Genomic DNA, 51134 nt, shown 5'->3' with positions numbered 1-51134 from the left:
AACACTGGGCCTAGGTGCTGTCCCTGAGCTGTTCAGCTCAAGGCAAGTGCTCTACCACTTGAGTCACACCACTTCCAATTTTCTGGTGGTTACTTGGAGGTGAGAGTCTTATGGACTTTTCTGCCGGCTGGCTTTGAACTGCAATCCTTAGATCTCAGCCTCCTGAGTAGCTAGGATTACAGGTGTGAGCCACCAGTACCTGGCTTTACTTTGGATCTTTTAAAAAGTCCAAGTTAATGTAAAAATTAGATTTCTCTTATGTTAGAGTTTAAATTTATAATTATAAGTCATTATCCTATAGTTTAGCAAATAACAATTTTATGATATGTTACTTGTTAATATAGTGGAAAGATACATATTTAAGGTGGAAAGACCTGTCTTGCCTTGATTCCTACCTCTTCCAGTAACAAGAATGCAAATCAATTTTGATTACTTCTCCTCAGGAAACAGCTAAGGATCAAGTGACAATGTATATCGACATACCTTATCATCTCTAACTGGTATACTCATGCTAGTTAGCATTATCATGCTGTTTATTTACTAGAATAAATCTTGTGGGACAGAAACACCAAATTGTATTGCTCAGGACAAATGAACAAAGAAGTTCAGAAGTGAATGCCTGGCCTGTTGAGTTAGGTTTCTGCAAAGTTGTAATTTTGCTTTGCAACTTCAGATCTCTTTTTACAAGTAGCCATCATCTCAAAAGGCAACGTTCAGTGCACTTTATGAGAACTAATTTTAAGTAACAGCAAGTAACAAAAGTTGAATTTGCTGAGTATGAGCAATGTTTAGGTACTATGATAATGTGCTTTATCATACCCTAATTGGGTGATATCATTAATTTATCCAACCTTCAAATTAGAAGGATGAAAATCTGAGACGTTTAATGACCTTTCTAAGTTTGCATGGTACGTGGAGGCATTGGAACTCAACCCTCATCTACACTGGCTCTAAAGCCTGCTTGCAATGGCCACTTGCAGAATCACATCTTGTCTTTATAATCAGCAGCATGCCAACATGAGAAATCACTGTAATACTAATGTGGAAGGAGGAAAAACTGAACATCCCTCTAATGCAGGTGGGGAGATGGCCACCCCTCACCCAGGTGAGTTGCCCTGACTTACCTCTGCCTGCTCCAACTGCAGCTGGCCCAGCCCCCCTGCCTCCTGGCGCAGTGGCAGGGCCAGGGAGCCCGGCAGCTGGCACAAGGCAAACAGCAGGGTCAGCCGCATGTCTGCCATGGGAGACACTTGTTCTCGGGGCTACGGTTGGTTGGATGTTTTCTGCTAAAGGCTGGAGACATTTATAGAGCTTCCCAGCCCTGAATGTGGAAATAGGTGACTCATTGAAGCATTCTTTCTTTTTAGGAAGGACGTGTTATTTTTTTTTTTATTAACAACAATGAGGAAGTGTTATATCCTTTATTGGCAGGAGGCATACAACATATTTATCTTGCAAAGGATTTTTTCCCCTTAATTCTGAGCCCATGAGAAAACTCATCTTATTTGCTTGAATCAAAATCCACTTCACACAAATCTTTTCAATTAAAAACTCAGATCATATCACTTTGAATATTATTGTACTATGTATCTTAAATAGATTAATTTTTTCTGAAAAAAATCAAAAGGTATGAGGAAATGTATAAACTCACAAATAATATTATTTAGGTAACTATTGTGGCTGTCATTAAATTGAAAAAAAAAGAACCATAGTGCTGTGTATAGAGGTGCATGCCTGTAATCTCAGTTTTTCAGGACATTAGAGGTAGAAGGATCTCAAATTCAAGGCTAGCCTGAGATACATTGTGAGACTCTAAAAAAGAAAGAAGGAAGGAAAGAGGGAAGGAAGGAAAGGAGGGAAGAAAGGAAAAAGACACTACCAACACCAGCACGCAGTGGTTCTTTGTAGAAGATGGTGATGGAGATGCTGTGTTGTGGGCATCACTTCAGCTCTGTGCTCGATCTGCTCAGCCCTCAGGTATCTCAGCTAAAGCAGTGAGAATTCATTTCTTTAAATAGAACAGTTAAAGAGCATTTTAATCTTTTTCTCAGGTTAATTCTCTTCTTAATGATCGACACAACTCCTAGCTTTTCGTGAATTGCATGAAAAAGAAAAGCCAAACAAAATCCTTCAAACACAGACTTAACCACTGTCCAGGTTTCTCTAAAGCTAGCCCTTTCATGTGGAAATCATTTTACTTGATCTTTTTCTTCCAGTCTTGCTGACTCCAACGGCTATCCAGCTTATAGGTAGCACTGTCCAAAATAAATGTTTGTAGAATCAGTGAATATTTACAGACTCTACTTGGATTGGCTAATAATGAAGCTACATGAGATATTCAGTCTGAAGCGGTAATGTACTATAATACATTCTAGGGAAAACAAAATTGTAGACACAGTAAAGGATTGGGATTTACAGAGGACAAGATGGATAGGTCAAGCACAGGGCTAAGGCAGTGAAGATACTGTGTATGATATGACTTTGGTAAGTGTAATCATACATTCCCAATGTATAATGGCTATATAATGAATGTACAACACAAGAATGAGCCCCAAGGCAAACTTTGGGTGGGGCATTGGATGAGTGGGGGAGGCAGTCAGTGTGGCAGGGGTTCAGGAAAATAAGTCTCTGGAAAGCCGATTGGGTTTAGGTAGTGGACAGCCTTGTATGCCAGGGAGTTTGGGTTTCCTCTGCATTTGCATGAAGGAATGTTTTTAAAGGAATAAAGTAGCACGGGGAAATTTATAGCATTGTGAGAAGATGCCAGCAGGTGTAGAGGTAGAAAGAGAGATGGCTTTCTGTGGAGGGGCAGAAGAGGGGCGGAGACCAAGGTGAAAGTCAATCCAATAACCCAGGTGAGAGAGGAAGTATGAGAGGCTTTTGACCAAAACCAGTGACTCTAAGTGGAGCAGAAGAAGGTGACCCAAGAAATATTTAGAAACTAGAAGCTAAGACGGGCATTTTAATTAAAACAAAACCTTTGGAGCTGGTTGGTTTCAGGAACAAGGAAGAAAGAATTAGTGATGGGCGGAGCTTAGTGGGTAGCGCTGCTCTTAAAGGTTCAAGGTTCATAGAGGATGGAGCAAGTAGTGGATTTTCCAGATGAAGAGGGACTAAAAACTAGACGTTGAGTCTGAGGTTTTAGCCTGAAATTATATTCAGAGTGCAGGAGAGTAACCTGGTCTGTAGATATAGGCTGTGAACAACTTACTTTTTTTTGGCCAGTCCTAGGGCTTGAACTCAGGGCCTGGGCGCTGTCCCTGAGCCACTTTTGCTCAAGTCTAGCACTCTTACCTCTTGAGCCACAGCTCTACTTCCAGCTTTTTCTGTTTATGTGATACAGAGGAATCAAACCCAGGGCTTCCTGCATGCTAGGCGAGCACTCTACCACTAAGCCACATTCCCAGCCCCAAACGGATAACTTTTTAAAGATGTAAGAATCATATGTACCTTCTGTGTTTTCTTTCAGGGGACTAAAATATGCATAAAAGTTAGTATTTTATTCATTTTAAATGTGTAATCATTGACATTAAGCATCATAATACTTCTAGAGCTTTTTCATCCTCTCAAATAGTTTTCATCCTCTCTCTAGCCTCTGATCATCTCCTTTCTGCCTTTATGAATCTGGCTCTTCTAAGTATGTCATATAAGGCTTACTATTGGTATATGGGTAATTTAATCTATTTTCAAGGTTAATTTATGTTGTAGCATGTGTCAGAACTTCTTTTTTTATGGATAAAGAATTTTCCCTTGCAAGGATGGATGTAGCATGCTTTGTTTACCCAATTACCCTTCAATACACATTTGGTTAATTTCTACATTTTGGGTTTTGCAAATAATTATACAATGAACATTGGCATACCCATATTTGTTTGAATCCCTGTTGTAATTATTCTGAGGATATATCTAGGAGAGGTATGGATGGGTTAGATAGCCAGTGTAGGTGTGACTATTGTGTGTGTGTATGTGTGCACACATGTGCTTGTGTATTTGTGTGTTTGTGTACAAGGTCTCATTATATAGTCCTGTCCAGACTGGTCTTGAACTTGTAGCTCTCCTGCTTCCATTTACATTCCAAAATGTCAGCATCTTAGTCTCTCTGTATCATCATCTATACTTTGCATTTTAATTTTTAAAATTATTCTTGTAGACAGATATCCTAGTAGGTATGAAGTAGCATCTTGTGGTTTTAATTGTATTTTCTCTCTCTCTCTCTCTCTCTCTCTCTTTCCTGTTGGTTGGGGGCCAGAACTCTAGGCCTGGGTACTGCCCCTCAGCTCTTCAGCTGTAGGCTAGTGTTTTACCACTTGAGCCTCAGCCGCACTTCTGGCTTTTTCTGCTTATGTGGTGCTGAGGAATTGAACCCAGGGCCTCATGTATGCAAGGCAAGCACTCTACCACTGAGCCACCTTCCCAGTTCCGAATTGCATTTTCTTAATGACTTAAGAGTGATGTGAACTTTTCACGTGCTCGTTGCCCAAGTATGTATTGTTGGAGAAATGTCTATTCCAGCCAATTGCTTATATTTTCAGTTGGGTTGTATTTCTATGGTTGAGTTGAAGGGGTTCTAGAGTTAAACCTTTATCAACTATATGATTTGCAGCTCTCCCTTTCTTAAGTTGCCTTTCACTTTTTTGCCAATGTCTTCTGATACAAAAACATAACTTATTTCACCTGTATGGAATTTGGTTTTCTTACCTGGAAAATGAGACTAGTCTTTTCTTCTGAGCTATGGTAAGGATTAAATGAAAGGATTAAGGTCTATAAAAAAGTATTTTTGGAGCACAGTCAAAAGCCAGTAAATGACAGCTATTGTTAATGACATTGTTATCATGATTATGCTGTCTTTACATATTACAATATTCTTTATTCACATTTATGAACTTAGCATGAAAGTCAAATATAGAAGAAAAACTGAAGGCTTTAATGGTTTTGTTTCAATAATTTTATTGAATCTGTTAAAGCCAATATTTTCTGAGACACAAGGAAATAACTGTCTTAAATACTGTAATGCAACATGCTAAATCGACAAACCAAAGCAGTCTTCTTATCAGAGTCAATTAGCTTTTAAACAGGGAAAGGACACGATCTTTATCAATGAAATCTGAATACCCAACATGAACAACAGAACATACCCATGGGGCAAAACCTCCAGAATACTGAAACAGAGTGAATCATGTGTTAGGGTAAATACACAACTTTAATTTCTGATGCATGACAATTTGCCAGTTACAGGAGAAGGGCTGTGCAGAGGGAAGAGAGGTAGGAGGACCACAGAGTTTTACGAATTACCCCCCAGAAAGAAAGGGAAAATGATTACTCCTGCTCTAGCCCAAACCCTGAAGTCAGAAATAACTTTGCATGTTTGACCTCTCCCGTATTGACTCATAGAAGCAGCTCTGGGTAGCATCAAGTAAAGGAAGATAGCAACCAGTACCACTATAGATAATTTAAAAGTTCTAAACAGGTACCATTGGCTCACGTCTGTAATCTAGCTACTCTGGAGGCTGAGATCTGAAGATCATGGTTCAGAACCAGCCCCGGCAGAAAAGTCTATGAGACTCTGAGCTTCATTTACCCAGCAAAAACTCAGAAGTAGTGATGTGGCTTAAGTGGTAGAGCACCAGCCTTTAGCAGAAAAGTCAAAGGATAGTTTGAGGCTCTGGGTTCAAATCCTAGTGCCCGTACATACATAGACACAAACACAGACAAACACACACAAACAAAAAATTTCTAAACGTTCTTGTTTTGTTTTGTTGCTGGTCCTACTTGAACTTAGGGCCTGGGCACTGTCCCTGAGCCTCTTTGTGCTCGAGGCTAGTGCTCTACCACTACTTCTGGCTTTTTCTGAATAGTTTATTGGAGATAAGTTTCATGGACTTTTCTGCCTGGGCTGGCTTTTGAACTGTGATCCTCAGATCTCAGCCTCCTGAGTAGCTAGGATTATAGGTGAGAGCTATCCCCAAAACTTTACTTTTCAAAAAGTAAATCTGTCTCTTGCTTTGATGTATGTCCTTTCCTATTTTGCCTCATCTCAGACTTGCATTCTATTTTTTTGTCTTTTAAAATTGTGGGTCCTTCAGTAATCTCACAGTCTCTTAGCCTCCCAGGCTTCCCTTCATGTTGTCAAGCAGTTTATCAGTATGCTTTTCTAAACAAAGTTTCTCTGGAGAAACTATGTACCTACTGGTGAAACAGGAACTTAGCCTCTCAGCACATCAGATAACATGAACTAGATTTAGATTTCATATGGATACATAATTATGACTATATTTTATTTTATAATTTTAAAATGCCAGGAAGTAAATAGTATACTTTACATTGTATCTAACAAAAATGAATCTGAGAAATTTCTGGCTTTCAATCAATTACTCAGACTATTTGACTCTTCTCCCATATTTAGACTGGCTTGAGAATCAATTAGATGGTTGCTGAGAGCCAAATCAACCACTGCGACTTTTCACTTGGTTATATGTAGCCTTGGTTCTCAGCAGCTTACAAGCTAAGTCAGCCACCATTGTTGAAGAAATGCAGGCCCTTGCTTGGGTTGGCTCCAGTGCATGGGCTGTTCGCAGATGTCTGTCCACGGCACAGCCCCCAGGTTCTGGCTAGACCACATCCTCTGGTTGTTTAGACTCCAAGATTATGGTTCACTGGAGGTTGTGACATCACTCTTTCTCATGTGTTCCTCACTGAGGGAATTTTCTGGTCTAGCCTGTATTGAGGCTAGAGGAGTTCCCGCGTCATCAAGAATATTTCTTCTTTTGGCCCTTTGTCTCCAGCCAACTGTTAGTCGCCTTACTCTCCTCCCGCCCCCTCGCTTCCACGTTAACAGTGTTCGTTATTCATTCATCAGCTCTTAGGATCCATGTAGGTCATGTAGGCCTCAGTGGCATCTCTAATCACCATTGGCTGTCCCACAGGTCATGACATCCCAATCCTGGCTCTAGATCTGGGGATGACAATCTCCTTTTCAGTACATGTCAGGTGTCAAGGAGGAAGTAGATATCATTTGGGAGGAGAGGTAGTGCTGCTTCCTGTCTGCCCTTTCTTCCATTTGGGTACTGCTTACTTTGTCCATGTTTATTCTGTTCTGGGCCTTTATTATCTGAAGAGAGACTTCTATGAGAGTCTTGTACCTGTTTCTTGTAGTGTGTAACCATGTATCTCGGAGTTTGCAGGGTGCCCTGGGTCTTATAGGGGTATTGGGAATTGTGGTTCAAGTATCTCACTATGGGAGAACTCTTTGATATGCTACATTCATAATGATTCATGAAAATTTTGCATTTCAATTTTATCTTTTTAAATTTATTTTTTTCAATTCATATCTTTATTTAACAAAAACTTTCTTCATTAAATCTTTAAGAAGAAAAAAATCATAAAGGAATCAGGCATTTCTAATTCTTCAGGAATGATAATAATTGTTTTGGAAGCACTATTCTTTTTTTTGGGGGGGGTCTGGTTGTGGGGCCTGAACTCTGGGCCTGGGCACTGTCCCTCAGCTCTTCAGTTCAAGGCTAGTGCTCTACCACTTGAGCCACAGCACCACTTCTGGCTTTTTTCTTTTTGCTTATGTGGTGCTGAGGAATCGAACCCAGGGCCTCAGGCATGCAAGGCAAGCGCTCTACCACTGAGCCACCTTCCCAGCCCCATGGAAGCACTATTCTTATACTTTATTAGTATTTAATCTTTATAATCCTATGAGGGTAGGTATTGCTGTTAATCTTGTTTTATGGGTAGAGAAATGGAGTAATTTGTTTCAAGTTGTACAAATTACTGAACATTGTAGCCAGGGTACTAACCCAGATAACGCCTAAGTCCAGGGATTTAGACTTAACCATGTCTGAGTCTCTACTGGTTTACTTCTTGTCTCTCCATTGGCTTTCATTCTCCCATTTTCCATTCATCCACGAGGGAATATGTGCCCGAAATGTGTGAAGTCAAGTCCTAAGAATAAAATGAGTTACTAACCTGGCACTACAGGAGTGCAAACCTCTGACCACTTCACTTTCCCAGTTTCGTCTCCTCCCACTTGTCTCCAGTGATGCCAGGCAGGTCACACTTTCTGAACCCAAGATGTCGCCTTCCTTTGAGCTTCTTTCCCACCCCTCCTCCATCTCCCATCCACTGCACCCTGTCTAGAAAGCTTGACTGCCTAGAGAAATCTTATTTGTCCTTTACAGCCCCCTAGGTACTCTTCTCCAGAGACCCCCCCTCCCCTCTACTGTGTTTGAAGGAAACATTCAAGCTTCAGTGGTTACCTGCTTCCCATTGCCCCTCAGTTTAAACCTTGGTGATTTCTAGATGCTGTAGCCCGTGAGAACAGGAACTGTCCTGTGTCATCTCCTCTCCCCAATGTGTGACATACAGAGTGTTTGTTTCCGGGTTTGATGTAGACAGTGGCTAAGGGAAGGTCATGTGCTTTTTCTGGAATATGAGTTATAAGGCCCATACAAGCTGGGAGCATCGTAGGGGCCATCTTGTCTCTCTCTGGATAAAACCCATCTGAGAAGAAAACCAAGCAGAGGCCTATCAGATTTGCAGCTTGAATTCACGTGTTTAACTAGTCTAGAAGGAAATGGCACTATTTGGCTTTCTTAGTATATAATATAAGCCAATAAAATTTACCATATCTTTTTTGTTCGTTAATGATTGACCTTGTATGGGTTGGTTTTCTGACACTGTCAGTCAAATAAATCCTGGGTTATTGTTAAACAGGGTTATGATATATTTTTACATTGTTATACTGATTTTAGTCCCACAATTAGAATGGCTAGCCAAGCAGTGGACCTGGGATTTGCATCCAAATTTGCTTGTCTGCTAAGCTCATCCTCCCTCCAACACTGCATGCTACCTCTTACTCACCAATTCAGCCATGTAGTCATTCATTCTACAAACATGTATTTAGTATGTTCATTATGATAGGTGCTGTGCTAGCTGCTAGGATGTGATATGTTTCTAACACTGAGTTTCTGTGTCATTGTGATCATGGTTAGTGGGAATGAAAAGATAATGAGCTGGTTTCACCAAAAGAATTACTATCTGGTTCAGTTCCCCATCTACCTTGAATCAAGAATGTTTATGAAAGATTATTACTGGGAGAGGGATAGTGGGGGAAAATGAGAAAGGGGCAACAATGTTCAACAAGAAATGACTCATTACCTTACTGTGACCCCTGTAATTGTAACCTCTCTGTATATCGCCTTCCCAACAAAATGAAACTAAATTAAGAAATAAAAGGTTACTACTCTTGGTGATGGTGACAGGAGCATTCTAGGGAGAAAAAGGACAAAATTCTGCAGACCCACTGCTACTGTTCAACTTACGGCTCATAGTGTCATTCATATGAGTGTCTGGATGGGTTTTAATTTACTGGCCAAACTTTGATAAAACATATGGTTTGTAGTCTCACTTTGTAGGAGGGCTGGGTAAATTCATAAAGCAAAGGACCCAAAGTCCTTCTTCAAGAACCAAAATCACAATGTAGTGTAATCCGTGCAGTGGTTAAGGTATTTACTGAGGGGATGAAATACAGAGAAGATTTAAGCCTTAGCATTATTTCAGGGACTGATGCCCCAAGGCCAGTAAAAACAGGTCTGTATTACTAACATGTGTCAATCATCATAAGCCTGAATTGCTCTCTCTATAGAGGCAAGGGGCCTGATTTAATTATTTTATCACCAAGCGACTAGTTGGTTTCTTGAAGAATGGTACCATACCAAAGACTTAGTCTATAATGCTGACAAGTTAGAAATAATCACTATCACCACCATCATCATCACCATAAGCAGCAGCAGGTAGATCAACTGTTGTCAGGCTCATGAACATCCTCTGTGCTTCCTACCAGGACAGCTGAGCTGTTGGAGGGCCTATTGTGTTCATGGTGTAGCTGAGGCCAGGTCTTCAGCGCTTCCTCCTGCACAGGTGTTTTGGTATTGATGTGAGACACCAAGCTCTGAGTTCACTCAGATGTTACTTTCCCATAAATCTTTGTCTCTGATCTTACGATCTTACCATTTTATATCTTTTAGATCTTGACAAACAAGTCAACTGTCTTGTGATTGCCTGGGAATCTGCGTGTATTCCTACCCATGATCACTCCACTTCCCCAAATTGAAGTGAGGACTGCTTATCATCATCAATATCAACACCCACATCAGAAACTCACCGTTCTGTTACCAGAAGCCTCACTCCTCTTCCCTAATGCCTCTCGGGGTTATGCCTATATGAGGCTGAAATACAGCAGTCCATTATCTTCAGTCAGCTGAGCACATGACTTTTTCTTCTGGGTAGTGAAGTTTGATGAACGGTAAAATCGTCATCACCATCACCATGATTTTACAGGTAAGGTAAGTGAGTCAAAAGGACTTTACATAACTTCGACAGTAAGTGGTGGAGCCAAGCTTTGAACCAACTTATGCCCCCCATTACTCAGGCAAACTGCTTCCTTAACTCTTCAGCAAGTATGTCTCCAGTGTAAGGGTGATTTTAAGCTGGTTATCTAGGTACAGTCAGAGCATTCCCTTCGGTAAATATGAAAGTCCACCACTTCTCCTTTCCAGGACCATGGTATGGACTGAATTCACCCCATCCTCATGCCCAGTACTCACCACAGACTGCTTTAAAATGATGTCACAGCCCATGTACACATGTATTTTGTACAGGTCACAATTTTTTCTTTCTCTTTAGGGACTTGAGTTTGGTGAATGCTTATGAGCAAGAGAGAGAACTGGGGGGAATAATGACCTCCTGGTAGTTTGGAACTAGTATAGGGGGGCCCAAGCTTGGAACTTAGAGAATCATGCTGAGTCTCCCTGGGTTTATGTCTCTCAGTGGAGCTAAGAGTTTTGAGAGAAGAAAACAGGTGCTCTGTGCATGGAAGCATTGCACTTGTGGTTTGGAGGAGTGCAGTCACATACCCAGAAGCTCAGGGCATCCTGCCCAGGGCTTCCCATAAGTCTGTAAGGTGAGGCTCATAAAAGAAACTGTGGGCATTTTAAGAGGAATTCCCATCAGCATGGATGCTGGTGATAGACAAGCACCAGTGGAATGAGGAAAAGAAGGGGAAAAAATTTTCCCCTAGAAATAGAATCAGAGAACAAAGGGGGAGTTCCAGAAGAGATATCTGAGTGATTTCTCCCCAAGTGAAAGGCTGTGTGTAAAAGTCACTTCTTTCATTCAGGACCCTTGTGTATGTATTATCCTCCACAGCTCCAGAAAATCAGATGATTGATGGATAAAGATGTCATCTATCTAGGCTGCTGTGAATACTGAATGCTGAGTGAGCCAAAGCACAGAGCTCTTAGCTTCACTGTGGGTCCCTACCTCCCAGCTGGCCTAAGCCATCCTTCCTTCCTTCCTCCTACTATTCCCAGTCCTTGTTCCATGCTAAGGCCACATGGAATTCTCCTGTCTGGGGTCCTCTGCCTGAATCCTCTGCTCTCAGCCTCAGGGTCTCTGAACAGAGCTGATAGTTGATGCATGTTCAGGACCAGCCACTGTCTTCCTTCCTTTCCTGTGCAAGAGGGTTATTTGTGTATGTATTTGATCCCAGGATATAATTGCATTGAAGTCTGCCTCAAGAAAGGCCTAATGTCTTAGAGTATGGGGCATGTGTTCCAATCTCAGCTCTGCCTCTTTTTAGCCCTGGGCATGGCATAAGTTCACTTCAATGGAGAAAACAGTAATACCTCAATGATTGTTGTGAAGACTAAAACATCTTAAGCAAAGCATCCCAACAGTGCCTGGCACACAAAACCACTCAGTGAAATGAATATTTAATAAAACTCAGTGAAAATAGTAGGACAATTATGACCATTATGAAAATGTTTTGTGGTGTATACTTCAAGGCAAATCTATGCTTAGATTATTATCCAACAATTCTACCCCCATGTATATGCTCTCAGGAACATATTCCCCCAAGTACAGACATATTAATTATCTGTTGTTGTAGAATAAATTCATATATGGAAGTAAGTATATAAGTTTTAGCAAAGTGGCATGCTATAAGCACAGGGCAGTCTGAGATTCAAGTGTGCTCTTGCAGAATTTTTATGCTGAATAGAAGCGGTTCCAACTACCTACATTGACTTCTAGCTTCAAAACCTCACATCAGTTATTGCATTATAGGCCTGAGATGTTAAAGAATAAAATTTTAACTATTTATACCAATGTACTTTTTTCCTACTGCACATGATCTGAGAAGGATATAAATGGAAGATTTCTCAACTGGTCTTTTGCAATGTTTGTACTGACTTGTCACCTGCTGTTTCTTCTCTGATCTCTCCTCCAGCTGTAGTCAGAACAATTGTATTGTGCAACAAAAGCTTTACTTCACCTCCCCCCCCAACATATTAAGTGATATAGTGGATTACAGGAAAGGATTTTGGATTAAGATTAATAGAGAAGGAGTGTTTATCATATGTACTTGCTCTGAGGCTATCAGTGCATTGAAGTCTATCTCAAGGAATCCTTAATGGCCTAGAGTATGGGGCATGGGTTCCAATCCCAGCTCTGCCTCTTTTTAGCCCCAGGACTGGTTTAAGTTCATTTAATTGAGAAAACAGTAATACCCACTTCAGTGAACTGAAGATAAGCACATTTAAAAAGAGCCACCCTTTGGATCCCAAAGTCATTTGATAATCGCTGACTATATGTGTGTCTATTATAATATAATAGTATATTTATTATATTTATCAATTAGCTTTCCAGTAGTGTTACTATTCAAATTCCAAGAGTCTAGGTATTGGAAGCAAGGCTAGAAATATGGCATTTTGAGTGTAACAAGGTGCTTTTTAATCTGGCTTATTCATAAGCTACTTGGTGATAGCTTAAAGACTAAAGACAGGCTGGGCAGATAGAAAATGATCACAGGACACTGCTTCTTTCTTGTACTATGGCCTGTTATAGAAAAATGCAGGAAGCCTTTTGGCTTTAACTCTTTCTATGCTCCATTACAGGAGTGTGAAAAGCAGATCTGTTGACCATCATGATCTATTTTTTTCTCAAATGGTACTTTACTGAGTACTTTTAAGCTGTGAATATTCACAAAGAACCTTATTTTTTCTTTTTTGTTTTTGGTTTCTTTTTGGTCAGTACTGGGGCTTGAACTCAGGGACTGGGCACTGACCCTGACCTTCTCTTGCTTAAGGCTAGCACTTGAGTCACAGCGCCACTTCTGGCTTTTTCTGTTTATGTGGTACTGTGGAATCGAGCCCAGGGCTTCATGCACACTAGGCAAGCACTCTACCACTAAACCACCTTTCCAGTTCCTCACAAAGAACCTTCAATATCAGGGATGATTGAAATAAGAAGAAAGAGGAAACACTTGAATGAAGTATAAATGAAAGCACACTGAAGACTTGTCAATAGTTTAAAAATATTACCTGCAAAATTCTTAATAAAAAACTGCATAGTTTGCTTGCCAGACTGATTTAGGCCATGGAAATCTAAGTTGTTTCCAAATAACCATTTGGAAAGAAACAGAAGACTCAAAAGGAAAAGTTAGAACGGCTGTTTTTGGACCAGCCTCAGTAGCAGAGACCTGGTTTGCAGCTATTGGAATTTTAGTTGGGAGCTCTCAGGGAGGCCCCTTTTGAGGTGAATCCATTCCTTCTTTAGAAGCCTCTCTGGCAATTCCACAGGACTCTGCCTGCAGCCATCACTGAGTTTAATTGGTAAGTTCACAGAAAGTACATCAGAAAGTAAATGTGTTCTGCTTCCTCTTCATCCTCAAAGGAGACTTGAGCCATATCTTAACTACTACTTAAATGACATTTTTTGTACTTACTCTGAAGGTAAGTGAAAAGTACCATTATTCCTTAGTATTTGCAGGAGATTGCTTCGAGGACCCCAGAGAGACCAATATCTGGGACACAGAAGTCCCTTAAATAAAATGTAACTGATGCACATCTTCTGTTGCTTCTAGATCAAATAGAATACCTAATAACTATACAATGCAAATGCTATAGAAATAGTTATTCTGTATGACTTAGGGAAAGACAAGAAGAAAGTCTGTACATGGTCAGTGTAAACACTTTTTTGAGTGAATGTTTTCTATATTGTTTGACTGCATCTATGGGTAAGGAATCTGCAGATGTGGAAGTATGACTATGCATTTAGTAAATTATTTCTCCAGAAGTTCTTGTATCAAGTTGGATAAGTGTTCTGAGATAAGACATAAACACAATCACTATTTCTTGTGCTTTAGAGAGACTTTTACCTTTTCTGAATACATACCAATTACATCTTGGAACCAGGAGTGCTCTAATTCAACAAAGGAAAGATGATTGATAGGAATTACTTTCTGGGACATGAGAGCTAATCATAATCAACATACTTTTTGTGTTGACTTCATTTGGAATTTGGATAAGAACACTCTTGGGTTGTGGACTATAAATTCACATGGCATTCAGATCAACAGTCCTTTAGACCTCAAGTGTTATATATACATTCTCCAGGCTATTTCAAAACAAAATGAACTCCAATTGTTTTAAGAACAATAACTACAGAACTGCTATAGAGTACCAGGAACTACTGTAAAAGTTTTACATATTTTGAGACACATATTTAAGCCTTTAAATATCCCTAAGAGGTAGGAATAATTCTTATTCCAGTTTTACAAAGAAGGAACCAAAGAAATTAGCGAACTTAAACAACATCACACAGCTCAAATGAGAGGATCTATGAATCCAGCCAGGCCATTCCCAGAACACATATGTAATTGCTTTCAGTTACATCTGTGAAAGCAGCGTCAGGTCCTCCATGTGCGTGCTCATGAGCTAGTGCTAGACTCAACACAAGGTACCAGCTGTCAAGAGGTTTGTTGATGTTTAATTGCTGTGTGGTCCCTGCCACAGCTTCTAGGATGTAAGGACTTCATGGATTATCCCATTGTGTTGCTCTCCTTGCTTAGTTACATTTTTTTAAAATATTAGCAACTTTATTGAGAGATAATTCATCTAACACACAATTTACTCATTTATAATGTACAATAGAATGGTATTTAATAAATTCACAGAGTTGTATGACCATCACCAGTTTTAGAAATTTTTTTCCAACTAAAAGAGAAAGCCTATACCCATAGCAGCGTCTCCCTAGTCTCCTCTGCTAGGAACTCCTGACCAGCACTAGGTGGCTTTCTGCCCCTATGGATTTTCCTATTAGGAACATTTCATACAGAATAGAATACATATAGAATAATACAACATGTGACCTTTTTTATCTGGCTTCTCTCAGGATGATGTTCTCAAGCTTCATGTATATCATCTCTTTTATTGTTGAATAATATCCTATTACTTGCATCTACACTTTACACATGCATGAGATGATAAAGATGTTTTCTCTTTTGGGCTATCATGGGTAAATACTGTGCCAAGAAATGTGTGCAAGCTTCTGTGTGGTATATTTCAGTCTCTTGTAGGTTTGTACATATGAGTGGAATTGTTGTGTCTATGTCTGACCTTTTGAGGAATTAGTGATAACAAAAAGTTATCTATTTTTGCTTTTTAAGAGTGACACCTTGACATCAGAAAACAAGGTCACCCAAGGTCGTTAACCAATACTCAACATCTGGTTGAGTATGAGTAGCCACTTTCAGTAATAAAGAGGAAAACCCAAACCCAAATGGAAAGCTTTCCATAGCCTTCAACATTTGCCTCTTTCCTCCTTCAATAAATGATTTTAACAATAATAGCCATGTCTGTTAAAAACTATTCCAGGTAGTACATTACATATATTTTATTCTTCAGTATTAGAGTCTTTAAGTTTTCTGAATCCTTACAACAATATAGAGGATAATGTAAGATTAAAAATATTCTTACGAATATCAGACAACAATTTTTTTTTACCAATATTGAGGACTACATAAAAATTAGCTTGAAGCCATTAAATAACTGAAAACAAAAAGATGAACTCCATTGAATGGATAATGATTCAAATGAGATTGAGATGGATCAAGATGGCATTCTTTGTAGGCATTTAAGGAAACAGGAAATTGAAGGAACTACTGTTGTTATTTTTACCGTGTTGTTATTTTTACACGATACTGTATTAGGATTTACCTCTGTAGGTACACAGAATTTGGTGCCAAATAGTTATAAAGTTAGCAAACGTTAACAGAAGAGGAAAGAATGAAGAACTGTTCTAACATTTTTATTGGCATTTATTGAAAAGTTTTCCTGTTGAAAGTGCCCATCTGTGGCCTAGTATGGAAATTCTCTAGAACATTTGTCTACCAATCCAACAATGAGTAGACACAGAGTTAAACAAAGAGAACCAAGAATGAAATTTAGGCAGTTTTCATTTGTGATGTGTTTGAAGTAGAAATGGGTTTGTTAGTATGCATCCTAATAAACAATGGCCAGAAAAGCCATTGTTTGTAAACAAGAATCACAATTTATATAGCAATGACATTTCCTAATAAAAAGCATGATAATATATGCCAGGAATGCAGAAATAGGATTCTTCCTGGAAATAAAAACCAAATGGATCGATTTACTTTAGAGTATTATTTAGAGTATTAGGGGAGGAAAACTATCATGAATGTGTAATTGCAGATCCTATTATGCTGATTCTGATTTTGTGTAAAGTTGCCATATTTCTCATTTGTAGTAAAGTTCTGACCATGCAACTTTGAAAAATAGAGAAGCACTCTTATTTCCAATGTACTCTAAATTGCTCTTCGAAGCGGAGGACACGAGAAGAACCCCTGTCCTACATTTTTCTTTAGTCCTTACGATTCACTTATCACTGCTTGCAGTCCTCTTCACTCCTTGGTAACAACTAGACCTTGCTATTTAGCAGCCAACCCAGGAACTAGACTTCAAAACACTAACCACGTCTTCCTTCTCTGTGTCATACTTGAATGTTTTGGGTCCTGAAAAGAAGTAAATGTAGCCTAAAAGAGACAAAGTTGAAATTACGGTTACCAGAGATGACCTGTAGATCTATGAATAGGAAGACTTGGAGCTGGCACTGAGAGGGCGTTGTTGGCAGTTTGGAGCTGGACCGTCTGCAGGGTTTCCCCAAGCTCTAGAACCTCACACCTTCCCCATCGCTGCTAGGCTTCCTCCTTGCTCCAGCTAGGATAAGGGGATCTTTTTTGGGATCATTCAGGCCGTTCTGAATTATGCGTCATGCGTTTGCTTCAAACAAGCCATCTCCCTTTTTATTTCCCTGGTCTTTAAAACCAGCTAACTTCTCACTATTAAATCTGTATTGTTGCTAAGCCTGATCTTTTCCTTCTCAGATCACTTCTTGAAGCACCTTGAAGTCTCCCACAATGCAATACTAAATTATAGATTGTCCTATCCTCTAGGAATTTTGTTTATATTGGATGGATAGGATTTCTTCCCCTGCACCCACAAGACTCTCACTGTTCTTGTCATGTCTGGAACTGTCTTTGTGTTGCTGACGTGAGCAACACTGTGCTACATAGTCAAGAACATGATGACTGATCTAAAAGTTTCGATTATAGTATTTGATGTAGGATACTAATTTCATTCAACTTTCCTAGCTGTTAAGTTCTGTGAAGTGTTTTAACTGAACATGTTTCCTAGAGTTAAGTTTCCAGAGTTGGGTGCAAGTGGTCTCTGGGAGGGTTGATACTGTGTATATTTTAAAGATGAAGACTTTATGACCTATCTGACTAATGGACTGAAGAGATAGTTTGTGTTTTGAGACAAGGTCTTTTTGTGTAGCTGAGGTAGTCACAAACTCAAAATCTCCCTACTTCAGCCTCCAGAGTGCTGGGATTACTGGCATGCCACCACTGTCTGACTAATTCACACTTACGTTTTCATTTAGTAAAGAGAGAACTGCAGTGGCTGATCATTCATAATTTCTCTTTGGCTACATAATCAGGTTAGCTAAATTTATGAGAGGATCCAGGACCCCAAAAAAGAAATTTTTTTTTCACTTTATCTTTCTTTTTTATTTGGGGGGGGGGGCAGTCCGGTCGTGGGGCCTGAACTCTGGGCCTGGGCGCTGTCTCTCAGCTCTTCAGCTTAAGGGTAGTAGCGCCACTTCTGGCTTTTTTCTTTTTGCTTATGTGGTGCTGAGGAATCGAACCCAGGGCCTCAGGCATGCAAGGCAAGCGCTCTGCCACTGAGCCACCTTCCCAGCCCCCCCAAAAAGAAATTTTGATTTACGTTTGGAAATGTATTTTTTTTTCTGTTGTGTTAAAGCAGAACCCAGATTTCTTGCTATAATTTTCTCAAGGAGAGTTTCTGCAAAAACACTCACCATTCAGTTCCACAGCAGCATCTATTTGGCCATTTACTCCTGAAAATTCTTCTTCAGTGCTTTTTGGATAGTCCTTTTCCATTTTCCTTTTTCTTTCATCATAGCTGGAAGAGATGTTATTTCACAAATTAAAGTAAGAAGAGGTTTTAGTTGATTATAGATCACAGCATATTGGTTGGGCATATTCTCAGCTGATTTATTGCTAATTTTAGTTGTCTTTGTCTCCCTCTATATGTGATTTTCTTGGTTTATGAAACAGTTGAATGCCATTTATAGGGACATCTCTCCATGGACATATAGCAAGGGAGGAAAGACAAAAAATAATGCATATTGAATGAATAAGTGCATGTATGAATAACCAGTAGAGAATCAAGTAAAACCTATAATTACTGAACCTCTGTTTTTCAAATCAACTGAATTGAATTCTATTGCTGTTTCCTGGAAGATTACAAGATTGACCACAGAGTAGATTAGTGTTCTTTTTTTTCTTTTTACATTAGCAACCACAAGTCAACGATAACTCTGCAGAATGGTTACCATATCCCTTTGTGATCTAAATTACACCTGGTTAAGAAAAAAAAAAAAAAGGCCATGATTCAGCCTGGCTGTGAGAGTTCAGCATTAGGCAGAGATGACTCTTACCCATTTGGTGAGACTTCATTTCAAGTATGAGAAAGTCCCCCCCTTTTTTTTTAAGCACAGAGCTCTAAATGGGGATATTCTTGGGTTTATGTTTCTCTCCTTTCCCACCAAAGGTCAGACAGTTTTTCCTGGACTTCTGGGTAGATTCCTGGGGCAGTAGGTCAGACCCACCATCTCCTGAACTGTGCCTCTCATGTGGCTCTGACTGCATAGGCAGAGGATAAATCCCGATTTGACCAAGAGTCAAAACTTTGGAAAAGAAACATTCAGGCTGAAAGGACTGGGGATTAGTATGCTTTTCAGAGGATTGGGGGTAGGGATGGAAGATAATTCCTCTAACAGGTCAATGTATTAGCTATGACCTAGTCACATTTTATTTAAGCCTTCTAGATAACATGGTGTTACCTTTTCATTTTGTCAGTTAAGAATATTTCTATCAAATGATCAAAAATGACAACAAAATAACCTATTACTGCTTGGTCTTCATTGTCATTTCACCAAGAAAATCACCTTGTCATTCAAAAGGCAAGAAGGACATAAACTCAGAATTAAAAAAAAAATCAACCATGTTTTTCCCCCCATAATCAATCCATGCTATACCTCTCTCCATTCATAATAGCTGTACTTTTCTGCTTTTGCCAGCTCTAGCCCTTGGGGGACACGTATTTGGGGATTTCTAATAGAGTAATAATAGTGAACATGAGGTGTAGGGATGGACTTGGCTTTTTTGGTCAATTATGAGGTTTTTAAGTGGCTAATTAGAGATAAGTTTGTCAGTTGTGAGGTTTTTAAGTGGTTAGGTGGAGATAAGAGTCTCATGGGGACTGGCTTTACAATGCAATTCTCAGATCTCAGCCTCCTTAGTAGTTAGGATTACAGGCATGAGCCACCAGTGCCTGACCAGCTTTTTTTTTTTTTTTTTTAATGGTGCTGGGGATTGAACTCAGAGCCCTGAGTTTACTAGCCAAGTGATCTACTCTAAATTTGACTTTCTGACTCTGTTGGTTTTTTGATCAGGAAGGAGAATAAACTCTGAGGATGAAGCCCTGGTTTCTTGATTTGGAAAATGGTGACCCTGACGAGAAGAGTTAGTTTACATTAACATACTTGTGTGTGTGTGTGTATACTACACAAATACATTTACCTTCACATAACAAGTGCCTGGCTCACCTGGCACCCAGGTCAGATCCCATCATAAGATTTTGTAGCTTATTTTTTTATTTTTTGTCGGTCTTGGGGCTTGAATTCTGGGCCTGAGCGCTGTCCCTGCGCTTTTCGGCTCAAGGCAAGTGCTCTATCGCTTGAGCTACAGAGCCACTTCCAGTTTTCTAGTGGTTTATTGGAGATAAGAGTCTCACAGATGTTCCTGCCAGGGCTGGCTTTGAACCTCGATCCTCAGTTCTCAGCCTCCTGAGTATTTAGGATTACAGGCATGAGCCACTGCCCCTTCCCCCCTCTTCCCCCAACTTGTAGCCTATTTTGACTTCAAGAACTATTAACTTGTTGGTGTGAGATTGAATAAACTTTGTGATCCTAAGTAATCCGTGAGCTTAACCTTTAAGTTCTCTTTCTTTTTTTGTTTCCTTGTTTTAGTCTTTAATCTTTAATCATACTTTATCAGATAACTGTAGGCAGGTTGAGAAAAAGTGGAGAAGGAAGTCCCGAATGTTTGGGAGGTGGTCCAGAAAGTCAGGTCAGGAAAGGGCGAAATATCAGTTACTGGGTGAAGAGGACTTAGTTAAGAGGGAAAAAGAAAAAAAAAAAGATAGGTGAGAACTGTGGGTATTCTGACATAAATAAATGGTGAAAAGCAGTGGAGAATGAGTGTGTGTGTGGTAGCAGGGTTCAAGTGATAAGAATGACAGTTTTGGATAGATTTCTTTCTAGCTGTGGTCTTGAGCTAATCATAAAACCTTACACACACACACACACACACACACACACACACACACACACACACAGACACACACAGACACACACACACACACACACATTTTTTTGCCAGTCTTGGGCTTGAAATCAGTGCTTGGGTACTATCCTTAAACTCTTTCACTCAAGGTTAGCACTCTGCCACTTGAAGCCACAGCACCACTTCTGGTTTTCTGGTGGTTAGTTGGAGATAAGAATCTCATGAACTTGGAAGTGGCACTGTGGCTTAAGTGGCAGAGCGCTTGCCTTGAGCGCAGGGACAGCACCCAAGCCTGGAGTTCAAGCCCACAACCGACCAAAAAAAAAAATCTCATGAACTTTTTTGCCTTGACTGTTTTGAACTGTGATCCTCAGATCTCAGCTGCCTGAGTAGCTAGGATTATAGGTGTGAGCCACCAGTGCCTGGCTGAGACACACATTTTAAACTGTTAAACAGAAGCAACAATAAATAGTCCTCAAGAATTTTGAGAAGGCAAATGGGAATGTGAGTGAACACAAAAGAACACAGAGAACACCTAGTTTGATTCTGCATATACATAGGCCATTAATAAATGGCTGATTTTGAATACTAAAGAGTTTTTTAAAATTGAAACTAGGTTTCTGCTAAAGTCATTGCATATATTTTCTTATCAGTGAGGTATTATGAAACCTAAATATCAAAATTTGTCATTATTAGAAATAATGACCTGGGCCTAGGGGAATAGCTGAAATTGTAGAATACTTGATGAGCATGCTTGGGGGGCCCTGGGTTCAGTTCCCATTACTGAAAAAACAAATATGCATCTGTGTTTATTTCCTTTATAAACATTTGTTTCATCATTTAGTATCATTAAAGAGTATGAGGATAAATAAATCATTGACAATTAAACTTTTACAGAGTTAATGGATGCAGTGTTTTTCAATTTTTTGGGGGGAGTCCTGTCGTGGGGCCTGAACTCTGGGCCTGGGTGCTGTCCCTCAGCTCTTCAGCTCCAGGCTAGTATTCTACCACTTGAGCTACAGCACCACTTCTGGCTTTTTTTCTACTTATGTGGTGCTGAGGAATCGAACCCAGGGCCTCATGCATGCAAGGCAAGTGCTCTACCACTGGGCCACCTTCCCAGCCCCATCAAACATTTTATCTTATTCTCCATGTTTGCAGTCTAAGATCGTAGGGACTAAGTATGACATGGTGTGTATGTTTAGAGCATAAGTTTGCTAGATTTCTATAATATGCCAATGGCTTACCTGACTCCATTCCATTTCTTCTAAGGACTGAATGCTAAAGATGCTTGAAGATAAAATAAGAGGGCATAGCCAAAGGGGAACTTATTGATACAGTTTTCAGGAAGTTTCCTCTAGGTGACCGTTACAGTCTGAGTCAGGATAGACAATGAAAGAAAAATCTGGAATTCCCCTTTGAAGTTAATTATCAACTTCTAGCCAAGATCATATGACTTTCATAGAGGGAAGAGTCTTTGTGATCTCTGCAGAGGAGGAGGAAGGAGAGTGGTCAGTGAAGAAGACAGAAGAAGAGACACTTGTATGCACCATTCCAGACAAGTCAGGAAACAGAGCTACACGTCTGTAATCCTAGCACTGAGGAAGCTGAGGTAGGAGGATTGTGAATTTGAGGCCAGCCTGAGCTCCACAGTAACATCTATTCCCCACTCCTCTGTACCCCATAAATAAGTCAGGAAGCATGAGGAAAATGGCTGTGAGAAAATCCTGGAACAAAGGTTTGTAGCAACCTGGACAAATATTTATGCTACAACACGAAGTAAATAAATAGATACAAAGTTACATTCCTAAATATTTAAAAATTAGGAAAGTCTCCAGAAATTAAAAGGAGAAGAAAAAGAAGAGGAAGAAGAGGAAGAGGAAGAAGAAGAAGAGGAGGAGGAGGAAGAGGAGGAGGAGGAAGAAAGTGATAGGTATATTAGGAATTAATTCTAAATTTATCTCCTCTTGAGCTCAAGACCTATATGCCCAGTTCTCTTCTGGAATTTCCATTCTTATGCCTCACTAGAATGTCAAACTCCCCTAGAACTAAAGGGGAATTCTTTTTAGTTCTCTAATTCTGCTTCATTTCTTACCTTTGCTATTTTGGTAAATGTCAAAAAAAAAACAAAAACCCTACTTACCAAAGGCATTACCTCAATTTAATCAATCATCTGTTTCCCACTGCTAGAAAAGTAAGCATATCTATCCCTTACCCAGATCCATCATCTCTGGTAGGACTATTACAATAGGTCTCCTTTTCTTAATTATTTAGCCAGTGTTTTAAAGCATGTTTACTGAATTATGTCATCATAACACAATTTACCATAGAATACAGTCATTGTCCCCACAAGAAATCCCATGCCCTTTGGTTAATCTTAGTGCTCAACTCCCAACTACCTCAGCATACACAGCTCAGGGCAATCATTAATCTACTTTTTAACTCTGTGGATTTGTCTATTCTGGACATTTCATATAAGTAGGAGCATACATTGTGTGTGTGTGTGTGAGAGAGAGACAGAGACAGAGACAGAGACAGAGAAAGTTCTTTGTCTTAGCACAATCTTTCAAGGTTTATCCATATTGTAGTATGCCTAATACTACATTCAATTTTTGGACATGTAATACTATATTTTATGAATTTATCACACTTGGAAGATCAATTCAACACTTGATAGAAATTTGGATTCTTTCCATCATTTGGCTGTTACGAATAATTCTGCTATGAATATTTGTATGCAGTTTTATGTGGGCCTGTATTTTTATTTCCCCTAGGAATATAATTATCAGTATAATTCAGGGTCAAATAATGATCCTATGCTTAAATTTTTGAGGAATAGGAGATTGTTTACCAATGTGGCCACATTAATTTACAGTCCTATGAGTATAAAGGTGCTTATTTCCCCCCATTTTCAATAATATCTATTATTATTTGACTTTTGGATTATATATGAAGTAATATCTCATTGTGGTTTGATTCACATTTATCTAATACCTATTAGTATTGATCATCTTATGTTATTTGCACACTGGTATATTTTCTTTGGAAAATTCAACCAGGTCCTTTGCCTGAATTATCTAGATTATCCATCTTTTTATGGTCATACTGCAAGTCCTTCATATATTCTAAATTCAAGTCCCTTGTCAGAGATATGATTTACAAATACTTTCTCATTTTTTGCACTGTCTTCTTGCTGAATTCATTAGTTCTAATATCTTTTTAGAGTTTTCTTTATGGCTTTTTATTGATAAACTATATCACAGGCTAATAGATATAATAATTCTTTCCCTCATCTGAATAATTTATTTTTACTAATTGTCCCTTGACCCACAAGTAAACACTGAATATTAGAGCTAAGGGTAGAAATTTTGATTATCCTTGGTCTAAGAAGGAAAAGCAACCAGTAAGTCACTGCTGAATATGATCTCAGCTATGGCTTTTTCATAGATGCTCTTTTTCAGGTTGAAAAATAGTAACTATTTGGGTGTTTCTTTTCCTCCTTAAATAAAAAAATGGTGTTGGATTCTGCCAAATGCTGTTTTTGTTTTGCTCCTGTTGAGATGAGCATATCATGATTTCTATTGATATTTCATTTCCATTGGTAGGGAACATTACATTATTTGATTCTTGGGTGTGAAAACAACTTTGCATTCTTGGCAAAATCCCACTTAATCTTATTTTTTTTTTTTTTTCTGTCGGTCGTGGGGCCTGAACTCTGGGCCTGGGTGCTGTCCCTAAGCTCTTCAGCTCAAGGCTTGCGCTCTATCACTTGAGACCAGCGCCACTTCTGGATTTTTTTGCTGATGTGGTGCTGAGGAATTGAACCCAGGGCCTCATGCATGCAAGGCAAGCACTCTAACACTGAGCCACCTTCCCAGCTCCCCACTCAATCTTTGTATTTCTTTTTTTTTTTTTTGTCAGTCATGGGGCTTGAACTCTGGGCTTGGGCGCTGTCCCTGTGCTCTTCAGCTCAAGGCGAGCGCTTTACTGCTTGAGCCACAGCGCCACTTCCGATTTTCTAGTGGTTTATTGGAGATAAGAGTCTCATGGACTTTCCAGCCTGGGCTGGCTTTGAACCGCGATCCTCAGATCTCAGCCTCCTGAGTAGCTAGAATTACAGGCGTGAGCCACTGGCGCCCGGCTAAATCGTTGTATTTCTTTCTTGATACATATTGCTAGATTTTGTTTGCTAGGATTTTTGAGCATTTTGTACTCATATTCACAATAGATATTGGTCTGAAGTTTTATTTCTAAGGCTATCTTTGGTGGATTTTGGTTGGTATCATGCAATGAAATGCGTAGTGTTCTCTTGACTGCTTTACTCTGTCGAAATTTGGGAAAAGTTTGTATCACTTCTTTAAATGTATAGTTAGGAATCGGCAGTAAAGCCATCTGGGCCTGAGCTTTGCTCTGTGACCAGTCGTTTCAAGTGTAGTTCTATTTGGGTGGGTCCACTTACTGAGTCTGTTCCTCCAGTTTGTTTTTCTATGAATTTGTTCACTGTTTAAACTATCTAATTTATTGGTATGTAATTGCTCATATTATTCTATAATCCTTTAAAAGTATTCCTGTAAGGTCAATCAAAGTTCTCTTTTCTCATTTCTGATTTGAGTAAATGAGTTTCCTTTTTCACTTGGTCAGTCTAGTAAAAAGCCTATCAACTGGTTCTCCCAAAGAACAAACATTTGTTTTGTTGATACTCTCAGATTATCAACTTCTTCTTTATTTCATTTATTTCCATTGTGATCTTTATTATTTATTTCTGCTTGCTGTAGGTTTAATTTTGCTCTTGGTCTTTCAGTGTCAAAAAGTAGAAAGTAGAAAGAGATCTTCCTTCTCTCAATATAGACATTTATGTAAATTTCCCTTTAGGCAGCACTTTTACTGTTCTAATTTTCACTTATTTTAAAATTTTTTTCTAATTTCTTTTTTGATCCATTGTTTGCTTAATAGTATATTAATGGCCACATATTTATAGAATTTCCAGTTTTCCTTCTGGTCATTGTTTCCAGCTTTATTCCATTGTGATTGGAGAGGATAGTTGATATGATTTCAGTGGTTTTCAAATTACTGAGACTTGCATTATAACTTAGAGGATTTTCTATTCAGGAGCTGTTCTGTGTGTTTTTGAGAATGTCTGTGGTACTCTTGTTGGCTGGGGCATTTGTTGCTGTGGTTGGTTCTTTTGTCTTGGTCTTGGCCCTCTCATGGGCTCTTTGTCTTCCTTTAGGGCACCTTTGCCACTTGTATTTCTGTTAACTATTTATCAGTTGATTATGAGGGCATTAATATTACCCAAATGAACTTAGTGCTTACAACATGACAAAGCTTTAATGGTATTTTTATTCAATCCCTGTAACTACTATGAAATCAGTACTGTTTCCACACTCATTTGACAGATGATGAAACAAGAAGTTCTTTATATTGCCAAATGATTGCTGGTTGAGCTATAATCTTATTCTTGCCCATTCTCTTTGTTTTGTTTTTGTAGTTCTGGGGGGTTGAAGTCAAGGTCCCATGCATGTTTAGCTGACTATATCTCCAGCGCTCCTGCCCACAATCTTAACCAGTTAATGCTATGCTTTTACAACAGCCCAGTAGAGAGCCTGACACATAATTAAGCCTGATAAATGGTGTTTAAGTGTAGCAATTGGGTAAGAAATTCTGTTTTGTTAAAAAAATTTAAGTCATTAATGAATACATTTTTGAGTTCCACTTCTTCATTCTTAGTTTTTACCCCCCCCCCCCCCCCCACAGAGACTAACTATAAAACCTTTCAATAGAGAGATCTCTTTCCAGTACTGCAAGGTACCCGGGAATAAAAGAATGTGGAAAGCGTGTTCAACTTGTCAGGGGTGATGTCTCCAGTTTGTATGCACAGACAGTGACAGGGCAACTGCGAGGTTGAAAAGGGATGGGACTTGTAGGCTTGCAAATCACTTTTAATAAAATTTAGAAATCAATGTCTGTTTCAAACAATGATGGAAATAATGGCATTCCTCAGCCCCTAGAAATCCCTTAATATAGCCAACATTCTGTTCTTGGTGGGTGGAGGAAACTATTCCCCATAAATGATGGAAGTAAAATCGAGAAAGAACAATGGACTGAATCCCTAGCACCTGCCAGAAAGAGGAAGAGATGGGATGAATATATAGATGCCCAGGAAAAGCCTAGCTGGCAAGAGCTAACTAGTATGTCGTTTGGTTAAACAGATAATAGCAACAACATGGCTGTGTGTCTTTTTGAGATGCCACCCTGTGTACTGCTTCCTTGTAAGTTACTATGATGTGACATATAAATCCCCAGTCACAGAGCTCAAACCCACAAGGCCCCAAGCCAACCATTAGGCTTCAATGGAGGGAGTTCTCCAATCATTTTGTCATGCATTTATTCACTTAAACCATGTCCAAATTCTAGGAGCTCATGGATCATTTCCTGGATAATAAGCCTATGTTTGTTTTTATTTGTCTTATAGATTGAGCTAGCATAAGAATCAAGGAAGAGGGGCTGGGAAGGTGGCTCAGTGGTAGAGTGCTTGCCTAGCATGCAGCCCTGGGTTCGATTCCTCAGAATCACATAAACAGAAAAAACTGGAAGTGGTGCTGTGGCCCAAGGGGTAGAGTGGTAGTCTAGAGCAAGAGAAGCTCAGGAACAGTGCCTAGGCCCTGAGTTCAAGCCCCAGGAATGGCAACAAAAAGGATCAAGGAAGAATCTGACAAAAGACTAACACTGTCAGTGGATGTTGACACAGGAAGATGCTTATTCCATGAGCTGAAGCTTGTGGTTTTCTGTATTTTTTTTAGTGTGACCATGTTCTTAGCTTCATCTGTCTCCTTTGCCCTTTCCTCCCAATGTCCTTCTCCTTGCTGCTCAGGAACAAGGATGTACTAGGTCCAGTGGCCATCTCCAGTCATGAGGCACCATGAGAATGGAAACTATGTATGAAGAATATGGGGGGAGCCTGCACCTGTGTCTCACTCCTGTAACCAAAGCTACTCAGGAGGCTGAGATCGGAGGATCATGGTTCAAAGCCATCTCAGGCAGGAAAGTTTGTGAGACTCTTATCTCCAGTTAACCACCAGACAAATGGAAGTGGCTCCAAGTGGTAGAGCACTAGCCTTGAGTGAAAAAACTCAGGGATAGGACCCAGACCCTGAGTTCAAGGCCCACAACGGACAAAAAAAAAAAAAAAGAATATTGGGGGAGGGGAGGGAAAGTTAGAAGAACCATGGGACATCAGTGAGCCCAGATCCACTCATACCAGCTCTAATCTATTCAACTTCAATGCTTCACACGTATGAAAAAGAAGTAGTTGTTTTTTGCCACAGTTATTTTAGGATCTCTGTTACTAGTAGCTTACCAAAATTCCTAACCAACACAGGGTTTGACATGACAATAAGATGTCATGCTGCAAGGCTCTGCAAAGCACAATGGCCACAATTCAGGGGTGGATGACTAACTGAGCTGTTACACTAGCTTTTTTTCTGAGCTTAGGAGCTATAAGTCAGGTTTGCTTGTTTCATTCCTTTAGCGCCTTTAGCAGAGTATGTGTCAGACTGTAAAATAGAAGCTGTGACTGATTAACTATGCCAAACATTTCAGTACAGGTTAAAGGCTTCCAGTATTTCAAAAAGAAATCCCCTTTTGACCAGCCCTTTGGCTAATTTACTGTGCAATGGCATATTGAGATTTAAGCAATCATTTGTTAGTTAGCACAGCCTTTGAAACAATTACTTATCAATTATACAGTTCTTATATAAATTCCTACAGTTACTGAAGCGTTACACCTTTTGAGCACATGCTATGCACCAGCTCTGCATGCTTTGTAGCATTTATCACTCTGGTAAGGTTGAAAGCGCCTACCATGGCTTCCTGTCCTAGTCAGCAACATGAGTTCATTAACAATTGAGTTGATGTCCAAGCAATTTCCTAATGGATCCTTAAAGACTTTTCCTTAATAAAGTTGGAAAGGTACAATGTTATTTCCTCTGTGTGCATCAGGTATCATTAAAATCAGAGCCCTTCTCTCTCCTCAACCTCAAATTTGGAGAAATTTAAACCTCTGCCCCCATCCAACCCCTTGTTTGGGCTGTTGGACCTCCATGCTGCCTGGCTGGATGTACACACTTCAGTGAGGGTGCTGGTGGGTGGCCCAGAGACCAGAAAATGGAAAAGAGAGCTCATGAGAGAGTGGATAATCCCCCCAATGAAAATCTGGCTATGAACACTCTTAGGGAAAAAAATGAAATAATCCTGACACATGTGACCTCATATTTCCTCTGCCATGCTTACACATGTCAATCATTTGCCTGAAAACACACCATAGGATTCAGCTCCCTCAATATCTATTCCAGTACTGTGATCATGGGCTCCATAAGAAGACTTTTGGAAAACCATGATCTGCCCAGTAGACTGTAATATCTCACAGTTGGATTATGACACTAAGTTTCAGGTAGGAAGGCCTATGAAAGAAAACTAGCTGGATTATTGACTTTAATATTGGATAGGAAGGACAGCTCATGATACCAGAGTGACATCATACAGGTCAAGACAAGTCATAGAGCCCACATTTGCTTAGGAATCCTTTTGTAAGAAATAAGAAACATGGTCCTTCGCATGAAATATATCTGTGTTATTTTCTTAGCTTTGCATTGGGGGAGATGATAACAATTGGTTAAATAAATATAGGTTACACCATCCAAATTGTAATTTAGATGATAGAAAATGAAATGAAAGCCGGTGGGCCAGAGTTGGGTCCTCCCCTCTTCGCTCTAGTTCCTATCTTGATGTGAGATGGTTTGGCACAATCACCTGCTTAGAATCTGGCTTCTCATTTGGAGATCATGAAACTGGCAGTGTCTCAGAGAGAACTGCCAACAGGGGCTGAGCAGAGGCAGAGTTGCTCTTGGGAGGAGGCTGGAAAGAGCTGCACTCATTTCTCAACACCAGTCAACTAAAATGGAAACTCAGGAGGTGAGGTAAAATCAAGCCCTATTAGCAGTGACTGGAGGGCCAGCGAGCCCTTGCTCAGAATAAGCCCATGTAGCAGGACAGGCGTAGAGATGACACACAGCCCCCTTTGGATCAGATGTCTCTTCATGTTCTAGGCTGGATAAGAGGAATGAACACTTTTTCCTTTCCTTAGAACTTTCCTTCAAGGCACCCTATGTGTGACCACTCACTTTTGCAAATCACAGAGTATTCTGAACTTGTTTTATGGCTATGTATCAGTGTAGTTGCTTCCCTCTGGGGTGTTCTCAATGGATAGTTAGGTACTTAGAGAAGCTGCCTCCACTCTTTTAGGCCATGGGAACCACATTAATGTGTTCCTAGAAGAGCAGGATGTTTTTTGTTTTCAATAAACAGAATTACTGGGTAGATGTTTCACTTACCATTCAGATGGTTCTACATCTTGAAGACTACTCAGCAGCCATCTTGAAGACCAGTGACTGAGAGAGGATTGGATGGGCTTGGTGCAAACTTGCCATGCATTCATTTTTGCCAAAGATTTTTTTCCCCTTCCCATGGAATACATTAGATAATAAAAGAAGAAAAACCAACCTGTAGTAGTCATCTCCGACAAAGAAAAGGGTCTTCTGGGGCTCCTTGAGGTAGACGGCTGCATCTATTCGCTGCACTTGCCTTGGAAACCCAAAGTCATAAATAGTCCGAGGAGGACCTTGCATTTGGAATCCTCGCGTTATCCAGTAGTGGGGGCCTGAAAACAGATGTTACAGCTTTCAGACCTCTGCCTAGTGCTGCCTAGTGGTGCACCTCACTCCTGGAGATTTTGATGCAGGATCCTAAGTGGGGTAGTTCAAGTGGGGGGGTTCACTGTGGTGATAACCCAACAGCAGATATAAGTCTCTTGTAATTCAGCTCCATAAGAGACTTCAAAGTTTCCTGATGGCAGACATCTCCGCTTATGCTTAAGAAAGCAATAATATTAATACTGCTGTGTCTTAAATTTAATACACATCTCAAGATATCTTTCACTTGTAATATTATGCCACTGTCCCATAACTATGAGAGAGAAGCACAAGTATTATCACTTAAATTGGTGCTAGCATCAAGAAAATGTGAACAAAAACATAGTTTTCACTGATTAGAAAACTTCCTTTGGCTAGCTATTGTCACAATACATCTTCAAGACTGATTTTACTCTACTCCCTTTGCAGACAAAAAGGAAGGCTCAGCTCATAGCAGTGGTATAACTTCCCAAAGTTACCAAAATAGCAAAGGGCTGGAGGCTGAGATTAGCATCTCATTTATGATTCAGGGAATGCCCAGGGTTTCCTTTTCTTCTTGCTTCTCAGGATGGCATTGCAATAAGGATTTTATTTAATGTGAAAATCTCTCAGTAGAATGCTCAATATAATTCTGAGATGAGTGGACAGGGACCAGGTTTCTTGCCCCCTGGCTAAAGTCATCTGCTCTGGTGCCTCTGTAAACTCCAAGGCTGGGGGCTCTGGTAACAGTGGGGAGTCACCGACATTCCTTTTTGTCGAGTAAGGTGACATTTCATATCCAAGTTCAGAAAGAGGAACAAACATGTCTAGTGACCACTAGTAGCACTGTCAGAGCTAGATACTCAGAATAGGTGCGGCACCATGCCCCTGCCAGTTCTAGGTTTTTTTAAAATTTTAATATTATTGTCAAGGTGATGTTCAGAGGGGTTACAGTTACATAGTAAGGTAGTGAATACATTTCTTGTCTAACTTGTTACCCCCTCCCTCATTTTTCTCCCTCTTTTCCCTCCCCCCCTCAATCCTCACCCCTCAGTTGTACAGTTCTGGTTTTGAGAGATCAGTAGAATACCTTTGAAAAAGAAGGCGAGGCCCCGCTCAGCCACTTCATAAGCGGCATCCACATTGGACATGAGCTGGGGGAAGGAGCTGGTGATAGTGCTGGGCCGGATCCCTGATGGCAAATGGACCTGCCGTCGCCAGAAAATCCTATTGGGTAACCAAAAGAAATCAAACGTGAGAGTTGTTAGCTCCTCATTCCCATAGACTAAAACATTATTACAAGTCATACTTTGACCTTGATCTTTTTTTTTTTTTTTTCCAGTCCTGGGGCTTGAACTCTGGGCCTAGGCTCTTTTGCTCAAGGCTAGCACTCTACCACTTGTGCCACAGTGCCACTTCTGGCTTTTTCTGTGATTAATTGGAGATAAGAGTCTCACGGACTTTCTTGCTTAGCCTGTCCTTGAACCATGCTCCTTAGATCCCAGCCTCCTGAGTAGTTAGGATTACAAGTGTGACACACTGGTGCCTGGCTGGGTTTTTGTTGTTGTTGCTGCTTGGCTGGGTTTTTGTTGTTGTTTGTTTGTTTGTTTAATAAAATGGTTGTTCTAAATCAAGTATGATTTTGTGCCCTTAGGGACAATTGAAACCTGGTGACAATTTTGATTGTCACTGCTATGTCTGGACAGCACTGTGAGAGGCAGGGCTGCCAACAAAGACAGCCAAACACAACAGACTTCTACATCTCAAAGGAGCAGTAGTGCCAAAATTAAGACACCATGTTTGAAACACTTTCAGCACAGTCTAATGCGTGCATTGTATGCCTAAGATAAAAATAAGTCCTACCTAAATTAAGTACATAATTGTATGCTTTAAAAAAAAAGACTGTCATAAAACTTTCCAGATGCTGGTGGCTCATACCTGTAATCCTATTTACTCAGGAGGCTGAGATATGAGGATCACGGTTCAAAGCCAGCTTGGGCAGGAAAATCGTGAGACTCTTATAAACCACTAGAAAACCAGAAATGTTGCTGTGGCTCAAGTGGTAGAGTGCTTGCCTTGAGCTGAAGAGCTGAGGCACAGTGCCCAGGCCCAGAGTTCAAGTCCCACGACTGACAAAAAACAAAAAAAAACCTTTCCAGAGACTAATGAAGAGAAATTATGTTTGGTAGATAATAAAACAACAGAACACATATACAGAAGATTTATAACTCTTAGAGCTATTGATTACAATATAAAAATGAGGTAAAATGGTTCAAAGAAAGGATGACAAGTAATCTGATACATCTTTAATTGGATTTTGAACAATCTACTAGACTGTTGGAGAATAGCTGCAGCATATATTGGAATTGTACAATGAAAATTGAGAACAGATCCTGTTAATAGTCTATAATCTGATCCTTGATAAGGAAGGCAGAACAATGGCACTTGCTAGTATTACTGACTAGCTGATTAGATACTTAGCTGCCCTATTATATTTGTGAACTAGTAACCAACACCTTGCTTGACACATAACCTGGGACATTTGTTGGTTAAGTAAATAAGTGTCAGAAGGTTGGGTGGAATGCATTTGATCAGTGATTTTGTGTTCTCTGAAAGTTTCATTTCCTTTTAGCATAAAGCAGCAGTAAATAATTAATCAAATATGAGGTTAGGTCACCTTTTGCCTGGCTTGGTGCAGCTCTCTGTCTCTTGTATTCCTTGTTGGGATTGTGTATTATCTTTTTATTCTGGGACTTAGGACAGTGTCTAGTACAGTTTGATCCTGATTGTTGAATATTATTTTTTTGTATTTAAATAAAAATCCTGTGCTGAGAATTGAACCCTGGGCCTGGTGCATACTAAGTATGTGCTCTACCACTGACTTTCCTCCCAGCCTGAACCTTTCTTCTTTCTGTGTTTTAGCTAGCCATTTTTATTTCCCATCTCCCTATTCTGATGCTGTAAGTCTCTCATTTTCAGGGGATTTCTGTACCCCCTATTTGGACTCTGGTAATTCAGCTCAAGCTGGATTGGTGCTCTTCACTTCTATGTACTTCAGCTAACAAACTCTTGTTGACTTTGCTTTTCTCTGCTTTTTTTTCAGGGGAGAAAAAGTGCCTTTCTTCCTTCTTTCTCCTCAATGCTCTCTATTTAACTACTGGCTACTCCCCCAGATTCAGGCAGTGTGGTACTATGGAGGGACCAAGGGATGTTTAGAACCTTAATACTGGATATTTGAGTCACTTAAGTTTTCTGTGATTCTATTTCCTTCTGTCAAGTAAGAGTAAGAATGCAATAACTTACACAATTGACTCAAAAGATCCATTCAGATCATGAAGGTGCTTTGGAAACTCTGATCTTCCCATAATTATTTGTAAGTTTTTAAAAGATATTTTCACTGCACAAACTTATTAACTGATGATATGTAAAACTTTAGAGTTTATCAACGTAGGTAAATTTTCTTCTACACTGGTCTTATTGGTCATCACACCAGTGGCTGAGAAGCTTTCGTGTTGTGGTTCACTAATCTGGGCTACTTGTCTCAGAATTCTCTAGAAGCCAAGAAGTCATCCATGTTTCAGCCACTTCACTGAACCCACGAAAAGGTCCAGCTTATACAACTTTAAGACGTACAGAACTAGGCATTATGTACCTGTGTATACTCCTGCCCTCGAGAGGCTGAGGCAGGAGGACTGCAAGGTCCAGGCCAGGCTGGGCTATGCAGTGAACAATTCCTCTGAAGATACAATAAAACAAGCACAAACACAAAACAAAACAACTGAACACCCAGTATAGAGATGAGGGTTAAAAAGAGCCAAAGCTCACTGTTCAAAAAGAAATGTACTCATTACTTGATTTATATAACTATAACCCTCTGTACATCACCTTTACAATAAAAAAAAAATAAAAACATATAAATAATAGTGAGAGCTCTGCACAGTGCCCTTAAATTGAGGGTGTTTATACTCACTTGAGGAGCCTAGGGAAATCTCTAAGTGGTAACCTGTGAAGATGGAAGGGGACCACCCTTACCCATGAGGACAGGGTTCAGAAGAAATGACAGAGCTAGAGGTCTTAGATCAGGTAAAAGCCTAGGGTGCTGGCTCTGTTCTGAAATGCTTTCAAGAAGTAAATTTCCATTATTCAAGCTGTTCCTAACTTTTTTTTTTTTTGGGGGGGGGGTCCAGTCGTGGGGCCTGAACTCTGGGCCTGGGCGCTGTCCCTCAGCTCTTCAGTTCAAGGCTAGCGCTCTACCACTTGAGTCACTGTGCCACTTCTGGCTTTTTTTTCTTTTTGCTTATGTGGTGCTGAGAAATCGAACCCAGGGCCTCAGGCATGCAAGGCAAGCGCTCTACCACTGAGCCACCTTCCCAGCCCCGCTGTTCCTAACTTTTAAACATTGGAAACAGTATAGATGGTCATAAGTATGGAATTGATTAAATAAATTATGCTATTTCATTGGAATAATATATAAAAGATTCAAATTCAAATTTACTGACATGGAAAAAAGAAATTGTTCAGTGAGAAATATTTATAAGTTGGTGTAAATAAGATTTAAGTTCTGTGGAATCATTCTCCTCTTTGCATATTTGCACCACATATTTCTCAGTCCAGACAATGTGTCTGGAAGAACACACAACAGCCTGGTTTATTAACAACATGATCACTCTATGCTGGGAGCTGAACACATGTGTCCTTGCCCAGCTCTAACCCTCACGGCCATGGCACTGGAGATGGGCCTCTAGGAGATAATGAGGTTGAGACCAGGGTAAGACTCCCTCCCATACTGGAATTTAGTGCCTTTATGGGAGGAAGTGCCAGGAAATGGTCTCACCATGCACATGAAGAAGTCATGTGAACGTGTGGGGAGATATGGCCTGCCCACAGGCCCAGAGAAGAGGTCTCAGAATGAAACCTACTACCCAGGCACCTGGGTATTGGTATTCCCAGTCTCAAGAACTATGAGGAATAGACTTCCATTATTTAAACCACTCAGCCCACAGTGGGTTTTTTTTTATGGTATCCAGAGCAGACAAATACATCTTTCTTTCCTTCCTTTCCCTCCCTCCCTCCCTCCTTCCCTTCTTTCCTTCCTTCCCCCCTCTCTCTCTTTCTTTCTTTCCCCTTCTTCCCTCCCTCCCTCCCCCTCCCGCCAACCTTTCTTGCTTTATTTTCCTTTTTAAAGTATTTTTCTTCTCTTCCCTTCTCTCCATTTCCCTCCCTTCTTTTCTCTTCTCTACATACCCTTTTCTTTGTTTGCTGAGGTAGGGTCTTACTATGTAATCCAAACTGGCCTTAAATTCATTCATAATCATCTGGTCTCCCACTTCTGGGATTACAAGCATATGCCATTATACCCTACCTTTCTGTCTCCTGAATGAATAAAAAGTATTCCTGTAAAACTGGCTTAAAGATCTCTTCCCAAAAGGAACGATGGATTTCTCAGATACTATCTCCTCGTGAACCCTCTCTTGACCTCTCCAGGTGCTTAGTCCCCTTCTCTTCCCACAGCTCTTCCTCCTGAGCTTGAGTCACACTTTTTTTTGCAATTCTTTTAGAATGATCTTTCTCATGCAAAGGAAGAGACAATATTCACATAGTTTTATATTTTTAGATGCTATCATAATGTTTAGTACCTAATATGGGCTCAGTGAATGCTTTTGCAATGAGGAAAAAAACATAATGTCTCTCAATACATTCCTGAGCTACTCAGTTTCTGCTAGTTGGTGGAATTCTGACTCCAGTGATGGGAGTACTATGAGTGAGTGTTCTCTTTTCCTTGTTGGAGTAGCCAGTGCCATGGTTGACTCCCTAAGAGACCAGTGAGGGAACAAAAGACAACTGTTCGTCTGTGCTATCTTATATCTGACAGCCGGAAAGCCCGGAGCTTAGGAAAAGTGCTTACATTAGAATCATCACACAGCCATCTGTTCATCTCATCATCCACCTATCCATTCCATCCATTATTCATCTACCCACTTATTATCCATCTACCACCTATTATCCATTCATCCATCCACCCACCTATTATCCATCATCCATCCATTATCCATTTACACACCAATTATCAATCATCTATCCACCCACCTATTATCTATCCATCCATCCACCTATTATCTAGACACCTACCCACCCATTATCTACTTATTCATTATCATCCATCTACTCAGTTCTCCTTCCTTCCTTCCTTCCTTCCTTCCTTCCTTCCTTGCTTCCTTCCTTCCTTGCTTCCTTCCTTCCTTCCTTCCTTCCTTCCTTCCTTCCTTCCTTCCTTCCTTCCTTCCTTCCTTCCTTCCTTCCTTCCCTCCCTCCCTCCCTTCCTTCCTCCCTCCTTCCTATCTGTCCATCTGTCTACTTAACCAACCTTCATTCATCAATTTTTTTTGGGGGGTCCGGTCATGGCCCTGAACTCTGGGCCTGGGCGCTGTCCTTCAGCTCTTCAGCTCAAGACTAGCGCTCTACCACTTGAGCCACAGCACCACTTCCGGCTTTTTTCTTTCTGCTTATGTGGTGCTGAGGAATCGAACCCAGGGCCTCTGGCATGCAAGGCAAGCGCTCTACCACTGAGCCACCTTCCCAGCCCCATTCATCAATTTTTATTGGGTGCTTCCCCTTAAGCACACAGTGGTAATGGAAATATACATCAGGTAAATTTGGTCTGTTACCCTAGCTCAGCCACTTAACCGTTGCCTGGGGAAATTTGTTTCTCTTTGCCCTTCTTTCTTAACTGTAAAATGAAGTGAAAAGGACTGAAAGAAATGCTGTACATGTGTGAGCAGCATTTAGCAGTGCGCCAGGACCACAGAAGGTGCTTCACACAGAGAGGTGTCGGTGTCTGTATCTTACCACCTACCCGGAGCAGCATTTGCCTAATGTCTTAAGGCATGATGCCAGTTGGAGGCCATCTGAGGCATGATGTATCTTAGGCTTACCTGTCCTTGAAGAACAGAAGCTCCTTTCCCAACATTGTCACAGCATCAAAGGATGAACTGGAGTCACAGAGATCAGGAATGGATGGCTTGTGAGGAGGGATGTGGGGTGCAGTGGGCTTGCCCAGGAATGGTTTCCGAGGTCCTAGGAGTCAAAGTGTCTTGGTCAAAATGGTACCAGCTCGAGGGGTGAATTAGATCAAAGTATATTATATGTATGCATAGAAATACTACAGTGGAATCCCAATGTGCAGTTAATATACACTAATAAAGAGAAGCAACAATCACAAGACTATCAGCCAACAAATCCAAACCAAACAAACCCCAAATGGTGATAGAAATTAAAGTTTGGATGCTTGTACCCTAGAGAGCATAGGAGCTCTCACACTGTGTTTGGTGATGTCCTAAGGTACTGGCTGCAGTGGCAGGTATCCTAGGTTTGAATCCCGGCTTTCCTAGTTGCAGAGCTATGTGACATGGAGTCAGTAACTTTTGAACACAAGACCTTGCACAAGCTAGGCAAGGGCTCTCCCATTTGAGTCCCAAACACAGCTCTGTAGCTAATAATTTTTAAAGCCTCAGCCACCCATGTTGTGAAACAGGAGTAATAACAGGACACTAAGAAGATATGCTTCCAAAGACTGGAGAGAATTAATGCAATTAATGCCTATAAGCGCTTAGAAGTGTTTGGCACAGAGTAAATGGTTTTAAAATGTAGGTGCTATCATTTTATTGTGAGGAATAGCTTCTTCAATAGGTATAAATGTTTCACATTAGAAATATAATTTAAACATTCCCTTAATCATTTCTTTGTAATTATTTTTCCATTAAGTTAAAAACATTTGTATGCCCCCTCTTCCTCCCTCCCTCCCTCCCTCCCTTCTTTCCTTCCTTCCTTCCTTCCTTCTTTCCATCTTTATTCTTCTTAGCGTCCTGCCAAGTCTTAAGTATTCTAATAGGCAACAGAAGAAATGTAGTACCCAGAAAGTGCTTGTGGTTAAAAGTAGCTCTGGGGGATTTGCTTGGGAGAGCTGGTGCATTCTGATGGTCATCCACCAGCAATACTACCATTCTTGTCATTTTTCTGACCTTTGATGAAGCCTATCCCAGAAAAACTGTGAAGTTCTGAGGATATTTCTCCAAACACACTCAAGTTTTTATTGATTTGGTTTTCCCTTGAGGAAAATTAGGTATAGAGTTTTTAGTAATGTTTTCTTATCCTTGGAAAACTGTTAATACTTGAGATGATTTTCAGTTATCTTGAGATAGTTCCTGCTCTGACCTTTGACTCTCTGAGATCTCAAATGGTGACAACAGTGAACCCTACAGGCTACCACAAGGATGGCATGACGTGTCACCACATGTGCCATAATTGCTATTTGTTTATTTTTGTTGGTCATTGGGGCTGAACTCTGGGCCTGGGCTCTGTCCCTCAGCTCTTCAGCTCAAGGCTAGCACCCTACTATTTGAGCCACAGCTTATGTAGTACTTATGTGGTGCTGAGGAATCAAACCCAGGGCCTCATGCATGCGAGGCAAGCACTCTACCATGGAGCCACCTTCCCAGCCCCATAATTGCTATTTTTAAGGAGATAGGATGACTTCTCTACAAATGGGTAAGCAACAATATATCAACTGTAAGATATAACTATCCTCTTCCAATGAGTAAATTTTGATGTTTGTCAGAAAGTTAGACAAATATCTGCATTTTCTATGGCTCTAGAAGAACGATTCAAAACCTTAGAAAAGAAAGCAATGTTGATCACCAGAAGCTTTTCATAGGAAGGCATTGTTGGGGCTGTGGGCTCTAGCCTAATCTTTCCTAGTCAACTTATTCTAAGTTGGAGACTGAACGCTGATCAACTGCAGGCGTGGGGATTAAAGAGGTGCATGGATCGTACCGTACAAGGCCTGGATCGCTTTCACATCATCCTTGGGGAGGCGGAAGCCGTAAGGTTGCTGGTACTTATAAGTTGGGTACATCAATGCTGATGGGTCTGTGGAATGGGCCAGGCCCAGGGCATGGCCAAATTCATGAGCCGCCACAGTAAATAAATTGAAACCTAAGCAATGTGTGAGAGAAAAAGCAGCATCAACACAGGTTTTAGTTTTCTCTATTTTTTGCTTTTACAGGAGAACTTATGCCCAAATCACAGTTTAACACATTTCCTTTCCACAATTGTACAGCAAAGATGGACTGTTGGGAGACTTCGGTTAGCTGACTCCAGTTCTTTTTAGCTTGTTGATGAGGGAGGCTGGAATCATGAAACAATCCATTTTGCTCATTGCTAATGATGCTTGACAGATTGATAAGGAAGGGCCTTGGCTAGTAGTGGCAATGAATTTTGCAGTGACACACTGATTTAGATCACAAACACTTTTCTGCTAGTGCAGCTACTCCTTTTTATGCACACATTTCACAATGAAAATTTCCAGATGACCTGCACAGTGGTGTTCTGGAACCTTCCTCCCCATCCCCATCACACTTCTCAGGAGACACTTGTGAGTCATTGTGCATGTAGCAAGTACACATAGGCAAAAAAAAAATCAATGTTTGTAATTTAAGAAAAAGAGAGCCATATATTGGGGGAAGGGATTGGTGCTTGAGATGATATGTTATAAACAGAAATCACACAAATCTACAGAATAATCTTGAGTGGCTCTTTTCCCTTAGGGTATTCCCTTCTGGATTTTTAGCTTACTTGTTTTTCTTAGCCAGCCCTCCTAGTTAAAGGGTGGCTTGGGACGTTGAACCTCAAGGTTTCATGATGGAGGCCCAGAAGAAGGTACAATATTTTCCAGGTTATCGTGAATTGTGCATATATACCATTCGTTCCCATAGTCCACTTCTCAGCATTGTCGAAATGGGTATCTCCTCCCAGACCTTCTCCAGGCGCGAATGCATGGGCTAGAGTCCCCCGAGGCCCATCGAATGGGTATGAATCTCCGTGATCTAAACAACAGGAAATGCTACAGGATTAAGATCTGGCAGTTTGGTGGGGCACAGAGAACAGACAACACTTTGAATAGCTACGATGCTTCAGTTTATGATTAGTCATTTTTATAAGACTTTCACATGAGTAAATAATTGCCTATTGAAAATTGAAAGGCAGCATTAAATAACCAAAACATTATCAGTGTGGTTTTTATGGTAACATGTAGCATCCTGAGGATTATGCATATGCCAGAGATTGCAAAAGGAGAAAGAACAGAGGGACATTTGATGGCACCTTGATCCACTGATTAGAATGTGAGCATTCAGGACATGATTTAGCAAAGAGGAAATTAGTAACTGAGCAAAAACAGGTTTTCTGTGTCTGTTGCACAATACAAATTTAATCGGAGGAAGTATCAGAAGGAAAACTTCTATGTAAGTTTGATATACCTTCACTTGTAAAACACACAAAAGTAATCAAGGTCTCCAGCTTGCAAAGCTTTATGTACTTTTTTTTTTTTTTTTTTAACCATCTATATTTAACAGTTTAGTATGAATTTAACAGAAATGGAGAAAGAACAGAATGAGAAGTGCCAAAATAGAAGCTCCATTTCAAAAATCTGTGCAATATTAGTGACTTTACCCAGTTCTACTTTTTTTTGTTTTTGGTCGGTCATGGGGCTTCAACTCTGGGCCTGAGTGCTGTCCTTCAGCTCTTCAGCTCAAGGCTAGCGTTCTACCACTTGAGCTACAGCGCCACTTCTGGTTTTCTGGTGGTTTATTGGAGATAAGAGTCTCACTGACTTTCCTGCCTGGGCTGGCTTTGAACCGCAATCCTCAGATCTCAGCCTCCTGAGTAGCTAGGATTACAGGTGTGAGCCATCGGCGTCTGGCCAGTTCTATTTTTTTTAAAGCCAACAAAGCAAAGTTCAGTAAGACTTCAGTACAAGGTGTTCTCAGGACATAATGCAATGCTGGCCGAATCCCTAGTCAGCCTTGTGTCAGGGGACTGGACAACAAATTGAAAGAGCACAAGAGGCCCACACATTAACTCCATGACCTTCAAAGCATCCTTGAGTTTAGTGCCTTGTCATTTTACCAAGTGACTTTGGTCATCTGGGATGATCAAAAAGTCAGGTTTCACTCAGGGACACTTTGAAGCATTTGTTCTCAAGACCTGCTTGATCTTTTCTCTCCTAAATATATATGTCCTCCCAGTGATGTCATTGAAATGAAGGTCAGGACTTGAAATGTCAAGGATACTTAGAATTATCTGTAGAAGGGAAGAGGCACTAGCAGTCACTAAGAAGCTGAGAAGGGAAGGAAATTTTGCCGTCATCTGGTCCTCCTTTTGTCTGTTTCCTGCTGTGTTTCTCCCAGTGGGGCTCAGAGTTCTCCATCCATCCCAGTGCAAACTCATGCTACACTCCTTAGCAAGACAAGTTGGGAACAGAGAGGGGGTGGGTCGGGGTGGAGCAGACCTCACAGGCACAGTCTGCAAATGTGGTTGAGACCAGAATGCCCCTTCTCCTGACTATTGCTGCAGGGGGGCCTGGGTCAGGGTCCCTGCAAACTTACTGCCTCTAGTGGGAATTTCCCTCAGGGGGAATTTCTTGGGTAATAGCGATGAACATCTAGCCAACAGGAAAGCAAAATCACATCCAATTGTGTCTCAAGGGGACAAAACCGTAACAGAAGGCTTCCCAGGGAGCCTATTCTATTCTCCAGAGATGACAGAAACACTAAGAACTTTGCTGGCTCTATTACCCAGCCAGATGCAGGTCCCAGTGAGGAGGCTGTGGCTGGGGCCTCTTCCCATCACAGCACTGGAGGGCTATGTGGTCACTTGGACTTAGTACTTAGAAGGTGGAGTGTTGGGAACACTCCCCTGCGCATTCAGACAGAACCCAGGGAGCACCACAGTACCTCCAGTTTCAAAAGATATCATGATATCCGCTTCTCCCGAGTTTATTCTAACAAAGTTCAGGGGGACGGCACTGCTCCATGCCCGCAGAGCCATCTCCACGGCCTTGTCCACCTCTGCAGGCCTCATGGAAGGTGTGTACTTGGATACCCTGTGGAGAGACAACAGCATATGCTTTCCACTCAGGGCTGCTCCTAAATAGAGGCTAATAGTATAGCTAACCATCTACATTTCTTTTTTGGAAACAATAATTCTTTTTTGACTTTGAAAGATGTTGAACTGCTTGCTACTTGTTAACTAACAAAAGACAAATGAAAGGCAGGGTGAGCACAGTTGAGATATCCTTCTTGTTATAATACTGTTTTTTATTGTTTTTGGCAGCAACAGGGTTTGAACTCATGGCCTCACACTTGCTAGGAAGGTACTCTAACATTGGAACCATAACCCTAGTCCTTTTAGCTTTTGTTATTTTTCGAATATGGTCTTGCTTCCCTCACCTTGCTACCTCTCTGGGTAGCCTGAACCATAATCCTCCTATTTACACTGCACATATAGTTGGGATGGCAGACACATGCTATGGTGCCCAGTTTTTTAATTGGTTGAGATAGAATCGTACTAACTTTTTGCAGGCTGGCCTTAAACTGTGATCCTGCCAGGCTAACTCAGTCAAGGCACGAAACTCTTGAATTGTGATCCTCCCAATTTTTGCCCCTCAAGTAGCTGGGATTATAGTCATGAGCTACCTTGCCTGTTTTAGTATTCCTACTTTTAAAGAATAATACTTACATGATGTTACAGATAGTAAGAAATCTCTGGAGGGGTCAGGGGGAGGATGGGAAGCGGAAACAAAGGAGGAGGCTACAATGCTTGATAAGAAATGTACTCATTATCTTGCCCATGAAATTGTAACCCCTCTGTACAGTATTTTCACAATTTAAAAAAAAAAAAGAAATCTCTTTTCCTGGAAATGGCTTAAATGTAGAATCTTTTTTTTTCTCCAAAAGGGACGGAAAATTTTCAGTTATAAAAAATGCAAACGTGAAATTTTAGGTTTTGTAAGTTCCCAGTCAAAGGCAACCAGGATTTCCCCAGAACTGCTGGGGAATGTGTTTTTTCTTAAAATAGTACCTTCTGAAGCGGAAGTGCTGGCCTTACAGAGGAGGCTATAGGGTGGTAGTAGCAGAGCATGCCAGCAAGCGGGGCTGTGACAGCGACACCTAATGGCAGAGAGATGTACATACTGCTTCTTGTGCCAGTAGTGGAAACAGTTGGTGACCCCCTGGGCATGTAGTCCAGGGACTGGGTTTCCACAGTCCTCAGGAAGGGAAGGAGGGGGAGGACCGTGGGCTCTGCCAGAATAATGGCTTCCCTCAGAAGCAAAGTCTTGGGAGCCAACCTTAGGAGGGGAACTCATGCCTATTTTCTCTCTCCTTTGGCTCCTGCTCCAGTGTGGGGCACATAGAAGATGGTAGAGAAGTGCTTGAATAGAACCCAGCTGTTCAGGGACTGCTCAGTTGCTCTCAAAGTTGTTGAAGAAGGCATGGTCTAGAAATGTGCATTCTAGCGACTCTCCTAGGTTGTTCTGATGCACCAGTATCTGTAATGCTGGGGTTCCCAAAGACAGAACATGTCTCCCAGAGAGGATCATAAGTAGGTCAGTGCAGGACTAGGGGAAGGTAAAGGGGGAGAAGCTAGGAGCACTTCAGCTCTAGGAATTGAGATCCAGAAGAGGGAGATACAGAGTTAAAGGGGGAAAGCAGAAAGATCCTTAAAAAGACCGTCTAAGCCCTTCAAAATATGCTGTTTATTTTGCAATATGCATCTCTGATTTATCACAACTTCACTTAGTACTTTGAAATTCCTTTTACCTTGAAATCCCTTCCTATATAGAAGAGTCCGCTGCATCCTTAAACTGGTCATGTGTGCAGAGCTGGACAAAACAAGGATGGAGGAAAGAACAGCACCAGAAGAGAGGAAAGGAGAAGAGAAGAGAAGGTGTGGAAAATTCTGACCCAGAGTCCATTGGTTGTGGATCAATTGTAGTCATAGCTGATAATCTCAGAAGATGTGCTCTCTTCTGCACATGATTCTACACAGTTTCTGATGTTGTCTGTTACCTCGTCATCACTGTCATCTACGTTTGTTTGTTAGTTTAGTCGGTCATGGAGCTTGAACTCTGGGCCCAAACACTGTCCCTCAGCTCTTCAGCTCAAGGCTAGTGCTCTACCACTTGAGCCACAGCGCCACTTCCAGTTTTTGAGTGGTTTGTTGGAGATAAGAGTCTCACAGACTTTCCTCCCCGGCTGGCTTTGAACGTTGGTCCTAAGATCTCAGCTTCCTGAGTAGCTAGGATTACAGGCGTGAGCCATTGGTGCCCTGCCGTCATCTACGTTTTGAGTTTAGGCAGGGTTTGAGTTCTGTCTGACTTTAAGGGCTTATGCACACAGCATTATGCTGTAATTTTTAAAAAAAAATGATCAGATATTTGTTACAAGATAATTTGTAATATATGAGCTATGTGGAGTACTAAGATAGCTTCTTGTGTTGGAGGGTCGGGGATTTGTTTGGGAGCAAGAACAGATGGGCAGTGTGAGCATGGGGTGAGGGTTTGTGGGGTATGAGGTTTGTGGGGTGCAGGTCTCATGGGTTAGGGGTTTGGGAGGTGCTGGTTTATATTCCCAGTCTTGATTTAATCCATACTCCTTGCTACTGTGCAGTTGGACTAGGATACAGTTGAAGAAAACTATGAGAAGATTCCACAATTTTTTACGTATTTCAGTCAATAGCGTCATAACTCCTGCTCCTACCCCACTGCTTTGATTTTTTTTTTGTTCCAAGCGCCTCCTTATGGATATATAGGCTCATTGCAGGTAATAAGTGAGTTATCTTTCTTACTGAGCAGATGGGCTGTGAGAAAACTGTTTGGTATTGTTAGGGTATTAGTTCTAGACTAGATTAGTTTTCCCAGGATGGCTGTTTTTTATGATAATGATGAGGTTAGCTAATTGGCATTATATTATGGGTTTAGAAACGTCTTATTCTTATTGCTATGGAGAATTGTGATTTTTGTACAGTTCAGAAGAAAGAGAGAGACAGAGACAGGGAGAGACATAGACAACTGATGGATAGATGGGGGTTGTTTCTCTCTGAATTCTGAAAGACTCGACCTCATTACCTGTATGTTAAAGTATTTTTTTTCCACTTGGGTTCACCTGGGAAGAGTCGATAGTTGGCCACATCAGGAACTCCACAGCGAGGTTTCTTGATCATGTCCATTGTGTTCCGGTCCAGCTTCCCAGTGACTTGGAGGCCTAAGAAGGCTTGCAGCTCCTTCACCTTCTTCACCAGGGGACTGCCTCCTCTTGCAACCATCTCCCCCATCTGGAGATTTCCTTTGCTTGTGTAATACTTTTGAAGGTAGGCCTGAAATGGAGAGGCAGGCTAACATGTCTGTGGTGTAGTCTGAGAAACAGTCACACTCAGCAAGAACAGCAGTAGATATTCTTGTTATACAGACAGTGTGTAGACTCCCATGTTTGAAAAAAGTAGGCATAGTTGCATAGATGGAGTTTGGATAGATCCAAAATTATTAATGATTGTCGTTGAGCAGTGAGGGGGTTAGACTAGTATTTGTTTCTATATGCCTGCCTTTGATAGTTTTTCTACCATGAATTTAATGAATGTGAATTATTAGATATTAAATTCTAAAAGAAAAAAAATAGTAGGACACAGAAGTGAGCCTTTTCCCCATGGACTGGGGATTTATCACTGACATCTGTTACCTAATTGTGGGGGCAAAGGCTGCCTGACCTCTGGTTATTAGTGACTAGTGCAAGGTGCATTATGCACAACTCCATCAGTTCTTTCCCTTACAGGGCTCATTCCATGAACTGCTAAACTGAGGCTTTGCATCAGATTCAGTGCACTATAGGGTGGAATCTGTTTGTATAAAGTAGGTTTATTATACTAGGTTCTCTCAGCCTAGAAGCAAATAAATTAGCTATAAACAATAAGGCTTCATTGGCACATACACTGTTGTGTGATTCGGGGTGGGGTCTGGGTGAGCCAGGGAGGCAGGCCAGGGCAAATTGGGGACCAAGCCCTGAGTGAGATTCAGGAATTCTAGTCGTCCTCCTTGTTTCTGGACATGACCAAAGTGTGTATGTGTGTGCGTGTGCGTGTGCGTGTGTGTGCGTGTGTGTGTGTGCATGCACGCACATGTGTGATACATAATATATATTATGTATTATTATTTATATAGTATAGGGTTTTTATATTACATATAAATTTTATGTTTATCTCTGTATTAGTTACTAATTTATTGTTTGTTTATACTGGGCTTGAATTCAGGGCCTTGGGTTGTTGCTTAACTTTTTTAGTCAAGGCTGGCACTCTACCACTTCCAAGCCATATATTTATTTATAAGTTATATATAAGTTATGCATATTACTTAAGTACAACACACATACATATGTAGGTAATAAAAATTGAAAGTGAATTTAATGTCTTACAATAAGGGATTTGTTAGATATAGTGTTATATAATCATGTGACACAAAACTAGTTTTCTACTGATGTGCTTTTTTTTTTGTGGGTCCGGTTGTGGGGCCTCAACTCTGGGCCTGAGTGCTGTCCCTCAGCTCTTCAGCTCAAGGCTAGCACTCTACCACTTGAGCCACAGCGCCACTTCCAGCTTTTTTCTTTTTGCTTATGTGGTGCTGAGGAATCGAACCCAGGACCTCATGCATGCAAGGCAAGCGCTCTACCACTGAACCACCTTCCCAGCCCTACTGATGTGCTTTTGAAAAGTAAGTATTTAATGGCCTAGGAAAATGCCCTTACTATGAAGAAAAATTATGATAAAATCAGAAGAGAGAACTTATTATTTAAATTTCTTAAATTTAAATGATGAGTATAATAATTTTCACAATTTCATAAGTAAACCAACCATCCACACACAAACACAAACACATGAAGTATGTCTGGAGAATATTAGTAGTTATCTTTGGGTGGTTAAATGATGGGAATTATCAATTTATTCTCTCCTATGTCTCAAAGTTCCATAAAACATAGACTGTTACTGCTCAGAGGAAAGTAGGAAGGAACAGGGTTGGAGAGAGCAGAGTGCTCTAGTTTCTCAGTGGGTGTGCAGGAGGATGACTTTCTTGGTTACTGTCTTTTACAAAATCCCAGGCAAGGTCAGGCACAGTGGCTTACACTTGCAGTTAATCCTAGCTACTCAGGAGGCAAAGATTGGTTTGAGATCAGCCTGGGCAAAAAGCTAGTGACACCCATCACACTTACCACTGTTAGTTCTTTAGTCTATTCTTTAAATTACAAGTTTATAATTATGTGGTAAGTGAAAACCTATGTTTGTTATTTTCAGAGACAATCTGAAAACTTGTTTTAAATGTTAAGTCAGCACTACCTGATAATCTATGAGTGATGATAGCTAGACCTATTTTTTGAAACTTTCTGTTAGTATATGAATGATGAATGATACTCATTTCATAGAAACCACACTTTGAGTTTCATATTTTGGTCCTTTCCTAAGCTAGCAGTAGATGATTTAATAATCTCTCTTAATGCTGGCTAGTGAGCTGGGGTTCCCAGCCACACAGCAAAGAGGTAGATCACAGATAGTGGGCGGTGCACTGTGTTGCAATGCCATTTGTTAAATGTATGAAATGCATTTCATTCCTGCTTTTTGGAGACAAGGCTTTGTTATAGAGCCCAGGCTGGCTTTGAACTCAAGAACCTCTGTCACCTCCTCCTGAATGCTATGATTACAGCTCTGAACAACCATGTCCAGCTTCAAATGCACGTTGTTGTTGTTCTTTTGAGACAGGGTCTCACTATAGCTCAAGCTGTCCTCTAATTCATGATCCTCCTGCCTCTGACAACTGAGTGCTGAGATATAGACATGCCCCACCATGCCCAACCTCAAATGTATTTTTGAGTCATGATATTTCCAACCTGCAATGAGGCAATTAGATATAACCTTATCATAGTCAAACAACAACAACAAAACCCAGAATAAACCCTGGATTATGCAAATTAGTAGGTATGGTATCATGCCCTCATCTTCAAAGCCTTTTCCCAAATCAGCAAATTAGAATTTAAGCGGTGCAAACACACATTAAATAAATTAAGAAACCTGTTTATATTTTTCCAGGGTAGATGTTTATACTGGTGGATTTTAGAGGATGAGGAATTGGGTATTTCCAGGCCTGAGGGACTGTTTACTCTTAGCTGGTTTTAGAGGAACATGCCAGCGTGGAAGGTGCTTGCTGAGCTGGCCTTTCAGGCTGGGTTGATCCAGGATCCTTCAGCTGTGGCCGCTCAGCTTGAGTCACACAGGGCTGTAGACCAAAATCCCCCACACCTGGGCTGTCTTATGGCCAGGCCACCCTCTCTGTCTCCAGTCCTCTCCAGACAGTATCCCTCTACATTGTGGGTACCTCCCAGAAGTACTTTCCTCAACTGCTGCCTCCTGCCCCAGTCACCCTTCCTCCTGCTTAACTTCTCGTTCCAGCATCCCTCAGCAGGTCTGCACTCAATGATTGTCTTGGGGGCCTGACGACAGCCCCCCATCCCCCGCTGGTCCCCACCCCATGGATCTCCAGCACTCATCACAAGGTACTCCTTCTGCAAATAAACTTAGGCTGCGGGTTTCTTCATCAAGTGGACAGGGTTGGTACACATTTCTATAAACTATAAGGAGAGGCATTGATTCTTCCTGTCGTGAGGGGCTCACATGCTTGGCCAGATCCTTGTAGCCTTCCAGGGTGCTGGGTGGTCTACCCCAGGGAGTAATTGGACCTTTGCAGGAAGAAGGTCTGTGCAAGTGGACAAGGCATGAACACATTTCCATGCTCCTGTCCCAACAGAGACCCAGGAGGGCAGACTTATTTGGAGAGGTAGAAGAATCATGAAAGGTCTCCAACATTCCAAGGCTACAGCATTAGTTCCAGATACTCCTAGTGAACCCCTGATAGGCTGGACCAGCTAATTATCTCTGCAAAGGGTTGTGGCCATTGCAGATCATTCTTTGCTGTAGTGACTCACAGTCATCATTCGTAATCTAATGCCAGTTAGATTTGTCTGTAGACTTGTAGTCTTCCTGAACCCTGGACCAGATCTGAGCTCTCCTACCATGTCAGACCTGTTCTGGCCTCAGCCCATCCCTCCTTGGGAAAGTCACAAAACCTCTGTAGTTTCTGAATCCAGGTGGCCAGGGTGCATTGGGGCTACCCTGTGGGAGAGGGGACGTAAAGCTAGGTGGCGTCAGGAAGACGATTCCCAGCAGATCTCAGCATTCCCAGTTATTTTTCATTTAGTTTAAGTACAAGGGCTCCCATCCACGGAAGCTCACTTCAACTGGGTGTCTGCTTCTGGCTGGAGCCTCCTTTGTTATGTGTGAGAGCTGTGGTAGAAAAATCCTTAACAGCTGGGGTAGCAGAAGAAGGGATGAATAGTGAGAGCTGCAGGCTACCATCCCAGCCTATTTTATAGGCCAGTGACTCTGACTGGACCCACATCTTTTTTTTTTGTGTGCCAGTCCTGGGGCTTGAACTCAGAGGCTGGGCGCTGTCCCTGAGCTTCTTTTGCTCAAGGCTAGCACCCTACCACTTGAGCCACAGCGCCATTTCTGGCTTTTTCTGCTTATGTGGTACTGAGGAATGGAACCCAGGGCTTCATGCATGCTAGGCAAGCACTCTACCACTGAGCCACACTCCCAGCCAAATGGAATCACACATCTTTGTAGTGTGTTGACAGAGAGGTACACATGAGAAAAAATCTCCTCACACCTTTTGCTAATTCTGGGCAATTAATTGTGTAGGACAAGGAGTGCTGCCTTCGCTTTAAGTGAACTAAAATGCTTGGAGTCATTCAGAGCCATGTAGCCATTACAAAAATTGTAATGTAAATTGTCTCAGAGCCTTTCCAACAGCCAGGTGGGAAGAGATCTTCAGCGAGGAAAACACAGAACAATGTAAGTTAAGGGTCATGGGGAAATACTTTCAGAAAGAAAAGCCCTCCATAGGGAAGAGGGTTTTCACTTTGGAAAACCTTAGTTCACTTAAATTCCGATCAAGGTTACCTTCAGTATAAGAGCTATTTTTCAAAGTGAGAATGCAGAAAGTCCTTCTAATGTTGTCTGCTAGGGACTTACTACTAAATATACAGCCCCACCTGTAGGGTAGAGAGTCTCATACTTTAGGTTTTATATTTCTTCCCTTTCTTTTCCTTCAATACTTGTTTTGTCTTGTTTGTATTTGCTTGCAAAACTCCTCAAATTTGGTGAGAAACAAGATATGTTGTTGCTATTTATTCATTCACTTAGGCATGCAACAGGTGCACCTAACATGTCCCCATCTTAGATGGTTCTGTGCACTTATTAAATGATTAAAACAATAGATTTTTTTTTTGCCTTTCTGGAGTGGTAGGAGGAAGAGGGGACTGGGACAAAGATTCACAAACCTGTGCAAGGTGGTAGTTGTTCCTCCAGGTCCTGGGGGTGGCCACAAATAGGGAGGGGACTGCAGTGGAAAACTTCAAAGCTGTGACGAGAAGGACAGCAAGGCCAGATGCTGGGAGCACCTTCATCTCCTCCCGTAGCGTGGTAATTATATCAGCCTGGGGGACAGCAGACAGCGCACATTTGCACTTGGACCCGGAGCTCCTTTTATAGAGTCGAACAGGTCTGGGCCCTGCAAGGAAGGATGAATCATGTCTCAAGTGGTAATTACACAGCTCCTTTCTCTCCCTGATGACGGGGTAGCAGATCCATGCACAGGACTCAGAGAAAGCTTCATTCTTCGC

The 51134-nt window shown here is 41.0% G+C and overlaps 2 protein-coding genes across 2 annotated transcripts in view; both read right to left on the bottom strand.

The window, feature by feature from the left end:
• The window catches only part of Mmp7 (matrix metallopeptidase 7), an 8081-nt gene extending 6779 nt beyond the window's left edge, over nt 1-1302 (bottom strand). The window contains exon 1 of the mRNA XM_042682996.1: nt 1125-1302. Coding sequence (XP_042538930.1) covers nt 1125-1241 — 117 coding nt within the window. The 5' untranslated portion in view covers nt 1242-1302. The remainder of the gene's footprint in view (nt 1-1124) is intronic.
• A 15475-nt stretch (nt 1303-16777) lies between these two features.
• Mmp20 (matrix metallopeptidase 20) lies at nt 16778-50934 on the bottom strand. Its single transcript, XM_042682992.1, has 10 exons — nt 50793-50934; nt 45485-45732; nt 42312-42460; nt 40278-40403; nt 39352-39513; nt 37455-37596; nt 31613-31749; nt 30356-30512; nt 18244-18347; nt 16778-16897 (listed from the first exon to the last, which is right to left on the bottom strand). Exons 1-10 carry the CDS (start codon nt 50916-50918, stop codon nt 16797-16799), a joined length of 1452 nt encoding a protein of 483 aa, XP_042538926.1. The 5' UTR covers nt 50919-50934; the 3' UTR covers nt 16778-16796.
• Nucleotides 50935-51134: the final 200 nt, after the last annotated feature.

Source organism: Dipodomys spectabilis, unplaced genomic scaffold, assembly GCF_019054845.1.
Source record: "Dipodomys spectabilis isolate Male_0828 unplaced genomic scaffold, ASM1905484v1 ptg000076l, whole genome shotgun sequence".
NCBI classification, from domain to species: domain Eukaryota; kingdom Metazoa; phylum Chordata; class Mammalia; order Rodentia; family Heteromyidae; genus Dipodomys; species Dipodomys spectabilis.
The sequence above is the reverse complement of the archived record's forward strand: the minus strand, read 5'-3'. Positions and strand labels throughout refer to the sequence as shown.

Bases quoted from the DNA above. Each gene is read 5' to 3' on its own strand.
- Mmp20 (XM_042682992.1), bottom strand. From the start codon at position 50,918: ATGAAGGTGCTCCCAGCATCTGGCCTTGCTGTCCTTCTCGTCACAGCT. The intron at 40,404-42,311 runs GTACTGTGGTGC...CCTGTTGTTTAG, and splicing joins GATATCTTTTGAAACTGGAG to ATCACGGAGATTCATACCCA. The intron at 16,898-18,243 runs GTGAGTGTTTTT...TGTCTCTTTTAG, and splicing joins TGCTGCTGTGGAACTGAATG to GCTACATTTACTTCTTTTCA.